The sequence below is a fragment of the Lotus japonicus genome, chromosome 1 (genome assembly GCF_012489685.1).
Source record: "Lotus japonicus ecotype B-129 chromosome 1, LjGifu_v1.2".
Taxonomy (NCBI): Eukaryota; Viridiplantae; Streptophyta; class Magnoliopsida; order Fabales; family Fabaceae; genus Lotus; species Lotus japonicus.
Window position 1 is genome coordinate 121663435 of NC_080041.1, and position 67104 is coordinate 121730538.

At 37.9% G+C, this 67104-nt stretch overlaps 4 protein-coding genes and 1 pseudogene across 4 annotated transcripts; 2 read left to right on the forward strand and 3 right to left on the reverse strand.

Annotated features, from left to right (window-relative positions):
* The first annotated feature begins 10428 nt into the window (after positions 1 to 10428).
* On the forward strand, positions 10429 to 15634 carry LOC130722780 (uncharacterized; annotated as a pseudogene).
* Positions 15635 to 24841: 9207 nt separating this feature from the next.
* On the reverse strand, positions 24842 to 27201 carry LOC130730020 (nascent polypeptide-associated complex subunit alpha-like protein 1). Its single transcript, XM_057581891.1, has 4 exons — positions 27044 to 27201; positions 26336 to 26417; positions 25515 to 25645; positions 24842 to 25418 (listed from the first exon to the last, which is right to left on the reverse strand). The coding sequence occupies exons 1-4, from the start codon at positions 27101 to 27103 to the stop codon at positions 25068 to 25070; spliced, it is 624 nt and encodes a 207-aa protein (XP_057437874.1). The 5' UTR covers positions 27104 to 27201; the 3' UTR covers positions 24842 to 25067.
* A 3171-nt stretch (positions 27202 to 30372) lies between these two features.
* On the reverse strand, positions 30373 to 33005 carry LOC130730021 (nascent polypeptide-associated complex subunit alpha-like protein). Its single transcript, XM_057581892.1, has 4 exons — positions 32848 to 33005; positions 31700 to 31778; positions 31068 to 31198; positions 30373 to 30968 (listed from the first exon to the last, which is right to left on the reverse strand). The coding sequence occupies exons 1-4, from the start codon at positions 32905 to 32907 to the stop codon at positions 30618 to 30620; spliced, it is 621 nt and encodes a 206-aa protein (XP_057437875.1). The 5' UTR covers positions 32908 to 33005; the 3' UTR covers positions 30373 to 30617.
* Positions 33006 to 35240: 2235 nt separating this feature from the next.
* LOC130730022 (transcription elongation factor SPT6 homolog) lies at positions 35241 to 46403 on the reverse strand. Its single transcript, XM_057581893.1, has 17 exons — positions 46196 to 46403; positions 45970 to 46065; positions 44896 to 45025; positions 44689 to 44761; positions 44445 to 44598; positions 43986 to 44121; positions 43658 to 43904; positions 43366 to 43566; positions 43157 to 43282; positions 42672 to 43058; positions 42213 to 42317; positions 41360 to 42139; positions 40434 to 40575; positions 39187 to 40346; positions 36891 to 37100; positions 36318 to 36813; positions 35241 to 35898 (listed from the first exon to the last, which is right to left on the reverse strand). The coding sequence occupies exons 1-17, from the start codon at positions 46224 to 46226 to the stop codon at positions 35468 to 35470; spliced, it is 4905 nt and encodes a 1634-aa protein (XP_057437876.1). The 5' UTR covers positions 46227 to 46403; the 3' UTR covers positions 35241 to 35467.
* Positions 46404 to 56177: 9774 nt separating this feature from the next.
* On the forward strand, positions 56178 to 61443 carry LOC130730024 (uncharacterized). The gene is made up of 5 exons (XM_057581894.1): positions 56178 to 56698; positions 58412 to 58524; positions 58618 to 58992; positions 59525 to 60269; positions 60987 to 61443. Exons 1-5 carry the CDS (start codon positions 56455 to 56457, stop codon positions 61055 to 61057), a joined length of 1548 nt encoding a protein of 515 aa, XP_057437877.1. The 5' UTR covers positions 56178 to 56454; the 3' UTR covers positions 61058 to 61443.
* Positions 61444 to 67104: the final 5661 nt, after the last annotated feature.

The window sequence follows — 67104 nt, forward strand, 5'->3', positions numbered from 1 at the left end:
GGATCTTCTTGCCATCTGCATCAACTGGACGCTCATAGCCATCCACAATAATATCCCAGAGATCTGCATCGAAACCCAGAAAGAAACTTTCCAGTCTATCTTTCCAATATTCGAACCTTTGACCATCGAACATAGGAGGCTTTGCGTTGTAACCATCTCTTTGAGTTTCACTGGTGGTGGCAGCCATTGTTTTTCACACCGACCCGGATCACTGAACACTGTTAGGTGTGGTAATCAGAACTTGCGCTCTGATACCAATTGAAGGTATGAAAAACGGTAGAAAGGGGGGGGTTTGAATAACGTTTTCAGAACAAAACTTCCACCTTAAAGATTTTGACAAATCTTTTGAGAACTTAAGTGCTAAAGATAAGAGATAGAAAAGCACACAAGGATTTTATCCTGGTTCACTTGATAAATCACTCAAGCTACTCCAGTCCACCCGTTAAGGTGATTTCTTCCTTCTTAGAATGAAGGCAATCCACTAATCAGGTAAGAGTTACAACTGCACTTGAAACCTACAAGTGACTAACAATTACACTGACTTAGCTCACACTAAGATTCACTCTCTTAGTCTTCTCTAGGATCCGATCAACCTTGATCTCCTAAAGGCAAACTATACAACTGTATATGAAGTTCTTGTTTACAAAGAAAGTGCTTCTAAAAAGCTTATAGTAAACACAATGAATTTCAAGATGAAAGAAAGCTTAGAATATTTTGAATATGTCTTGCGCGTGTATGTTGCTTCTACTTAGTTTCTTCGCCGCTTCTTTCAATCTTCAGCCTTTATATATACTCCAAGGATTAGGGTTGAGCGTTGCATGGGAAATGCTACCGTTGGAGGGCAGTTCTGGAAAATCCAGCTTCTGCTGTGGCTGAGAACGTTAGGTAGGTCGTCAGGAAGGTACACATGCTTTTGTACTTGGATAGCGACTTGACCTTTTAACCTAGGAGACTTCTGATCAGGGGAATACTTCATATTGGAACTTGTGAAGCCGGTTGATCAGAGTCAGAGGGAAAGCACAGATCCTCTGACCATTGTATCTTCTGATTCTGAACTCAGAGGGAAGAACATGGCCTTCAGAGTTTCTTGCTTCTGGACTTCAGAGTTTCCACTATTCAGCTTCTGGATCTTCAGAGTCTTCTACACCATCAGAACATCTGAACCTTCAGTGTTTCTTGGTTATCAGAACTTCTGGATCTTCAGAGCTTCTAGCGACTGAGTCCACATCAGAGTTTGTATAGCTTCAGAACTTCTGAAGCTTTTCCACTGTTCATACTGAACATGGTGAATGCGAAAGCGTTGCTTGGGTCACTCTTTATACACAGTGCTTCTGATTTGTGTGAGATTGAGTTGAGGTCAGAGCCTGTAAATAGCACACTCAGAAAAACACGTTAGAGTACCACAATTGTTCATATCAAAAGGTTAACTTGTAATCATCAAAACATAGAGTTGTACTACTAGATCAAAACTTGATCTTACAATACCGTGGATGGAATTCTAGAAACAAAGAATTTTCTAAAGTCCTCTTTCAAGATGAAAGATCTTGGACAAGTTGATACCATTTTAGGGATTAAAGTTAGAAGAAATAGTGGGGATTATGAACTTAGTCAAACACATTACATTGAGAAAATGTTAGATAAGTTCAAACACCTACGATTTAAGGAAGTAAATACTCCCTTTGATCCTAGCGTCAAACTTGAAAAGAATAAAGGAAGGGCAGTGGCCCAGTTGGAATATGCAAGCGCTATTGGATGTCTAATGTATCTAATGCAATGCACCAAACCCGACATTGCATTCTCTGTTGGTAAGATGAGTAGATACACTAGCAATCCAAATGGTGAGCATTGAAAGACAGTTACAAGGATATTTGGTTATCTTTCAAAAACCAAAGATCTTGGACTTCATTATGATAGGTTTCCAACAATACTAGAAGGATATACCGATGCTAGTTGGATATCGAGTGCTAGAGATCATAAATCCACCACTGGGTGGATATTCACATTGGCTGGAGGAGCAATTTCTTGGAAGAGCTAGAAACAGACGTGTATTACCCTCTCCACCATGGAATCAGAATTCGTGGCTCTAGCTTCTGCAGGACAAGAAGTTGAATGGCTATGAGATCTCCTATTGGAAATCCCATTGGCTAAAGAAAATGTTTCAAAAGTGTTGATACATTGTGATAGCCAAGCCACCCTAGCCAGAGCATACAGTGAAGTATATAATGGGAAATCTAGACACATAGGTCTGAGACATTCTCTTGTGAGAAAGATGATTAAAGATGGAATTATCTCACTGACTTATATACGAACAAGCTATAATCTAGCAGATCCTTTTACTAAGCCACTGGCCAGAGACTTAGTAAAGAATACCTCGAGAGGTATGGGATTAAAACTCCTTGAGTAAGAGTTCCAACAACGGTAGCAACCCAATCTGAAGTTAAGAAAACCTTAACCTAAGATTCAATGGGTAACAACAAATCGTTGATTTGGATGACAATGCAACATTAAGCAACAATGTTGACTATTAGATATTGAGGGTTGAGTATCGATATACTCTTAATGAACTTCATGATCGAAATATGTGGTTTTGCGAAAATCACATACGATATGAACTTCACCTATATGAATTTCGAGATGGTGCCGTCTCAAATGAGAGTTGGAGTTTCTCTCATAAAAATTCATGAAAACAGGAAAGCACATGGCCATAAAAAGTGCTAGGCGAGGAAAATGTAGGCGAAGGATGTCAAACGAGTGTGTGTATTTTTTATGCCGGTATGATCATTAGGAATATAGGTTCAAAGCACAGCTACCTAATATTTCGATTATACTTTGCACAATATTTACTAAGGTTTAGTTCAAATCGAAAGATACTAAACTGTATTAACACTCAGGTGTTTCTATTTCTGGAATAGGCATTGTCATTTATGTAACAAGTGGGGGATTGTTGTAATAATTACTCAAGGAGTAATAATTACATAGTGTTCCAAAATGACAAATGTGTTGCATTGAATGGATTTGAATGAAGTCTCACATAGAAAGTGGAGTAACTTTTCAAAGCATTTATATATCATTAAATGCCAACCATTCAACAAAGAGACAAAGAGAGGATATAGTGCCACATGTGCATGGTTTGGTGGTCCCAAGCTTTTATGTCACATGTTCCATTCACACCACCCCTCGCCTGTGTCGCCACCGACGACACCGGCGTGGGCGTGGGCGTAGAGGCGCTAGTGGCGGCTTGTAGACGGCACGACACTTGAGGCGCTTTAGCACGACGCATCGACGGCGACGACAACCGGTTGTCGTAGCGTCCGTTTGTTTTGCTCGTTTTAGAATTCGAATTTTGCACCTGTTCGCGAAGGGTCGCAACTATTCACATATTTGTTGGTAACAGACATAATTTATGAAGGGTCGCAACCTTATAAATTGTTCTGTTTTTGCCTATAAATAGAGTGCAAGTTCGGAATTCATAACACACAATTATATCCTCTGTTTTCCAGAAAACCACTTCCCTTCATTTCGAGTTTTCATTAGTCTTGTGCAAACTCGAAGCAAGGCTGATTATCCTGGGTATTCTTGCATCCAAACTCTAAGACGAAATCAGAGAGTGCTTGAAATACTTTAAGGAAAGTGATTTCATCACGATCAAGCCTATTTTTTTCAACATACTTTTCTAAGTTAAAAACTTTTCAAAATCACAATATCTTTCATATTAATTATGAGAAAATTTTTGAAAAAAATATATATTTAGGGGAGGGGAAAAACGTTGAAAGAGTATTCTTCAAAATTAGTGTTGATGAATTAAGATGACTTTTTTTTTCATGTAATAAAAAAATACTAAATGATTGGGTTTTTTTATATTCTGGGGCCTTTTGTCAGGCTTTGGGGGTTTCTTGCTAGGTTGGGTCGTTTTTTGTTTTTGCTGATATTTTGATCTCCTTTGAAAGAGAGTTGTAAATATTTGAAAATATTGTCCTTATTAATTAGTACAATATTTTACTTTAAAAACTCATAAATGAAATTTATAATTCAATGAATGTTGGTGAATTAGAATGGCTTTTTAATTTTCAGTAAAAAAATATATTGAGTACATCCCATTTGCAAAGTTACCCTTAATTGTATATTTAATAGACTACTTAATACTTTTTGTTTGAAACTGACTTTTTAATACTTTAACAAGTATACTTTTTTTCATTTATTTATTAGATGTATTCAATAAAATTAAATGTTTTTAATATATATGAGATGTACTCTCCTATCTTTCTTTTTAAGGTTTTGGACATGGATTAAGAAATAATATTAACATTTTGTTTCTACTAAAATTACTATTTAACTTCATATTATTTTATTTATTTCATTTATTTATTAGGACTCTTAAATTAAGAGTACAATTGATAAAATATATTTAATGTTTTTTTATATCGTAAAAGTAACAAATAATCGTAGTGAGATATATATATATATATATATATCATAATAGACTTATAATACATTTTTTTGTCCAAATAAATTATAATATTATTTGGAATAAAAATCTTACAAACATTTAAGATATAATAAATGTATCTATCTATATTATAACAAAAAAAGTAGATCTGGTTAAGAAAATCAAAACAAATATTTTTCTTAAGAATCATTCTATAAAGATTGTTGTTAAAAGTTATGATAAAAAAATAAGATGACAATTATTAATAATAATATTTCACTAAAATATTCTTATTTATTCTTTTCTAGTAATAAGAAATAATAAATAATCTCATAAATAGAGAAGAATGTAGTAGATAGAAAATAGTTATAGTTGGTAAATATAAAAGATCATAGATCATAGATGAGATAAAATTCAATTAATAAAAATATAGACATAAAACAATATGAAAAAATGCAAAAATGTATTGATTTTCAAAAACAACAAATATTTTTAAAAATTTAAAAAGACTAAAACAACCATTTTTGTAAAATGAAGAGAGTAATGTTTTGACTAACTGTTGTATTTAATAGACTATTTATTACTTTAACCAGTACTTCTTTCATTTGTCAGATAGATCCAATAAAATTTAATGCCTATAAATATATACGCGACATTAATAGCTTTACATCATTCAATAATTTTATTCTCAATTTTCTGATGTAACAAAAAAAATTTATACTCAATAATACTACTTAGATTGAAAGTTACAAACATAAATTACGTAGTAGTATCTTGAAATTTATGAGTTAAAAAAAATTCTTGAAATTTATTATTGAATTGAAAGTTACAAACATAAATTACTTAGAAACAAATACGCAGAATCAATTGCTTAATAATAAGAAGGAAAAAGAGCATGGCTTCTTCTGCTGCGCACGGTGGCGGGGAGGACGACAGACGACCTAAGGGGAGCAAGTACAAGGAGAAAAGGGGTGCAAGGAATGGAAAGGGGCCTCTAGCTCCGGCTCCTGAGAGAATATTAGCAAGGAAGGTGGTGTCATATAAGGATGTCTGTATGAGAGTGAACGATAGAGAGTCATCATCAGAGGATGACATTCCACCTGAGGGGATTGCTTCCGACTCAGACGGACGAGGAGGATCAAGGGGAAGGGAAAAGAGCCTAAGGTACATAAACCTTTGTGTCCAATGATTAAGATATCCAGGGAGAAACGAAGGGAACTCTGCAAACCCTAGAGGAATTCAGGTTGTGGCAGCCTTCGAGGGAGATGGCCGGAGGTGATTGATCTGGACTACGACTTCTTCATTGTAAGATTTCCAAATAGGGATGACTATTCTCACGTCTTCTCGGGAGGGCCATGGGTAATCATGGGGCATCACCTGGTGATACAACAATGGCAGCCGGAGTTCATCCTTGAGGAGGGACAGCTTAATCGAGTGGCGGTGTGGAGTACAGTCCACCGTTTCTCTGTTGAGTATTATGATGATGTAGTGCTACACGATCTAGAGAAGGCGGTTGGGAGGTTCGTCAGGATTGACGAGAGTACCTTGAAGGCTAGGGATGGAGCATCACAGGCGGGAAAGGCAATAGAGAGAGCGAAGTTTTCCTGGCTATGCGTAGAGGTTGATCTGCGCAAAACCTTGGTTTCTATGTTCTCCCTCAATGGCAAGGACTATAAGATAAGGGGTTGAATCTAATATGTTTCAATTGCGGTCGTTTTGGCAACAAAATGGATGTTTGTCCACTAGGGAAGGAAAGCCTTGTGCAGCCTCAATTTGAGAGTTCAACGACCCAGAGACTGTCGAAGAACACGAGAGAGCAATTCAAACCTTGGATGATAGCTCGTCGGAACCAGAGGCGATCCGGGAGGCAAGCCGCCTAGAGTGGCAGTAGAGATATGGATATGAAAGGAAATCCTCAGAAAATTAATGCTGCAATGATGGGTGATAATGAGCAAATGATGAGGGACAAAGCTATTACTTCTCCAAAGCAGAATGTCAATGAGCCAATAATGAGTGTGGGATCTAACAATGATGAGGCAATCATTAACGAGGTGGAATTTATGGCAAAAAAAAAAAACGGTGCACCATAATGGGTCAAGGGAGGAAAACGGTAGGAGGGCAGTTTTTCGAATTAATGGCATTAATGCGGAGAAAGGTGGGAAAGAGGATTTTGCGAGATAATCTCCAACAGATACGATACCTGGGGTTATGATTCTTGGGCCAATTTAGGAATCTATTGATGACCAATTATTGAGTCAACATGACAAGGGTGAGTCAGGTGCTGAATTTCAGGTTCAAGTTAACATGGTTCCCCATTATTAGCGCATAGGTGCTTCTCCGCAGGAAAACCAAGCCATTAACCACAAGAAATGTGTTTCAACCGAGCCAATAATGAGTGTGGGATCTAACAATGATGAGGCAATCATTAACGAGGTGGAATTTATGGCAAGAAAAACGGTGCACCAAAATGGGTCAAGGGAGGAAAACGGTGGGAGAGGAGTTTTTGGAATAATGGCATTAATGCAGAGAAAGGTGGGAAAGAGGATTTTGTGGGATTCTCTCCAACAAATACGGTACCTGGGTTATGATTCCTGGGCCAATTTTGGAATTTTTCGATGACCAATTATTGACTCAACATGGCAAGGGTGATTTAGGTGCTGAATTTTAGGTTCAAGTTAACGTGGTTCCCCATTATTAGTGTATAGGTGCTTCTGCGCAGGAAAACTAAGCCAGTAACCACAAGAAATGTGTTTCAGCTGAGTCAAACACAGTGCCAGGTGCTGGCTAGGGGTCCGAGGCTACACGTACCGTATTGGGCTTAAAGAAGAAGGGTAGAGGTAGGTCCAAACCTCGCCCCACGTCTAAGAATCCAAAGGGGCTTGAGTCCAAACAAGAAAATGGAAGTCCGCAGAGGGTGGAGAATGAGTACATTAGAGATACAGAGCGGAGTTTGTCTCCGAGATTTAAACAGAGTTCTTAAGAGCTCATCATCCTTTTATAACATGTTTATTATGGTGAACATAATTAGCTCAAATATCAGAGGAGCAGCAGCCAAATGTGTTCCTCTTCTTCTTAAAGACTTGATTTGTAGACATCATGTCAATTGCATTGCCCTGTTTGAGACAAGGGCTAGTAGTAGTTGGGTTCCTGCGATTGCGAAAATAGTGGGCTTTGATAAATATTTCATTGTGGAGGCAGATGGCTTCTCTTGTGGCATTTGGCTTCTGTGGAGTAGCCAGTAGGGATCATTTGAGGTCCTGGGGTCGCACAACTAGCTCGATCATACTCGCATCTAGGGATCTTTTACACGTAGGGACGTTGGAAATGGAAAGTGGTATGGAGTAGATTGGAGGATATGGGTCGTTGAGAAAATTACAGGGTTGAGATCCTTCCCTGCAGGTGTGAACTGGTCACAGTTCTTCACCATGATGCTTTGGGCAATTTGGCGGCTTAGGAATGACCATTTGTTCAATAGTATAGAGCCTACTATGCAGAGGATCTGGGGCTTTATCAGGTCTTTGGATTTTGAATTTCAGGCCTCCATATCGGTGCAGCATGGGTCCATGGGGATTGGGGAGGCGGCGAGTGTCTTTAATAGTCTATACCTGCGACCAAGGGGCTTGCGATGGAAGCCTTTAGATGGAGGTTCGGTCAAGTTTAACGTTGATGGTGTTGTTACTGATAACCTCCATGCGAGTTCTGGATGGGCCCTTCGTGACTATCTAGGTCAGTGGATGCACGGTTTCTACATGAATCTAGGGGACTTTACTCTGCACATAGTGTTCTTGGTTGAGCTAACAACAATCCACATTGTTGTGCAGGTTAGCCTAGACATACCCCAAATCATCATATAAAGTGATGTCATTGAAATTATACAACTCATGTTTGCTGGTGATGTTGGATCCCACCCGTTTGGGGACTTGGATAGTTCCATTCTTCGGTTACAGTAGGAGCATGGAGCTATGGTGTTCAGGCACACACATCTTGAGGGAAACTCTTTGGTTGATTACTTGGCTCGCGTCAGACATTTTTTTTTCCTTTTGGAACCCATCTTGTTGAGTCTCCTTTTAAAGAGTGTCATGGTCTTTTAACTTTAGACTTTGGGGGAGGTTGTGTCCACTAGTGCAGTGTCTGCTGTTTAATTTTCTCTCGGGGCCTTGCCCCTCCTTGTAACCAAAAAACAAAGTTACAAACATATTGACTATATCTATAAAACTTTACAAAAATCTAAAGTGAGTACATTATTTTTTTAGATCCAATATTAACCTTTCACAATTTCATACCATATTCTGCTTATAGCAACTAAAAATATTAGTTGGTGTTTCCACCTTGAGCAACAACATAGTGTAAAACCACGCTTGAACAATCAAGGCAACAAATAAGTTGGAGATCAAGTTTAGATAGTGTATATCACTCACACATTACTAGTCCACCACTGATGTAATGTATAGAACAAAAAAATGTGCATATTGTAAACATATTGACAAAGTTAGAATGTAAGCAAAAAAAGCAAATTACATTAGTGGGTAGAAGAACGCTGGGCAGTGGCAGTATCATCAACTGGCTGCTCAGTAGCAGTGAGAGCAGAATCAAGATTGGCAGGAACATTGGTGACAGCAGCAACATTAGAGGACTTAGCACTGGAATTGGCAGCACCTTCAGTGAGTGTTGAATCAAGATTGGCAGGAACATTGGTGACAGAAGCAACATCAGAGGACTTAGTAGTGGACATTGCAGCACCTTCTGTTTTCAATTTGTCCCTCATATCCAACTCTCTAGCAACGACACCAAGGATGGGGAATTTGGAACTCTTTAGCTGCAACTGTTGTTTGTATGTTGCACAATTCATAAACAACGGAGCATCAGCTTGAGGATAAGAATCAAAAGTTAGACGTGCCCTCCGCATAAACTTGACCTCCTTGGAGACACGTGGATCGCTGATAACTCTGGAAGGTTGAGTAGGCTTATAAAGCCATTTCTGTATACGAAGAAAATCCTCTATTCGAGACCAACGATCCTGATCAAGTAGACAGTCATAGACACCAGTAAATAGATCAACAACTCCTGATGTCCTGAGATGTTCAACGAGGCGTCTGTATAGGGACAAAACCTCACCCATCATCTTGTTGATAACCTTGGATTTCTCGAAATCGAAGGGGCTTACAAAATTTGGTTTCTTGGGGTCATACCGAGCAACTTGTTGTAATTGAAGAATGCACCTGGACATAAACTGTCCAAAATTTTCACGGTCCCAATCAGTAATGTCATGTAGAAGCACCAGTACACAACATCCAAAACATACAAGAATTGTAGGGAAACACATGTCAGGAATTTTGTCATGGGCAAGTTGGGATGTCAATGTCTCTTTCTGAGGCATGACACCTACTATTTGTAATGCCTTTTTGACATCATCAGTAAGTGACTGAGACATGTCTGACACCATGCAACCCTAGAAGGTGCAAATCTGTTTAGAGCAAGTAGCCTTACGGATGTTGCGAGAAGCTAAGCGGAAAGGGAGCCCGGAATCATTAATTTTGCGGTCAACAACATAAAAGCTCTGGATAGTCAAGCTTCTAGTGTTGGCATGAGCTGTCAATTAGGCATAATTATAGATTGGTAGAATCAATTTGTATTCCCTGGTTTAAGGGTATAGCAATATTAGCATTAGATTATTTACTTCCTAAAATAGAGACCGTGATTGTCTCTTGTATTGATATATATGTCTATAGCTGCTACAGCAAAAGCATAATGAAAATATACAGAAATTCTCCATGTTGCTCTCTGTGTTAACATGGTATCAGAAGCAGAAGCCACGATCCTAATCTCTGATATCGATTTCTGACCACCAGAAGTTATCACTAGCTATGGAAGAATAAATTAATTTGGGGGAACCTGCTGATGGAAAGCAAGACAAAGGAAACCCCATGAACAAGATCTTCGAGGATTTTACAGCAAGAATGGCACAACTTCTAACTCAGAATCAGACCCAGATCCACCCACCCATGGTTGATGCTCCTGCTGCACAGATTGGCATCAAACTAGATGGCACGAACTTCCCCCTATGGTCCCAAGTTGTCGAGATGTACATCTCAGGCAAAGACAAACTTGGGTACATCAATGGAGATACTCTGGAGCCTCCAGCCACAGATCCGACATTCCGAAAATGGAGAACAGAAAATGCAATTGTGAAGGGTTGGCTGATCAACTCCTTGGATCCATCCCTGATAGGGAATTTTATCTGCTTTCCCACTGCAAAAATGGTATGGGATTCTATTTCTACAACCTTTTTTTATGGAACTGATACGTCCCAAGTATATGACTTAAAAAGACAGGTGACTCGAATGAGACAGGCCGGAGGGTCCATTGAAAAATATTACAATGACCTTCAACGCTTGTGGCGAGAAATTGACTTTCGACGACCTAACCCAATGGTGTGCGCTGCTGATATATCAAAGTACAATGCAATTACCCAAGAAGACAGAGTCTATATCTTCCTCGATGGATTGGATGATCGACTTGATAAAATTCGGAGTGATGTACTGCAGCTACAACCGTTTCCCACAGTAGAGCAAGCCTATGCCCATGTTCGAAGGGAAGATATCAGACAAGCTGTGATGATAACAGGAACTGAAGATACAACTGGTGCAGTTATGGATTCCAAGGGAATCAAGATGGGCAAACAACCACCCTCCCTCATTCAAATGTCTCCTGCTGCAGGTAGTGGGAAAATGAACAAAACCGGCAAAGCTAAGGCACCATTGGAAGGGGGAGGATGTACTCATTGTGGAAATATGAAACACACCCGTGAAACTTGCTTTCAGATTCATGGGTTCCCAGAATGGTGGCATGAACTCAAGACCCGAAAAACACAGGAAAAAGCTGTCAATAGGAGCTCTGGACAGGTTTCCCTAATGAACGCAGAGCCACAATTATCCTTCACCTCACAAGTAGAATCTTCAAATGGGGTGAATGCACCAAATCAAGAAGGTAAGTGTGCTCAAGCTTTCCATACTTCTAACTTGAAAAGTAACACGGACTGGATAATTGACTTAGGAGCAACTGATCACATGACATTTGATTCTAGTGAATTTATCAAGTTCACTCCACCAATAAGAACAAGTATTGCAAATGCTAATGGGGTCACATATCCAGTTACAGGGGCTGGAACTGTTGTTCTTTCCCATTCTCTATCATTATCTAACACTTTATTAGTTCCATCACTCTCAAATAAATTAATCTCAGTAGGTCAAGCTACTGAGGAGCTAAATTGTGTTGCTCTACTGTATCCTAATTTTTTCCTTCTTCAGGATATTCTCACCCAGGAGATCATTGGGCGTGGTACTAAGAGAGGGGGGTTATATTACATGGATGATTTCAGTCCGGGCAAGGCTTATCATATGCAACAGGAAACGAATGCAAAAGAGAAAGAGATCTGGCTATGGCATCATCGTTTGGGACATCCATCATTTAGTTACATGAGACATCTATTTCCAGTTTTGTTTTCCAAGATAGATATTTCAGATTTTAAATGTCAAACTTGCATGTTAGCCAAAAGCCATCGTGCTTCTTATCCAATAAGCTTGAATAAAAGTGAAATTCCTTTCGCATTGATTCATTCTGATGTGTGGAGACCCTCTCCTGTTACAAATTCTTCTGGCATTCATTGGTTTGTCACTTTTGTGGATGATTGTACTCGAATGACTTGGTTGTACTTGCTGAAACATAAAAATGATGTGTTTGGTGTGTTTCGGTCTTTCCATGCAATGATTCAGACACAATTCTCAGCAAAAATCCAGATCCTTCGTTCTGATAATGGTGGAGAATATATTAATAAGGAGTTTCAAGAGTACTTCAAGAGAAATGGCTTAATCCATGAAACCTCTTGTGCTCAAACACCCCAACAAAATGGAATTGCAGAACGGAAGAATAGACACTATGACACCCGGGGCTGACGAGGGCGGGGAGTGATCGCCGGTGCAGTGAGGCACGGACAAGGAGCGGCTCCTGGCAAGGCTTCTAGGCGGAGGGTCACAGGAATGAGCCGATCTCACACCCGAACAAGAGGTATTCCGAGACTATGTAGGGATGGACTATACAGTTGAGGAAGGCATAAAAGATTTGATTGGTACTACTCATGACAACAAGTTGCAACTTCTTTTCGGGAGCCCAACTCATAAGAACTCCATGGTTAAGTGTGCTTGCCTTGGAGCAATATCGTGATGGGTGACCTCCTGGGAAGTTTTCCCGGGAAGTGCGCGAGTGAGGACAAAGCGCACTGAAAAGACTCGTGTTGTTACCGTGAGGTCAGTCGTCAAGTCGGGATGTTACAAGTGGTATCAGAGCCAACCTCTCCCAGTACGGTGTGGTTCGAGGACGAACCAAGCGGAAACTGGTGGGCCTGTGACACCCGGGGCTGACGAGGGCGGGGAGTGATCGCCGGTGCAGTGAGGCACGGACAAGGAGCGGCTCCTGGCAAGGCTTCTAGGCGGAGGGTCACAGGAATGAGCCGATCTCACACCCGAACAAGAGGTATGTAGGGATGGACTATACAGTTGAGGAAGGCATAAAAGATTTGATTGGTACTACTCATGACAACAAGTTGCAACTTCTTTTCGGGAGCCCAACTCATAAGAACTCCATGGTTAAGTGTGCTTGCCTTGGAGCAATATCGTGATGGGTGACCTCCTGGGAAGTTTTCCCGGGAAGTGCGCGAGTGAGAACAAAGCGCACTGAAAAGACTCGTGTTGTTACCGTGAGGTCAGTCGTCAAGTCGGGATGTTACAGACACATCTTATAAACGGCCCGTGCTTTATTAATTGGAGCACATGTGCCTTGCAGATACTGGGAAGATGCTGTTGTCACATCTGTACATCTATTGAACCGTATGCCTTCAAAGGTACTGAGTTTTAAAACCCCATTGGAAGTTCTTTCTACATATGTTCCCCTACCTACTATTCTAGTGATCCCCCTAGAGTTTTTTGGTGTGTTGCATTTGTTCATCTTCATAAAAATCAACGCACAAAACTTGATCCATGTGCAGTTCGGTGTATCTTTTTAGGTTATGGGACACACAAAAAGGGATATCGTTGTTATGATCCTACCCACAAACGCACCTATGTCACTATGGATGTTACTTTCTTGGAGTCTGAAACTTTTTTCCCTCCAGTGGGCTCAAATTCTTCTTTTCAGGGGGAGATGCAAGATGAAAAGAATATTTGGCAGAATTGGCCAGGACTTGAGGTCAACCCAATTTATGTTAGTAATGATAATGCAGAGATGATTTGTGAGAATATTGGAACCGATGATGAGCAAGGAAATGAATTGAACTCTGAACTGGAAGAAAGACATGATACTAGTGAAGCTAATATTGAACATGAAGAGGGACAATGTGCTGGCATTATTCAAGAGGCTGAATCTTCTAAATTTGAAATTGACCCCCCTTACTCTTCAGTACAAGAACTCCCAACTCCTGAGAATATCAGAGGTAAGTTGTCATACCACTCCTACAATATCTTCTCCCATTAATAACTTGGACATTTCCGCTGGTTATAATTTACCTTTCAGACATAATCGTGGCAAGCCACCAAATCGGTACTCACCAGATTTTGAAGAAAGGAGGTCAAAATACCCAATCTCCAATTATGTGTCTACTGGGAGATTATTACAGCCCCTCAAAGCATTTGTGAACAACTTATCTTCATGTTACATCCCCAACAGAATAGAAGAAGCTCTAACTGATCCAAATTGGGTTCAAGCCATCGAAGTAGAAATGGAAGCCTTGCAAAAGAATAGAACTTGGACCCTCATTTCATTACCAAAAGGAAAGAAGACAGTGGGATGCAAGTGGGTTTTTTCCATTAAACACAAAGCAGATGGATCTATTGAAAGATACAAGGCGAGACTTGTGGCAAAGGGATATACACAAACATATGGAATTGATTATCAAGAAACTTTCTCACCGGTGGCAAAATTGTGCACGGTCAGAGTTTTATTATCTCTTGCTGTAAATTTAGACTGGCCACTACACCAGTTTGATGTGAAAAATGCTTTTCTCCATGGTGATCTTGAGGAGGAGGTTTACATGGATATTCCTCCAGGCTACACACCATCTTCTAAGGTTGAAGTTTTGTGCAAGTTGCAAAGAGCATTGTACGGGCTGAAACAATCGCCACGAGCATGGTTTGGCAGGTTTAGCTTGGCCATGAGAAAATATGGCTTCCAACAGAGCAATTCAGATCATACTCTTTTCTTGAAACACTGATTGGGGAAAGTAACAGCCTTGATAATTTATGTTGATGACATGATAATTACAGGGGATGATGTGGAATAGATTTCTAGACTCCAAGATCAGTTGGCCACAGAGTTTGAGATGAAGAACCTTGGAGGACTCAAATATTTCCTAGGAATTGAGGTGGCTAGATCAAAGAAAAGTATATTCCTTTCTCAGAGAAAATATGTGTTGGACTTACTTTCAGAAGCGGGTTTATTGGACTGCAAGCCAGCTTATATGCCAATGGTCCAAAATCACAAGCTTGGAGAGTATGCAGATCAGGTGCCAACTAGTAAAGAAAGATATCAGAAACTGGTTGGTAAGCTGATTTATTTATCCCACACCAGACCTGATATCTCCTATGCCGTTAGCATTGTAAGTCAATTTATGCATTGTCCTAGTGAGGATCATATGGAAGCTGTAATTCGGATTCTTCGTTATTTAAAATCCTCTCCGGGAAAAGGACTATTGTTCTCCAAGAATAATCATTTAAATATTGATGGCTATACAGACGCTGATTGGGCTGGGAATATCACGGACAGGAAATCCACATCAGGCTATCTTACTTTTGTAGGAGGGAATTTGGTTACATGGAGAAGTAAGAAACAAAAAGTTGTGGCATTATCTAGTGCTGAAGCTGAATTCAGAGGAATGGCAAAAGGACTTTGTGAACTTCTTTGGCTTAAAAGGCTGCTTACTGAGATGGGTTTTCCACCTAGCACAGAGATGAAATTATTCTGTGATAATAAGGCAGCTATCGACATTTCTCATAATCCTGTCCAACATGATCGAACCAAACATGTTGAGGTGGATCGACACTTCATCAAACAAAACCTTGAAAGCAACTTGCCGATATGCTTACAAAGGCAGTTTCCAGCAAGGTCTTTCACAACTCACTTGACAAGATGGGTCTCATAGATATCTTCACACCATCTTGAGGGGGAGTGTTGGCATGAGCTGTCAATTAGGCATAATTATAGATTGGTTGAATCAATTTGTATTCTCTGGTTTAAGGGTATAGCAATATTAGCATTAGATTATTTACTTCCTAAAATAGAGATCGTGATTGTCTCTTGTATTGATATATATGTCTATAGCTGCTACAGCAAAAGCATAATGAAAATATACAGAAATTCTCCATGTTGCTCTCTGTGTTAACATCTAGTAGGTTTCCCAGTTGTTCTAATATTTTGAGGAGAACCCGTAGTTCTAATAGTTTGAGGAGGTTTCCCATTTGTTCCACTAGGAGTTTGAGAAGAACCCTTAGTTGTAGTAGTTTGAGGAGGATTCACAGTTCTGCCGGTTTGAGTAGGATTCACAATTTTACCAGTTTGAGGAGTTTTTACAGTAGTTCCAGTAGGAGTCTGAGAAGAACCCCTGGTTGTAGTAGTTTGAGGAGCATTCACACTTTTGCCAGTTTGAGTAGGATTCACAGTTTTACCAGTTTTGAGGACGACTCTCAGTTCCATCAGTCGAGGATTCATTCAAATTCGGAGTTTCAGTAGGAGTATTCACAGTTCTACCAATTTGAGGAGGATTCACGGTTCTACCAATTTGAGAAAGATTCACAGTTCTGCCAGTTTGAGGAGGATTCACAGTAGTTCCAGTAGGAGTTTAAGGAGAACCCTTAGTTGTAGTAGTTTGAGTAGGATTCACACTTCTGCCCGTTTGAGGAGGATCCATAGCTCTAGCAGTTTGAGGACGAATCTCAGATTCAGTAAGATTCAGAGTTCCACCAATCATTGTGTCCAACCTACTTCAATCGCCATATAAATAAAGTACTGGGGGTGGAGGTTGAGAGGGTGGTGGAGTTGGCCCAGTTTAAATCTTGGCTCTGGCAAAAAGCAAATAGTGGAGACTTTCATGCTTCAATATATGAGTGGATTATGAACCCTATGTGCTGCTTAAATTCTTTAATAATCTGATTAAGTGCTGCGGTTCTTTATGAATTGGGGTGTGGTGCTTTGTTGTGCATAAAAGGCTTGTCTGGTTGTGTTTTCTCACTATGTTACGGGATGGTATGCTATTTGGACAGTGGAGATTTGCTGCCATTTGGGGATCTACTTATAGCCAATATATTTATGTCTGCATTTTCCATGAAGGGACCGGATATCATTTTTTTGGCATTTTTGCTGGTTTCCCATCTTTTTCTTATTTTCTTTCTCTCATGTAACTACTGTTCACTCATGTTCTAGTCCTTTTTTTACTAGTCTTCTCTTTCTCTTTCTCATTGTATTCGGGTTAGCACCCCTTGTGCAGTTTTGAATGCAATGCTTTAGCTTATAAAAAAATATATAAATAAAGTATCGTCATATAAATAAAGCATGAAAAAATTATTTTGTTATAAATTTATAGCTATCTGATTTTTATGAGATTTCACACAAGTAGTCAAGATGATAAAAGTTATAGTTCAATATATTTTTAGTATCGACGATCCTAAGTATGGGTATAAGTTTCACTTGTAGTATACACCTTGTATGCTTGGGCCTTGGGAATATGGTCCAAGTAGGACCAAGAGTCTCTCTTGACAGTTAAATAGAAACAGACAAGTAGTATAATTAATTTGAAGTATATTTTTTTAAACTGTAATTAATTTTTTTATAAGCAAAACTGTAATTAATTAATTAATTAATTATTTTTGAAAAATCTGTAATGAATTTGAAGTATAGAATTAGTTAAAGTATAAAATTAAACTGAGTTTGTTAAAATGTGATATAATTCTTCACAAACAGACTCTAGTTAGATTTATATATTAAGTTCCTCTCAAGATTTCTCTGACCCAAAATAGAAATGCCCCCCATTCATAATCCCATGCCTAATTTGGGAGTGTGAATCCTGAGTAGCAAGCAGTAGTGAGAGTGAGAGGTTGTTGTGCTCATTGTTGACGGTCAAGCCGCGTTGTCGTCTGCCTTCCTTCACGCGTAAACTCGCTTTCCAACATATACCTGTAGTAAATTATAAAAGCCTACTAGTGTTTTGTTTATTATTACTATATGATACTAGTAACATGAACAGCTAGCATAGTATACTATAAATTCAAATTGATAAACCTGTCAATTGAGAGTAGTTTTATATCAGTATATATAGTACGGAAACTTTGAAAATTAGTTCGATTATTTGATTATTTTAGCAAAACCACGCTTCTTAGTGAGTATGGCCAATCAGAATAAGAGTCTATATCGGCAAGAACAATGTCTCAATTGATTTTATAAGGATCAGTCTTGTGTAGAAAATAAGCTTCGAGACTTCAAGGACTACCTTAGCTTTGGGAATCTTTGTCAAGAATATAGTTGTTGTAAGTTTAGCTTGAAACCCAAAGGCCTTGGTTGAATTGAGTCTCGGCATTAAGGCTTTTCTTTGAGGAGAAGTGCTAGTAATATTATCTATAATACTCTCATTTCAAGTTTTCAACACTCTCTTAATAATTAGTTGAAATTGTTCTAGGAATGGACTAGTAACCCCGTTTAAGAAATGGTTCATCTGTTGACTAGTCAACCATTCCTAGTAGAGGACGATAGTAAGTTAGTAACCCCCTCCGGCGACCACTAATCCTGACATGGATTAGTAACCGCCCATGACAGTTGCTGGTCTGAGTCAAGCCTGATAATTGACTATGATTTGGAAATGGACTAGTAACCTCATCCAATGGATGACCAGCCTACACCGGTTACTAGTCCTAGTAGTGGATTGGTAACCCCTTCATCAACTAGTATCGATCGCTCCTAGTAAAAGACTACATAGAAACTAGCGTATCATCATTCCCCTTAGTGCGAACGCTAACCTGGTCATCTCACAATTTACCCTAGAATCCCATCAGATTAGAAGTTAGGCCTCAACACTTAGCCTTAGCATTAAGGCTCGAGGAGACCTGCCACACGCAAGGACCTGCAAAGACGTTAGATTGTGTCAGGGTCAAAGAGATCCAATGGTACCAATAAGGCAACCCCTCTTCCATCCATCAGATAAAAGGAGGCGCCAAACAACCTTGTACCCAAAGGCTGAAACCTCGTACCAGTCCAGACTATATAAAGAGGTTCATTTCCCTTCAAACGCCTATATTCTTCACATTTTCTACTTGAGTTTACCCCTTTCTAACTTAAGCTTTAGAGTGCTAACGTGCAGGAAACCGACGGAATCTTTTCAACCACCACTGGAGCATCGTCCATCGCCAACATCCTACTGTTCACCCTCCTACAAACTCCATTGTCTGAAGACTTGATTGGACTCATTTGATCATAAATTCATGTGGGTCATGTGTGATTGAAAGCGAGTCTCGTATTCTTAATCGACCTCATGTGAATTTCAACAAATCAATTAAAGAGTGTTGGAAAGAGAATGTGAAAGTGAGTGTAGCTATCATTTTTCTTGTTTTAAAGCGTTTGAGGGAGGGAAGGGAAAGGTTGAGTCGGGGGGGGGGGGAGGAGAATAAGGGTAATTCATCCCCTTGTTTGAAAGATCAAAAATCTTTAAATACCTTCAATTTGAGGGAACTCCACAAAATCATTAAAGGAGTGTCCAAAGAGATTTTGTAGAGTTATAAAAAATTCTCCAAAGTTTTTCCCTCTTCTGAAAAAACTCTTAAATACGGGATGACTTCTCATAAATCTCATTTTCCTCTTCCCTCCGCTCCAAAATCCAACATGCAAACTAAGCCTAAGGGTATGATTGAGAGTTTTACAGGGAGTGAATGGAAGGTTTTAGGGGAATGAGAGGGGGAGAAGGGGGAGGGAGGGTAGTCAGACATCTTATTACTCAAGAGAGGCCTGATAATTTAGGCACTTCTAAAGTTTGAATGATAACAAACTGCATTATGATCTAGTAGATTTTTCATAAGGTGTTTGATGAGTTATCTAGTGCACATAAGCCTAAGGGTATGTTTGATGAGTTATCTAGTAGATTTTTCACCTTTTATGGGCAGAGATAGGAACAATGTTTTAAATCCTTCATCGATCCTTATAGAGCTCCCATTAAACACTAAATATAGACTCTCTTCCAAGACTCCAAGAGTCACATCATTCCATACCAAGAGTCTCTTTTATTCAAGAGTCATGACCTTTCACTTAAATATCAAACAATACACCCCTTCATTTAATAATTAAATCAATTATTTAATACATCATATGGGACATTTTTTACATTTTTCATATTAGCTTCATGAGTACTCTTCTAAGAGGGACTATGACTTGCACATTGGTCCTGAGTACAAGATTACAAAGTGCATCAAATACATAGAAAAACAAATAATTGCTAGCTTGGGTTTGCATGTGAGGTCTCATGTTTATATAATACACATTATATGACATGGTGAGAGTCCAATATTGACTCAACTGGATATTTTCCATTTTTATCTATTTGACCAAAAAAGTTATAGAAACACTTTGTTTTCTAGTAATTGGAATAATATCTGAAGATGGCTAGCGGTAGCCAGCTAAATATTAAACAAAGCTTTTATACAATTGAAATTTGAAACTTGTATAAATCACAAGATCAATCTGTGGGTCAGGCATTGACTTGATAACATTCAGAGAACAAAACAAAGAAAGAAACCGATACAAACACGGCATTAAATTATGAAGCTTTTGGGTAGCACTTATGGGAATCCTGGCTTTGCTTGGTAGATGAGTCCCCATGTGGCTATGTCCCACGTGTCCCCTTCATGGAGCCACGTATGTGGTCTATCTTGTTCTCTGTTTGGAAGTTACCAACCATGTCAACTTCATTAAAGTCATGATGGAGATAGAAAATGCTATGTTTCACATCAACTCACTCTAGCTTAGCTGTTTTAATGTATCGGTTTCTTAATTTGGGGTTTGGAAATATCCAAATGGACAAGAGAAGGTTATTGTTAGTTCCTTAATTGGGTTGCATTGATAAAAACCTTCCTATAGTTTTGTTTAGCCACGTCTCTGAGTGTTTGCTTGAAAAACAAAAGAGTCCGCCTTGATTTGCGGTTGGTGACTTCATTAGCAGTTTGGTTGATTAAACCGGGTACAAGTAATGTAACTTGCTAGTTTGGATCACTTTGATTTTGATTTGTATCTAAAGAATCTTCCAGAAAGAGTGTTGTACTGTTCAGGTTTTATCTTCAATTCCTCATGGACCTGTAGGGTTTGGCGATCTAGTATAAGAGGTGTTCTAACTTCTAATTTGGAAGTTTTTGTAGAAGGAATGGAATGGCTCTAAAAGAAAGGAAAAGGGAGATAAAGAGAGGGGAAGGGGAGTTTTTGTCTCCGCTTGTTTAGAAGTTTAAAATTCCACCAAAACTACTAACTTTGAAGAATTCTACAAAATAACGGGAGGTCGGTCTTGGAGAGGTTTTAGAGGGTTTTTAAAAATTTCTAAAACACTTACTTCATTTTTAAAATACTCTCAAACGCGGAGAGGGCTTCTTATAAGACTCAACTTACAAATATGTTCTAAGGTTGTGTTTGGATGGGGGAATATTTGAGGGGAATGTAATTTTAGAGAGTATTTCAAATCCCTTCAATTAAAATATCCTGTTTGGATATCTAATTTGGGGAATTCTCAAATTACTAGTAATTAAATGAGGTATTTTACTCAATAGGATTTAGGGTAATTGAAATCACCTCAAAATAGGAAGGAATTTCAAATTCTTCATTTCTCCTTTAACACTATCTAAATTCAGTCAAAAAAATTAATCTTGGCTTAAATCCTAAAATCGGCCATAAACTCGAAAGTCGGCCAAAAACTCAAAAATCGGCCCAAAACCCTTAAAATTGGCCCGACACTCAAAAATCGGCCAAAAAACTGAAAGTTTGTCCAAAACCCTAAAAATCGGCCCAACTCTATAAAATCGGCCGAAAACTCGAAAGTCAGCACAAAACCGTAAAAATTGGCCGATAACCCTAAGAATCAGCCGAAAACGTGAAAGTCGGCCCGAAACTCAAAAATCGACCCAAAACCCTAAAATCGGCCGAAAACTCAAAAATCGACGCAAAACCCTAAAAATTGGTCGATAATCCTAAAAATTGGACGAAAACGTGAAAGTCGGCCCGAAACTCAAAAATCGACCCAAATCCCTAAAATCGGCACAAAACCCTAAAAAATCGGCCGATAATCCTAAAAATCGTGTGAAAACGTGAAAGTCGGCCCGAAACTCAAAAATCGACCCAAAACCCTAAAAATCGGCCCGACTCTCAAAAATCGGCCGTAAACTCAAATATCGGCACAAAACCCTAAAAATTGGCCAATAATCCTAAAAATCGGGCGAAAACGTGAAAGTCGGCCCGAAACTCAAAAATCGACCCAAAACCCTAAAATCGGCCGAAAACTAAAAAATCGGCCGAACACTCGAAATGTCAGCCGAAAACTCGAAAATCGGACCAAAACCCTAAAAATCGGCCCGACTCTAAAAAATCGGCAGAAAACTCGAAAGTCGGCACAAAACTCTAAAAATCGGCTGAAAACGTGAAAGTCGGCCCCAAACTCAAAAATCGACCAAAAACCCTAAAATCATCCGAAAACTCAAAATTCGGCTGAAAACTCAAAATCGGCCCAAAACTTGAAAGGTCGGGTTTTAGTTTTTTCGGTCAATTTTTGAGTGTCGGGCCGATTTTTAGGGTTTTGTGCCGACTTTTAAGTTTTCGGCCGAATTTTGAGAGTCGGGCCGATTTTTAGGGTTTTCGGCCGATTTTTTAGAGTCGGGTCGATTTTTGCGTTATTGGCCGATTTTGGATTTTCGGTCAATTTTTGAGTGTCGAGCCGATTTTTATGGTTTTGTGCCGACTTTTGAGTTTTCAGCCGATTTTTGAGAGTCGTGTCGTTTTTTAGGGCTTTCGGCCGGCTTTTGAGTTTTCGGTTGATATTTGAGAGTCTGGTCAATTTTTACGGTTTTGGGCCGATTTTTGAGTTTTGAGCCGACTTTCACGTTATCGCCCGATTTTTAGGATTATCGGCCGATTTTTAGGGTTTTGTGTCGACTTTTGAGTTTTCAACCGATTTTTGAGAGTCGGGCTAATTTTTACGGTTTTCGGCCGACTTTCACTTTTTCGGCCACTTTTTAGGGTTTTGTGTCGACTTTTAAGGTTTCGGTCGATTTTTGAGAGTCGGGCTGATTTTAGGGTTTTCGGCCGACTTTCGGGTTTTCGGTTATATTAAGATAAAAAAAATTAAATGAAGGAAATTCAATTATATTACCCAAACAAAGAATTTTACAATTGAGGGAATTTCACTATTTTATCCAAACAATAAAATTAGAAATTAGAAATTCAAGGGAATTCAATTGAATCAATTGAATTCTCTTGCATTTAAAATCCCTTGAATTTCTACAATCCCTCATCCAAACACAACCTAAGGGTGTTTGTGAGTTTATAAGGGAGGAGAAAAAACTTAGAGGGGAAGGGGAGGGGATGGTAAGTGGGGGGAGAATGGGTAAGTTCTTCCCTTATTTGCAAATTCCATGTTCCTTTAAACCTTTTAATTTGGGAGAATTTCACAAAACAATTAAAATAAGTTCTTGAAGGAGTCTTAAAGGATTTTTAAAAAGGGATAAACTTAGGTACAATTAGACATATGCAGTTTTTACTATTGCCCGATAGTTCAAGGATAATAAAATATTAAATTAGTAAGAAGCTGAGTTTTTTTTTTTTTGCCAATAGCACAAACAGTGCCAAAAAATTGTACATAAATTTTATCCTTATTAAATTCCCCAAACCCTTTTCCCATTTTTTTAAAATCTCTCAAAAAAAAGGGGATAGCTTCTCATAACTCATAAGCTCCCTTCAAAACTCAACTCACAATCACCCTTGAGTAGTAGGTGTTGTAGCTAAAAGGGAAGTTGTAGTTTCTTCTAAAGTGAAGAGTTATACTTACTTAAGCTTAAGTTAGTCTGGGTTGTCTACAAGCGGGCTTGTTCTACTAGTGTTATTCTTAGACCTAGTTGCATTGTAATTTGTAAAATGTTCAGCGTCTTTGGGCTTTTCTTTTTCTTATTGAGTGACAACATTCACCAAAAAAATAAAATTAACGGCTACCAATCTTTAGAGCCTTCAGAAACCAACATCAACCGTACGAAAATGAGAACCACCAAATGTTTATGGGTGGCGATGACTAGATCTCAGTCTGTAGGGTTTGCTATTCTTACGTCTAGTGACTATATAAAGTGGCTTTTGACTCATGCCCTTTATCTTAGTTTGATGATGTGGTGCGGAAATTCTTCAACACAAACGTGATTTCACGTATCTCAAACAACATTGAGTTTAATATCGATAGAAGCTAGATTATGACAACATCAAGTTTAATGTAAGCTAGATTATAACATGTTGAATTTAACGTGGATCCAAACGTTAAATGGTGATATTAGTTAAACAAGTTAGAAAATAAGAATGTATTAGCCTTTGCTTTCGCGATTATGCATTGCTGTTCTTGGGCTTATAAGGCCTCTTTGATGTATTTGCCCTTGCCCATATGAATGAAGGAACCATTGGCCGAAAACTCTTTTGAACAAAAAAAATTAGGGTTTCTTCTAATGCTTCATACCAGAAACACAAATTACACAATCACAGCTCCCATCACCATCCTTGCTGAGCTGCTTGCAAAACACTATCCTTCACCACTCAAAACACTTCCTTTCTCAGTGCTCACTGTTACACATTTGTCAGAGAACATGCTAAACTTGTCCTAGAGTGGTTAATCGATTTTACCATATTTTTACCCGTTGCAAGACAAAAAAAAATTAAAAACTATGATCCTGGTGGATTGCAGTTTGCAATAAACACGTGCTCCCAATACACCCACAGACAGGTTATGAAATGTTAAATTTTGTTACATACTTCCAAAAAAAAAAAAAAAAAAAATCAATACATCCAGCAAACAATTTAGTTCAATTAAGTAAAACAAAACCAATTTTTCCCCAAAACCAGTCAATTTAGTTTAATTCAGTTCAGTTACATAAACCCAAACCAATTTTTCCCTAAAACCAGACAATTTAGTTTAATTCAGTTCAGTTACAGAAAACTAAACCTATTTTTCCCCCAAAACCAAACTAGCTCAACCAATAAGATCATGTTTCAAGACATATTCGGTTCATAATAAAAATAATAAAAACCAACTTTGACCCTAATCCAACAAAAATGTCATCCTAATTTAATTCAAACATGCACTAAATACCAAAGCGCTAGGTACCATGATAAAAATTACGAGTTCGGTGACCATGTTACCATATCCATTTCTTACGACGGTGTAAATAACACTTCAAACATATGGCCAATGAGGCTGTAGTCTTTCCTTCCGCAGGGACAGTAAAACATTACTGGCAAGCCAGTATTTGCAATCCAAGGACAGCGAAAATTTTGATCAACAAAGAAAAACAGCTCCACATTCCAAATACTAAAGTTGTACCAAATCTTACTATCAATTTGTTAGCTCCATAATGGCAGCCACAATGTCGCCATTTGCAGCTTTGAGAGCTTTAACAGCCTTTGGTCTTGGCACGGTAGCTTGAGTCATCACCAACTCTACATCCTTGGGATCTACACCGGTCTCGTCCACATCTACACTCTCATCAACATCCTCTTCATCCTGAGCAACACCAGAGGATTCAGGCTTCAAACCTACATTGCCCAAATTAGGAGCCTTGAACTGCTCTGCTGCCTGGGTTTGTAGCTGTGAGCTCAAGTCTTCAATCTTAGCTTCACCAAATATAATGTATGTGTCTGAAGTTGGGCTCTTGAAAACATCTGGTTTTGAGATGACGAACACAATCTGCACAAACAGAAGTCCAAGAATTCAATTTTCACAAGAACAAAAAATACATGAAACAATGGAAAACCAGATAAATTACAAATGTCAAATGCTAACATTCTTGCTCTTCTTGACTGTCACACGACTGACACCTGTAACAGGTTTCATTCCAAGTTTAAGCATTGCCTTGCGACTCTTCTTTTCGCTTCTGGTCTGCTTTGACCTACCAGATGCATCACCCTCTTGTCCTGCAATACAACACAAACTCCTCAGAGACTCTTAATAGTATCCATAAATAACTGACATTAGATCCAGTTCATACAAAAAGAAATAGCAGAATTAACTAGGTGGCACAGAATAGATTAGAGGCCCATCAAAATCTAAATGCATTTTGAAATATATTCTGAGATGAAAGGCACTGGCATTAACTATCAAGTCAGGTCTTATAACACAGAACAACAGTAAGAGAGCTACAGATTTATTTCAATGTGTACCATTAAATCATGTTAATTATCACACTCGTACCACAGTGAAAGTGATTTCTAAATTAATAGATGAAATTATAAAATAATATAGGAAGAGAAAACAAAAATCCCCCTGATAATAAAAAATTAAACCAAAAACAGGAGTAAACAACCTTCTGATACCCTGACAACGGTGATTAAGCCTTGTAAAAAATGCTCCATATAAAAGAAAAGAAAATGAATAACTACTGAACAAAAATCAAAGAACCAAATTCTTAATTTAAGCCACAATAGGCCACCTCTTGAACAAAGCCAAGCCAAATTAATTCCTATTTACCACATACACACTTTTTACTTCATACTAATCCCAACCAAATTAAAGAATGAATTCAACTAAACCAGTGCCAAATGCAAGAATAAAAATGAGTAAGAAGTCATAAGCACTACTTCAGTAAATATTATTCACCAGCTTACCTTCAATGTTGTCATCATCCTCATCATCGTCATCCTCATCATCATCGTCCTCATCATCATCCTCAACTACAGGCTCATCATCCTACAAAAGATATTACCCACAAGTTCAAAATACTAGAATCACAACAAAAAGTAAGCCATTAAACATGCCAGTAAAAAAGTTCATCAGCTGTGGCCAATCCAGAGTAATCACAAAAAAAAGCGGCAACAATCAACTGGGGCTATTAGGAGTCTAGCTATCAATATCAAAACCCATGTTGAGTTTCTCTTCTATTCCTATCTGTGATTTCAAAATCAGACTCTTCTGTTTCATACAAATTGCACAAACATCTAAATCCTCAGAAACCTTCCAATCTATTACATAGAAAAATGCCCAACATTGAATCAATCGAAAGCTCGTAACTTTCTACCATTTTCCACAACCCAATAGGAAAAAATCATGCCCTAACCATTCAATTTCAAAAAACTGAAACAAGAGATTAAACTTACACACCCCTTCATAGCCCACAAGCTACAAAACCCTAAAAAGGGTTCAACTGATCGAAAAAAACACAAAAGTTTGCACACAATCACAGTATCACACTGAAACAATCCATTTCAAATCAAATAACAATCCAGAAACACTACTGATTGAAAATTAAAATAAAAAAAAAGCAAAAAAAATGGGGGAAAATGAACAAGAAGAGGATTGAAAAGAGAAGCAATTACATGGATCTTTTGCTGTTCGAGATGAGCAGCGAGAAGCTCTTCTTGGGACTGGGCAGTCATGGCGGTTGATCGGTGGGTGCCGGTGCAGACAGAGGAGATTTCTGGAGCAATAGATCAGATCGATCAACCTAAAACCCTAGAACTGAGCTTTTACTTTAATATACCTTCAAGACGGGTTGGCCCGGTTCAAGTTTGGCCCGTCAGCATTTTCTTCCAAGCTTTGTTCATAGACCCAATTGACCCAATAAAACAAAAAGAATTGGGCTTATAGTTTACACTTTAAACACATTTTAGTAAAACAATGATGTTGGGTGTGTAAATAGTAGAAAGGAGTATTGTAGGTTCGAACCTCCGCTAGTCTTTTCGGATGAGGTAAATGTAAGTCTTTTTAAGTGCTTTTTAAGCTCGACAGCTTTCCTTATCTTTGAATGAAGCATCATCGTCTCACCCGAAACTTTTTGTAACAAAAAAAAGAGTATCTCTCGCACTTGTATTAATAAAAAAACTAGCACCCCTCTCGGGTTGTGGGCCCGACCAATATTATCAATGAAATGTTCACCTTTGACAAAAAAAAAATAGAATATATTGTTTTGGTTAAGGCAGATAGATGTCTTGGGTAGATATCGTGGATTATTCTAACTTAAGTTGAGATCTCAGGTTCAAGTCTCTACAAATGCAACTGCGTTAAATACTTGGTATGAAGTTTTTTGTTGCCCACAATGATCTTACCCGACTCAGAGAGAATTATCTTGCTAGAGGATACATATGTGATTTAAACTAAAAAAAAACATATTCTTTAGCATCCATCATCTTCTCAATGTTCTTTTCTTGTTTGAAAAACACATATGAAGGCCACTTGTTTGCTTATCATCATCCCTACATGGGATTATTCTCCGAAGGTTACAAATCGTAAGCAATCAATCGCAAGGAAGGTTGCGATAAAAGAAAGTTATAATGTAAGGATTGTTAACGAGATGATGGTCTTCGCATGGAAACTTTAACACGTGGGAATTAAGGATCTTTCTAAAAACCTTTTTTTCATCCAGATCCCATCCCTAATAGTGGTGGATGAAGGAAGTTGGGACTATGGGCTAAGATCAAATAATATGATATGCATAAAAGTACGGCTATTTTTATAGCTGACGTTGTATCACATGTAAAGAAAAAAAAAAACTTAGGGAGGCCATGGCACTCATGTGTCCCCCTTCCTGGCCTTCCTCCACCCATGCCTAAGGTATATGGAGGTCAGTGGAGCTCTGGTCACATGCTCCTCTTCCTCAAAAGTATCAACGGATATGAGCAACCATCGATAATTAACCTAACCTCAATTGAGATATGGTAATGTCATGTCTAAAGCCATGGTAAAGTGCATGTGAGAATCGATAGAGACCTTTGTGAGGGAAAGTTTGGAGGACCACAAGTTCGGGTACCATGAAAGAGAGATAAAACAATTGACAATGTGTCAAAAGAAGCAGAACATAGGTGGAAAATACCGTGAACCTAAAAATGAAGCACAAATTTGGAACAATGATGTTGAGGCAAGTCTAGTAGAAGGAAGTTCGACTGGTAGGTCATTGTCGCGCCTCCATGGGCGATGGACATTAGCGGTTTTGCAAGAAAGCATTGTTGGTGGTTATGGAGCGTGTGGGCGAGTGCGACCTCCGAAAAAGAATTTAAGGACGATGTGATTCTTGTAGTGGGCTCGCCAACTGAAAACAATGTCAGATGCGGCTGCGGTGGCTAGAAAACAGTCGCGGCGGTCGGAAAAAGTAGTGGAAAGTTGCTAAAAATGGAACACAACAATGGGTAAGACCAGAGTTAGAACACGGCTTTGGGAAAAAAAATTACACTAATGGATAATGGATCCTTTTGGACATATTAGGATAAGGGATACCTCTTGTGCCTCTTGATACCATGTTGAATGAAAGGAAATCAAATAAACTATACGAAGGAGTGTATTATATATAATAGGTATAGGAAATACATTTACCCTATTTACAAATGTCTTGTAAATTTACATTATTTCTTAGAAGTTCAAATAGAACGTCATAAAATCTCCTCTTGAGTCATCAAACAAATAAGAATGTTACGTTAAGTATCTAGTGATTGTTTGATGGTGATTGTCTCAAGTTGGTGATTTTAAGTTGTCTTCTAATCCATCTAGTGCTAATGCTCCTCTATAGTGAAAAAACTCACTTTAGATGGTAAAGTAATCATCACCATCGGTGATTGATTTGTTTTGTTGACTTTTTAAAGTAGGTAATTACTATTAATGATTACGATGACTTACTTTACCCTCTAAAGAGAGCTAGATTTGGCACCTCACTCATTAGAAATGTCACCCCACTTTCGGAAATTTAGTTTCCGAAATATTTCGGAAATAAAGTTTCCGAAGCATTTTTTCACTCAAAAGTGGGGTGTTACATGTATTTTGCACTACAAATCATGAATTAATTTCGGAATATAAGATTCCGAAATAATTCGGAACCCGATAATCCGAAAATTAGGGGTGTGAAATCTAAGGGTTGGGGTGCTAAATCCAGCTCTCCCCTCTAAAGTGAGTAATCATACTATTCGAATGGTGCACTTAGGTCTCAAGGACATCCATTATGGTGCTAGTTTAGTTCATGAGATCCAAAGCCACATTCAACCTAATGATCTTATCTGCTAGAGTTATGTTTACAGATAGAGCAACATGGTGGTTGTGATCTTGCCAAAAATGGAATTTCATTAACTAACGAGACACACATCTATGATTTTCTTTCTTCGTTTAGTGCCCGCTCAATTTGGTGGGCGTTTCCACTGCCAAACACACGCCTCCACCACCGCTTGGATCCGGATGCTCCCAATTGCAGCTTCCTCCAATACACGCGTCCCCATCGGACCAACCGCTAAAGCAAACAGACCCTTAGCAGTTAAGCTTTTCTGGCTTATAGTGCTGCCACCTCCTTCAGTAGGGGTTTTTAATTCCTTTCCTTTAAGCCCCTAGCTTGGTAAAATAATAGTAGTAATAAAGCCAAAGGAATAATAAAACCCCTCATGTATATCAGTATATGTAACATCTATCTATATTGGGTCAGCTGTGTTAATCGAAAGTTACAACATCCACTAGGTCGTCCTAGTATGCGTTACAAAGTCCAGTGGCCATGCCATGAACACAGGCTAGGCTACCTTCAATTGTTTTGCAGTTGCACCTACTTATGTTTGAAGAGAGAGTTTTTCAATTGCACCTACTTATGTTTGAAGAGACAGTTTTTCAATTGAACCTACTTATATTTGAAAAGACAGATCTAGTGAAATTACAAGCCACACACCGAAGGAGGACGAGCTTAAACTCTAAAAACCAAATATATATATTTTGATTATAGCTAATTTTGCCTGTCATTCATGGCATTAAACATGCAATCGCAGCACATGGCTCTAGTTTTTTTGTTTTCCATTAAGAAAATTACACAGAAAATAGAAGTAAAGGTACACTGGCAAACCACTATTTCAAACTGAAGGAGAGCAAAATTTTGATCAGCAAAGAAAAATAGTTCCAGTTTACAAAACAATATTCTACCAAATCTGACCATCAAGTAGTAAGCTCCATAATGGCAGCAACAATGTCGCCATTGGCGGCTTTGAGAGCTTTGACTGCTTTCGATCTTGACACGGTAGCTTGAGTCATAACCAACTCTATATCCTTGGGATCAACACCAGTCTCATTCTCATCCTCATCCTCATCCTCATCCTCATCATCCTGAGCAACACCAGAGGATTCAGGCTTCAATCCTACATTGCTCAAATTGGGAGCCTTGAACTGCTCTGCTGCCTGAGTTTGTAGCTGTGAGCTCAAGTCTTCAATCTTAGCTTCCCCAAATATAATGTACGTATCCGTAGTTGGGCTTTTGAAAACATCTGGTTTCGAGATAACAAACAGGATCTGAAGAAACAGAAGTCCAAATAATCAATGTTGACATATACTAAATAGATGATGAAACAGAAAAACTAGTAAAAATAAACAGAAATGCTAAATGCTAACATTCTTGCTCTTCTTGACTGTCACACGACTGACACCTGTGACAGGTTTCATTCCAAGTTTGAGCATTGCCTTGCGACTCTTCTTTTCACTTCTTGTCTGCTTGGACCTACCAGATCCATCACCCTCTTGACCTGCAATGAGACACAAATTACTCAGATTCATAATTGTATCTGCCTGATACAGATTAAACTGGCCTGTGAATTATGCATTACAGACCAGATAAAAGGATATACCAGTCTTAATTCAATTTGTACCCAGTAAATTATGTGAACCACCACACTTGTACTGATACTGGTTTCTGAATCTAAATAGACGAATGTATGCCTTATCATAGAAAGAAAGAAAAAATTGAATTCCTGCTATCAAAATCTTCGATAAAAACCAGTGTTTATCAAAACATTATGAACCTTGATGTATAGCATCTTGTAAAAGAAGATCCCAAACAAAAATAAAATGAAAATGAGAAAATAGACCAAAATTTGCAAGAGACCATTTCTTAATTTAAAAGTCAGTCAATAGAATAAAGGCACACCAAACTAATCTTATACACCATATACATTCTTTTTACTTTACACTAATTCCATCATAATTATCCAAGAAATGTCACTAAACTTCGCCGAATGCAAGCTTACCTTCACCAATGTCATCCTCATCATCATCTTCATCATCGTCATCTTCATCCTCATCATCCTCAACTATAGGCTCATCATGCTACAAAAATAGTATTCAGAGGTTCATAAGCTAGACTACAGAGTAAATAGTAGGCTTTTGAAAATAATGCAATAGAAAAGTTATTCAGCTGTTACAGTTTAACTAATATTAATCATCACAATAAAATATTTAGCTGCAACCATCAACTTAGGTAAAGAACACACACATGTATTATTCATTATAATTGTTCTCTAAGGAATAGGGATCAAATTCCTTTCGAGATGCATGTGATCATTCTGTTCTGAAGGTTGAGTTTTTCTCCTATCTTTGATTTGTATACTAGACTCTTCCTTTTTAGACAAATTACTGTAACATTTAAATTTCCAGAAACCTTCCAATTTATTACACATGAAATGTTGAGTCCCAATTTGCAGACACCCAAACTATATCGTCATTTTTTTCTCTCTATCTCTTTATGTCACACCCCATCATATATCAGCTCTATCCCTTATCACTCAACTCTTCCTAGCTCACTCCAGTGTTGTCAAATCGCGATAGAGGACCATCGCGGTGAGCCAAAAACCTGCTATTTCGGCCGCTATTTAGCGGCGAATAGCGCGCTATAGTGGGCAATAGCGGCGTCGCAATTAGGCAAAAATCCAGTACGCTATAGCGGCGCCGCTATTTGATAACTCTCACTCTAGTGTCTACTGTCTACACCATTTGGGTGAACACCAAACATATTCCTAAAATTTGATCCTTGAATAAACCCAAACCATAGCAATTTCCACACCCTTCCACATCTCAAGTTACCACAGTCCAAACACTAATGAACAATCAATCAAAACAATGACATAACCATTCAATTTCAAAAACCCTGAAATCATGCAAACAGTGAGCAGTAACTAACAGTAACACAGCCCTTAATACCCCACAAGCCACATGACCATGAAAATTGTTAACTAAGGGAAAGAGCACAAAACAAGGCACACAATCACACTGAACCATAGCATTTCCAAAATCCAATCAAAACCCACCAACCAATACTGCATTTCTAACAATAAAAATGGAATCAACAAGCGAGTAAAGAAGAAGAGAACATGGGTAGAGTGAGATGAGATTGAATTACATGGATCTTCTGCTGTTCAAGGTGTTTCGCAAGAAGCTCTTCTTGTGTCTCCGCAGTCATAGTGATGTCGGAAATGGATTCTGGAGCAGGAGATGCAATGCAATCAGCAACCTCAAAACCCTAGAACTGTGTTTTTATACCTCAATTTGGGTCGACCCGATTCTGACCCGTTTTCCCCGGTTCATGACTCATGTCCTGGTTTTTTCAATGCCCGATTCATGCGGGAACAATTTTCTTTTACATTTCTTAGTACACCACATCAATTTTTTTTTCCTAATTCGGTTTGGAAAAAAAAAATTGTTCAAATATTTTATGTCTACACAAGATATAGGAATAAAGAGAGAAAAATAAGTGAAACACTATGTGATTTGATAGAATCAATAGAGAAAGAGAGAAGAAAAACTTGATGAAAATGAATTGTGAATAGGAAGTTAGGTAGGTGTGAACATATTTTTAGATGCGCAAGATAGATGACACACTCTTGGCTATTAGCCAATTAGTAATACTACCTCCATCCCCATAGATATAAGTCACATTTTTAGAGTTTTTTAAGTCCCAAAATATAAGTCATTTTATAATATCAATGAAGCATTTAATACTTTTTACAAACTTACCCTCATATTTAATATGAAAGAGATAATGTAATTTTAAAAAGAAATTAATTTGGAGAAGTTGATGGGTAATCTAGGAAACTCAATAAAAAAAATTTACAAATTTAATGCCAACAACTTCTTTTCTTAATCTTAGAGAATTAGGTAAAAATGACTTATAAATGAGGACGGTCACAGGGGGTGGAAATAGGCCGGGCCGAGCTAGACTTCGTGTGGCCCAAGCCTGGCCTGCATTCTCTTTTCGTGGCCCCAGTGTGGCCTGTGACCTATCAATAGGCCAAATTTTAAGGCTTGACCTGACCTTTTATAAAGTCTGGTCTGGCCTACAAGCCTACTTAAGCCTGCAAGTAGGGATGGCAATTTCTACCTGCATATGGGGATCCCCGTGGGGACTGCCCCGTTTGGGGCCCCGATCTTGGGGAATTTTTCCCTGTGGGGATGGAGATGAGGACAAAAATTCCCCCGAGATAAATTTGGGGATGGGGGTGGGGATCACCCTCCCCGCCCCGCGGAATCCCCGCCCTGTATACATAGGTAAAAAATCAATAATACCCTTAATAGTAAATTAAATGTTATTTGAACTTCATTATATATTTTCATAGAACTTGACATGTTCCATTCTCATTTGTGATTTTCATATTTAACTATTTGTAGTCCACGTGGAAATTTAAGTATTTTTATATTTAATTTAGTTTTATTTTATTTTTAATGTTGTGTTAATGGTCCCCATGGGGATCTGCGGGGACCCGTGGGGAGGTGGGGATTGGGGATGGGGAGAAAATTCACCCCGCCACGGGGATGCGGAGTGGGGATGGGGACATGAAAGAGACGCGGGGATGGGGACGGGGGAGGCACTCCCCGCCCCCGCCCCTCGCGGGTGCCATCCCTACCTGCAAGCCTACTTAAAAGTCTATTTAACAGAAAATTTCACCAAAAGAAGGTCATTAGGTTAGCGGGCTAATAGACATTTTTATATATCATTGCATTTTCTTTTCAAATAAATAAACATGTATATCATTGCATTTCAAAGAACAAAACCTCAATTATTTAAAACAAATACAACTAAAATTAACTTATATATAATTAAATTATATTTATTTATATTATTTATAAAAATAATAGATAAGTAGGTCGGCCTATTAGGCCAAATAGGCTTTTTTAATTGTTTGGGCCTAGCCTTTTTAGTTAAAAAAACCTAAGCCTGACCTTTTTAATAAGCGAGCAAGGTCGAGTCGAGCCGAGTCATAGGCCCCTAACGAGCTGTCTGGCCTATTTCCACACCTAGACGGAGGGAGTACTATTTAGGATATATGCAAATACTTGCAAGCGACGGTGCTTGGATCCTCTTTATTGTAAGCAGATATGACCACGTCAATTTTCATCATCTCACCATTGATTATTGTGCATCTACGACGCATTTAATGCTTCCCTAATAAACGCAATTTGTTGTATTTGGTCTTATACTTTTATACTTAGGAACGGAGGGAGTAGCATTTAGCAACAACCATTTAAAAAAGAGGTAGAACGGGCCCAACTTTTGAGACAAGACAGGACCAAATAGAGCGTAGATGACTATTAAGAAGCAGCTCACATTTACCCTCTGCACAGGCTTAGCAATTCACATTTAGTTTGAATTGTGATTCAAATTTGAATTCAATTGAAGAGTATTGGAGGAAGTGTTTAAAAGAGTGTTAATACTTAATAGCACTCCTCTGATCAATCTATAACGAGGACTCAATTTCTCCATTTGGAAACCGAATGCAAGTGGTGCATGCACACCAATTCTCAAGAACGACTGGACCTTTTTATCACTAAAAAAATAATTCAGGGAATGAGTCTGTCCTACAAAACTCGAAGCATTAATTTATGCTGATGTAACTATGAACAAATGTGGAACTCCACAAAAGATAATACCACCCAGGGATTATTCATGTTCAAGGAAATACAGTCAAGGAAACGATTACATTCCAAGAGGCGCATTACATAGGTTAGTCAAATATGACTTGGGATCACCAAGATCCACCGCCAGTCCATCCATCCTCACCTGCTTTCTTGGTGCCTGTTCCCCAGCCAGAGCTTCCCTCTTGAGCATCGTTTTGATCACCACCACTCCCTTGTCCCCAGCCACCATTGTCGCCGGTACTAGCTCCACCTCCCCAACCACTGCCTCCATCACTTCCACCCCAACCACCAGGAAATGCTTCCCTTCCAGGGGAATTTTGAACCTTCGCCCCTGGGAAATTGCTTAAACCATCATTCCCATCTTTCGATGCAGGACCCCATCTGCCAGCACCATAACCAGAGTCCTGCCTTTCATTATTGGAGTTGTGTCCTCTACTACTGCTGTAAGAACCTCGACCACGTCCACGACCACCATATGGACGAGGCACTCCACTAGGATGTTCATCTCGATTCCCATTGTTTCTGTAATCAGCCCGTCCTGTAAAGCAGAAGAAACAGTAATAGTCAAATTTTGAACAAAGAAACTTAATGGAATATGAAAAAAGCAATTAGTTTTGGTAACGTGAACAAGCGACAAAGGGAACCACAAGAACCAAACAAAACATAAGGAAGGGCAAGCCAATCAACATTTCAGTAGCAGACTTATGATCACCGGTCCTATGAAAACATGGAGTTGTGCTATTATACCTATACCTAATATACCTAATATCAAAGCAGATGTCATGTTACTATCAGATGATATCCAAGGAAAAAAGTGGAATTCGCTTCACCCAGCAAAGCAGAAAAAGCATTAGTTCAGCCAACTAGTTCAGTATTTATTTCAATCCCCAACTAGTTCCACCAAGAAAACAACAAATCCAATAAGATCGAGTTAGCTGAATTTAAAATTTGATATACCTGTCCTGGAACCAGGGGTAGAAGACCGATCTCTATCATAAGAGTAGCCTTTCCAGCCACCCTCACTGTTCGAACCACCCCAGCCACTACCCACAGATGCCCCTGATGAACCACCAGCTGCAGGGCTTCGCATTGGTACCATAGCAGCTACGGATCTAATGGAGGGGGCTGAATCATGTAAGGGATCATCAATATGCCTCTGAAAATATGCCACAAGCCGATCAATATCCTCAAACATCTTCTTCCGGAACCTGAATCCTTTTGGGTAAAGCCCAATGTACTCGTGGTGCGGATTTGTACTTCTTATATAAGTTAATATAAATGTGCCAGGATGTTCGTGGGAGATGCCAAAACCGTAGACTATGCGCATAGGATACTCAGCTTTTTCCATCCTCAAAAGTTCATCAACTTCTGCTTTTGAACCCTTCCTAAACTTACGGTAGTTTAACATTGCTTTCAAGTGAGTCACCAAGGGATCAACATAACGGTCCATAACCTTAGCAAAAGTAAATAGAAAAAAGTAAATTATACAGTCAAAAGAAAGGCGTCCAGAAAACAAGAGGAGTGACTTACCTCATCTAAATCCTCAAAAGTATCATCTCCAATTTTTAGCGTCTTCCCCATTTTAAGTAAGCTTGTGATGTCCTTGTGTTCCTTACCACCTTCAACTATATCCTTGTGGGCATATACTCCATCATGAATTTTAAGTGTTAAGGTAAGATATGAGGGTCCACGTGAACTAGGGCGGATAATACTTTCTCCAGGATCTTTGTCAGATAAGAACTGCGTCAAAATAAATGTAAAGGCATAAAGCTAAGCATACACCTAATCTATCATTAAACCTGTGCAAAAGTACAAACTAGATTTAGTTATATTTTTTTTTAGAAACCAAAAGGAATTTATTGAATCATTGCAGCATCAAGATACAAGTCTTCTCGACAAAACCACAAATATGATTTAATTAATACTTGCTCAGAAGACAATGTTTTATAGATTAGATCAAGTGCTGCTAAATATAAGTTAGCTGTCTCTACAAGACCCACCCCAACTAAAAGAATCACAACTGGGATGAAGGGTGAAGGGTCCAGGGTTCGAACCCTGGGGAGGACTAATTTACTAACATTACTAACACCTAACATTTGCCTATAAAAAAAAAACAAATTAATCATCCAAATCTACAATGATATATAAATACCAAGGTTCAAGATGACTAAATTCATTATTTCAGTAAATATCACAATTTACTCTTCAAATCAAACAGCAAGCAAATAAGCAAGAGAATTGGAGGAAATGTTACTAAGAAGCCAACAGGTAAGGCCTTTTTATGACATTGCACAGTGAGAGATACATTTTGGTATATAGCACCAAGGGTCTGAAGTAGCAGATAGGAATAGATCTCTTAAAGAAAGGCTGCATTATAACTAACTAGCTAATAGTTGTCATTGTTAGTTGGTTAAAGGGGCTCACCGTAAACAGAAGTGAGGGAAAGATTGAATGTGATAGGGCTATAAAAAAGAGCTCGAAGGATTAGGGGTGGCATCACTGGTATTGTGAGAATTTGTGGAGTTCTGAGTCTCTTAGAACACTCACAATTCTGCGCCTTCTTTCTCAGAAGACCCGCACTGGGAACACTCGGAGAAAGTTTTGTACATTCCTTCTTGGAAGACCTGCAATGTGTGCTGCTGATAGGTACCAGTAATGAATGAGATGTACATATATTAAAGGCTGTGGCACTTCATGGTGGAGGTCATGAGTTGACAAGGAAGAATCAATGGAAATACGGGGAACTTCGTCGTCAAAGCCACCAGGTTTGGCTTTTCACAGGTGACTAACAGAATGGTGCTAAGGAGTTTGTAGGGAGATACAACAACAATAGTGAGGGAATGCAAACATGGTAAGCATTACAAGGGATGGGCAAGATTGGAATTGCAACTATTAAGCTCACCTTTTGATCTAATAACCAAGCCTAAAAGTATTGGGGGTCTGAAGGAGCTTATCTTTTAAATCTAACAGGTCAAGTCCAATTTTCCAATTGAAGCTAGTGGGCTATAAATAAGCCATGTCCAACAAGTTGAGCACCCATGCCTTTGGTCAGTTTTCCCAGAATTGTCAAGCACAAAATATGTGGATAGACACCTCAAAATTATAAAGTCAAAGGCAACAAATTGATGTGTTACACTAGCAATGGGGCTCTAGCAGAATTTATTTTATAATTTCAGGGGGATCCAGGTGGAAGTTTATTGATTATCAGAGACTGGACTTTGGGGGAGAATTGTCACAGCTCGTAATCATTTACACAACCTCACATTGAGAATGAGGTGAGAATATTCAGGAGGGGGGGGGGCAAGTATTGATAGATAACAACCACTTAGTGAGGGAAATTCATAGTTGGTTAGTTAGTTAGTCAGGGAGGTAATTAGAGAGTGAGAGGTGATAGCAATAAATAGGAGTAAGATGGAAAAGGGGGGGGGGGGGGTATCTAAATTGATATCAAGGCCATTTAGGGAGAGTTCTATCTCTCGAATACCAATAACCATTGTAGTTCATTGCTATTTTTTGAATAAAAAATCAGTTTCTGTTTTTCTATGCCAATTCCTAGCACTAGCATCTGTATGCATCTGCCTAAATAGGCTGAAAGTGATTACATCCAAACCCATATTACCAATCCAGATAAGGTTGACCCAAGAAATAGAGGTCTATTAGTAAATCATCAATGAAATAATTTCTCATCACCAAGGATTCATCCTAACTCCTAAGATACGTTCACATGCATACACATAACTAAGAAAATACACAACTCTGGAAAATCTTATGATTTTAACAAAAGGCCAATAGAACACATGATATATCATAGTTATCAGAAACAAACCTCCATTGCTTCATCTGCAGTACTGTTCTGAAATCGTGGATGAACAATCATCCTTTGCTTGAAATGCTTCTTTGCAAGCTCCTTTTGTTTCCGAGCTTTGTCATGTTCACTCTGTAAGCAGCTCTGGTCTTCATGGTAATAGGGATCAAGTTCGCAGTTATTCTGTAACCGATTACTCCTCATTTCGCTATCCTTACAAACAAGAAAGACTTGATACCTATTCTTTTGGATTGACTTGATTTTACAAGTGAGCATGTCACCTTCATGCAACCTATCAGATAACTCAATTATATCTCTCCAGTCATCTATATAGTCTTCTTTCATTAGGATTCCAGTCATTCCAGATTCAAGCCCGCATATTGCTTTCTGGGCCTGTACTCGGCGAACTGTAACTTGGACAATTTTCCCTTCAGCAAGTGTCTCTTCAGTCTCACCTGAAATCATATAGAACTCCTCATCCTGACTCGGTTCTTCATATGGCTTACGCCAATCCTCAAAACCTTCAATCAGTTCTCTTTTTATATCATACAAAGTTCTTATTTTGTTCAGACATCCTTTATGCGATGCATATTCCTCAACATCAAGGTTTTTCAAATAACTGGGTCTGTCTCTCACGTGTTCTATGGGCTCATCCTCATCATTTACATCTGTGACATCTTCCTGTAACATATCTCTAGCTAACTCTTGTGCAATAGCGTAAGATTCTGGATGAATTCTTGTATCATCCAGCAAATCAATATATTGGCCGCTGTTAAGAGCCAATCCACTTCTCCGGACACGCAAGGAACCAGCTGCATTGACAAACACCTTCTTACCAAGTTTATGTTCTTTCACAAAGTCCTTTCGAGTGAAAATTGCACCAGCTCTTACCAAGGATCTCTGCAAGGATGCAGCCTTCCGAGGACCAAGCCCAGAAATAAATTGTAATGGAGCAAATAACCATTCATGACTTATTGCTAGATTAATGTCCAAACCGACCTGATTGGTTACATCTACCATAACCTGCTCAATCATCCCAAATTTATCGTCTGGGTTGAGAAAGCTCTCAAAAGAGCTCAGTTTCCACGATAATATTTCCCTTCTGGGTCCACATAATGTTGCAACCATCGCCAATGGGTTTTGGAGATAACGGCCAAGAGCAGCAGCCCGCCTCACTATACCTATCAATGTAAGAAAAATAGGATTAAACATGAGATTCCTTAAATAGCGGGGGCATCACACAGCTATACACCCAAAAAAATATTCACCTTGCTGCGAAGGAAGCTGTTCAGAGGAAATTCGAGAATTTTCATAAAGACGGGGAAGAGATTCATCACCATACACAATGCTGAGCCCATCCATTGCATGCCCAACATCTCTAGGGTTTTCCTCCACCATCTTAAAAATGACCTAGTAAAAGCAGACCAAACCAAAGATAAGGCTTACAATATGATAAAACATAAGTCCTTTGACCCTAGGTCAGGTCAAACACATGGACCAAAGTCAAACAACTTTAAAAAATCCAGTGTATTCTGAATAAAAAATAAAAAAGTAACACTAATATTAATAGTTTGAATTGTTGAAACCATGACCCAGGCAATTAATTACAGCTTAACTATAACCATCACTTGTCAGCACCTTAACAATAGAAGGTAAGCATGGATACTAATACTAATTTTATAGAAGTATGAACGAATCTGTTTTGCATTTCAAAGTCAAGATTAGAGAGCTGATGCGGATGTACATATATACAACACTAACAGATAGGAGAGTAAAGAAGAGATAACCCCTGGCTGTACAATAGGATAGTAACAAACCAGCTAACAGTCCTGATACTGCTAACAGGGGATAACAAACTAATATTCCTAACAACCTTACAAATTTTGCTATCAAGTGGATTTCAACTAACTCTTACTAATTGAAGCCAGTGTCAAACTACTATGTGCAACTTAGGTTGGAGGGAATATGATGCAATGGGAATGGAGACAGTAACAGAATTAGGAATGACAATTGATCATATTCTAATTTCCACATTTGGTTAGGTGGTTGAAACTGGAACAGAAAAAAAATTCCTAAATTTGTAGGTATAAAATAAGTATAAGTATTTCATCACAAAAGTGATGGATTCCACCCCCCCCCCCCACCATTTCATTTCAAAATGCAACAGATATAACATAGAAACCAAGATGCTAACCTCATATATATCTTCCTTCAAACGAGTACAAGACAAGTTAACTGCTCCTAAAACAACGACATGTGGTTGGTGATCAGTCATAAACTTCAACACACGTTCCTGGTCATTCTTCTTCCTCTGTTGGTCATTTACATTCTGTGACCTAAAAGTAAGTGACCCAGTGTAAAGCACATCTAGCACTTCTCCTGATGAATCTAACATAAGAAAAGTTGTTTGTGGCTTTCCAGGGCCCCAACAGCAGGCCATAACCTTAGGACCAGCCTCATCATCTGAGCTAAGATCCTTTTCCTTCTGTTGATAAGGCCCCACAGAAACCTTATTCCACAAGGCCTTCCCATACTCTATGAGTACCCAATTCTTTGCTTTGCTTGTCAAGATGCTTCTTGCTTCTTTTTCCATTGATGGTAAAAGAAATCGAAAAATTGCATCATGCAGTATCAACTTCCTCTGCTCATTCCACAGTTGAGCAGATCTGCTAACACTGTCACTAATATAATACTCATTGAATTGGTCTAGCAACTTATTTAGATCCTCTTCGGGCAGCTTAATCGTAACTACAATCAATTTTTCCTCTTCTGCCTTCTGTATTAGGAGCCATTGTGCATCCTCAAATTGAGACAAAGGCTTCTTTTGCAGCCACTTCACCCCAGCAAACTGATGGAAAGAATCAATTGTCACATTTCCATCAGCAGTCGGTACAGTTGACACCACAGCATGGTCAAGAAAGTGGCTACGAACATGTTTCTTAATGCTAGGCTCACAGCTTATCTCAACAGCCGCCTGGAACAAAAGAACCATAGGATCAAACAAAGACTTCCGTTTAATGATTATGAACACAGTTGCAGATACATACCATGTGCCTAGCACATTTAAGTACTTCTTCAGAGGAATCATAAATTGCACATGTGAAGTTAGAAGCTAACTCATCTGGTGTTTCCTTTGGATCTTCAACCTCATGCTACAAAAGAGGGCAGGAAAAAAAAAACATTAGTCAAGTGTCAAAACAAACACGAGTTCCAAATCTAAGCATCCTTCCAGCTCAACAGAGATAGGTTAGAGTACTGTACTCAGTTATATGTTGTATACTTCTATTGTATTGTATCAGCTGTTACTAATATAGCTAGTGTACGGCTGACTCATAGCTCATGTAGCTTAAGTCATAACTATTATAGTAGAATTAGTTAGCATACAAAGTATAGCACTCTCTGTAAATGAACATCAGCATGTACTCTGAACTTGGTAGAAACAATAAGAATTGATGAATCAGAAATTCTCACGTCACATATTCCCTTATTTTTTCTTTGATGCTTACCGGAACAACATCTATCAGATACAACCCAAGTTGCTCAGAACTACAGCCAAACCGGCTTGCAACCTCCCATAGACCTGCCTTACTGTAAGCTGAATACAATGACTTCCTTTTTGGCCTCTTGAATTGCCCTTCATCAACACCAGCTTCACCTGGTGGAAAATGCAAATTGAACTTGGAGTCGACATCGTCAATCTCCCTCTCAGACTCTGCCTCCTTCAGTGATTTCATAACGGAGTCGAACAATTTCCTATTCAAATTCAGTCTTGACTCATCATAAACACGCCGAGATTCCTCTTCAAATCGTTTACTGTAGTATGATTGGAGAGCACTCTTCCGTTTCTGAAGAAGCAACCACTTCCTGTCCAAGTCCTTTATAGCCCACAGCGTCTGAACAATGCACAAGGAATCAAATTGCAGAGTTTAAGTTTGTTTTATCAACAGCAAACAGAAAAAAGAACAAACACCAATCATAACTCCTAAAAGACCTTGTGCCATTTCAGAGCAGGTGTCTTGTTATTCTTATCCCAATCCTCATCAACAGCATCAGATCGCTCTAGGTCTTTCAATAGGCTTAAGCACTCCTCCTTCCGGTACATGGCAATAAAAGGAATCTACAAGATGAAAAATTCCAGTTAAGAGAGGAAAAGATAAAATTAACAACAGAGACAAATCTTAGGGATCAGATAATACTGACATCTAACTTTTGCACATGATGTAGTTCCAAAAATCGGATAATATCATTCCCTTCAATTGGTGGGCCCTTTCCACTATTTTGGGAGCTTGGAACTTTCTTGCAAATCCAAGGGACTGCTCCATTTTTCAATTGTTTCACAATCCACGTACTCTCCTGGTCTATACTACTTCCATCCAGAGGAGGAGCACTCTCCTCCGATATCTAAACAAATAAAAAATAAAAACATCTCATCTTCCAAGAAAGCACCTAAGTAATCAGGAAGTTTTATGCATTTCCAGAAATCTCAAAACACCTGAATTCTCTCTGGAACATCGAGCTCCCTGATCTGGTCATCCTTTTCTGTCATATATTTATCAGCAATAACACTAGGATCAAATTCATCTTCAATTGTAGTCACTTTGTTATCCTTTAATCGATTTAGATTGCGAGCCTCAAGCAACTCCTCAACATCACCAAATAACTCTTGAGCTTCTTGTAAAGCTGATGAAGAGACACCTGGTGCCTGCCTATTTTTTCTCCTGTTCGGCTTCCTATTGCGCCTACATAGAATTGCAGTAATAGATCATCAGATCAAAAATTAAGATTTTTAATGATGAAGAATAAAAATAAATTTATAATACTTCACAGTGGCTCCATTCTCATCAACTTCTTCTTCCTCCACAATGAAGTCGGCCATTTCATCATCTTCTCCAATGTCAGCATCCTCCTCCTCTTCTCCTTGCTCCTCCTCTTCAACAATGTCTTCAAGTGGAGCTCCTGTAATTTTTGGGAAAAAAAGAGTAAGCATTTTATTGTATGCTTGGTACATCATTAAGCATACAAGTTCAACAATTCAACAATATATCTCATCAAAATAGAGATAATTCTATTTTTATTTAGTGATCTCACCTTCAAAATATATTCTGCACTATTCAAATCAAACTAATGATTAAAAAATGTTCTTCAGTGAACACTTACAAGCCTAGAACTTACTCTTCCGAAAGAAATATTTCTAATGCATTCAATTCAAAGAAATTTTCCAACTTTCAAGTACTGTCAATGAAAAGCCAAAAACATAAATCAGCACACCTAAGGCATACCTTCATCATCGCCGAATAAACTGCGTTTAAGCTTCTCCTCAGCAGTTCGCCCAACTTTACCACTTCCATCAAACTCCTCATCATCAGATAGTCCAGAGGTCTCATCCTCCATATCTCTCTGGCCCTTTTTCAGCCGCTTGAACTTTTTATTTACCTGATGAATTATATAAAATATTTTCAATATAACTTGTCTATTCCGCATAGTATTTATCAACTAAAAGCCAAAAATTTGTTTTTCTTAAACCTTCGGACGAGGAATATTGATATTATTGTCCTCCAGCAACGCATAGTCATCTTCATCAAGGACATACTCCTCCCTAAGTAGTAGTGTAATTTCATAAAAGTTTAGAATGAAGATGTTAACATCATGTATGGGTTGAAATTTTAAAGAAAGAAAACGAAATTTAACCGCAAGCAGTGGGGAAAATAATTCAAAGGGTAAAGTATTAACTTTTTCTTCCTCTTTTTCTTCTTCTGTCGCTCCTCATCACTTTCTGCTCTCTCTTCTTCTTCATCCTGCTCCTCTTCATCGTCAATGTCATCCACTATAAATCCATCTTTTTCATATTCATCCTGCCCTTCTGAAGTATGGAGTGAAAGAAAACAGTGAGTATCGCCAACAACTAAGATAGCCCGTAAAGCGATAATTATACACACATGATTTGCTCCAGACAAGACACCATCTTAAAAATTCATATAACGTGCAATTACAAAATGAAAAATATCAAGAACAAAAATGAATGAAATGAAAAATACCAAATGTTAAAAGTTGAAAATTCTTAACTAACAATCACATCACATTACTGCACAAAAGGGACAAAACCAAACATCAAAATGTCAGCATCATTAGATGCACACAAACAGACAAAGAAAACTCTAAAACAATCATCATTCTTTCATAATGGGACTCACCAAACAGAAGCCAGCAGGCAGTCTACCTTAGTTCACCCAAATAATGACCCCAACCCAGATACAACAATGAACTTTGAAGACAGCGAGGGAAGCACAGATGTAATTGTTTTTACATCTTATCCAACGGAAAAAGAAGATAAATATTTATAATTTACAAGCCTAACCCACTTCTTCATGCCTTATCTCTACCATCAGGTAATCAAAAATCACATAAAAATTCACACCATCATGTCCCATATATTCCAATCAACCAAACTGATCAATGCACAGTATATATAACTTGGGTTTCATACTCCACAGCAAGATGACAAACCCTACCCACAGAAAAATAGGCATACACATGATTTTATCATAGGTTTCTATCACAAAAACACCATCAAATGCACAAATTAGTTTTCGTTTCTAAACACACGCCATCAACCTAACAAATTGAACTGTTTCTGCATTTAACAAGGACCAAGATTCTTCCCAAACATCAAACAGTACAACATGAGCAAAACCCAATCTATAGGTCGAAACCCTAGTTTTCAAAAAATGCCCAGAAACGCCGCCAAGACTTCAGAGAACTAGAAACAAACAATAAAAAAACCATCAAGGGGCAAAATGTTCATACCTTCTTCTTCATCCTCGTCGTCATCGTCTATCTCACGACCCTCCAATTCTTCCCCATCAACGGGTTCCCTCTCCTCCTCGTCGAGTTCGACCTCATCTGCACGCATTGCAGAACCAAAAAATATCAAAAACCCGAAAAATTTAGGGTTCCAACAAGCTTCAAGATACTGTATGAAGCGAAAATAGGGCAAGAGCGAAGAGGAATTGGGGGAATTTCTAGGGTTTACCTTCTTCGTCAGATATCACGCCTTTGGCCATGATTGGAGACCGAGAAGAGAGCTACGATGCAGAACGAACTCGCGAAAACGATGAAGGCAGAGAGAGATCGAGAAATCGAACGCAGCAGTTGCCGAATGCGATTCAGGAGAAGCGAATCGAAGCGTGGGGTGGGAAGAGAGCTTGGAGTTTGTAACAAGTGAAGAATGGAAACGAGGGTGCTGTTTGTTTATTTATATAGTTTTTAATTTGAGAACTAGATTTTTTTTTAATGGTGTAAAATCCCCACTTTTTTTTTTTAAAACTGTAAAATCCCAACTTAAAATTTGAATACTTACTATTATTTAATTTTTTTTATAGAATAAGCGCGAAAAAGAAAACTACCGTGGGTAGAGCGCGGGAAGGACATTCCAAAAACATCAAACAAAAGCAAATTTGAAAACTTCGAAGAGTGGCGGTCCAAATCATGAAGTCCCAACCCTAGATCATGAGCCATGTTGGCTAAGTAATCTGCCACTTGGTTGGCCTCCTGACAGACTTGGACACAATGAAACCCTCAAGCCTTCTCCTTCCAAACTCAAATCTGATTGTCAAGGAAAACATAAAACAAGTAAAAAATAAATAATATTATTTAAATTCAACCAATTAAAAATTGAATTAACAACTTCATAAAACTTCACAAGTTTAGATTAGATGTAGAGTTCATAAATTTGAATTTTAACATAACATGTCAAATTATTAAAAACAAGTAATTATAACTCTTCATTCATATATATATATATATATAACTTATTTTCATAAATTTTTTCACCATTGGTAAAGTATCATTTATGTATAAAATTTCATATGTATAAATAAATATCTTTAATTTACACATATTTTTTATAGTTTCAATATTTTACATTCAAATATTTTTATATTAATTTAAACGTTAAAAACTTCAATGCATAACAAACTTAATAACGAGTATTTAATACCACATGACTTACATAGATTTGGTTGAAGATGAATGGAGAAAAAGGATGAAAGTTTTTTTTTACACCACATGTTCCTCTTACTGAAGCGATACATTTGAGTCGGGTATAACAACTATGTGCGGCAAAGGAGATGAAATATTTTTTTGTATATTTATCTTATTTGGTTCAAACTCTAGTAGGGTCAAAGCCTCAAGGGGATGGAGGGCAAAAATCTGACCTAAATCAGTTTTTTCTCAGAAAGATAACAAAATTGTACAACATTTTTTTTCTCATAGTTTAACACTTAGTCATATTTTAAAAGTAAAGGATATAAATGTGATTTTTTAAAAACCTCTCCCATCCAACTCTTAAACTAAATATGAAACTTGTTATTTTCCCTCATCACTTATTCTTAAGTAAACATGATCATAATTCAAATATTTCTTCTTATATCCCTTTTACTTACTCATCCTCCAATAAAATTCCTATTCACGAGAGAATTTTGAGTTTACTTTATGGTGAAAAAAAGTATATTTAGACCCTTTTCGGAAATTTTATAACACAAACTTTTATGTGGGTGTTTGAGATGACTTATTTTAATAACTTATTGCCCGTTTATAAGTTATTTTGTGTATATAGCTCCACCCTTACCATTCAATTTCATTATACTAAAACTTAACAATAGAGATAGAGATTAATTGCTCATGACCGGAAATAGCATAGTTGATTTAATTGGGAATCGAATGTTTCAAAACTTCTGGTAATTATCTATTTATTTGCAATCCATTTTAATTTTTATTATTGATATCTGGCTTATCCGGCTTAATGACATGTGCAAATCAACTTCTTTATTGATAAACGCCTTCAGGCAGGGCCTCTTTACTTACTTGATGTCTTTATTTGTAGTCTTGCGTTATGTAATGGCATTATTACTATTTGGTCACACACAGTCACACAGCCCTCAATGACCAAAATTCCAAGTCAATGTCAAATTATATATCAAGTCCGAATTGCATTGCCTCTTTCTCCATTGCCACAATGAGGGAACATTTTGACTTGTAGTGAACACAGAAGAAAGGAAACGACTGAAATAAAAATATGTTTGGATAGCAAGCTCAAATGAAGTATTCAGTTCGATAATCCACATGCATAATAGATAAGAACCCATGTATAGCAATAGAAAACAAAAATTTCAAAATCAAAATAGGCAAGTGTTAACACCAAAATTTCCTAGTTTGGAAATTGATAATTAAGATATGGTGTACATGGATGCATGGTATGATTTAGTGGATTTTTTATCATGTTGCCAAATTATTATGGACCACGTATGTGTGCCGAAATATTAAGACTTGTCATTGGTCGAAATCTTATGCCACATTGGAAAGGCAATAGAGAAAATGTGGTTGAGAGCTTTACGACCAATATGTTCTTCGACCAGTCTTTGAGAGATCCATGATATTTATTGATCAAATATAATTTTGAGGATCATAGAAAGAAGATTGGTTACTGGTATTGCCATTTGGAAGTTGCATCTCAACATTGATTTGTTAGAAGTGGTGTTTCAAGTTTCATTTTCCAATCATAGTCATTTCTCGACCAAGCCTTATGGATACTATTTTTCGACCAGAAGATAAAATATATATTCGACCATTCATCCATGTTTTCCATGGTCGAAGTCATTGGAAGATGATTAGGAATAATCTTTGAATTGGCAAAGTCAAGGAAACTGTTATATTAAGACTTGCATGATATCAAGTGGAAAAATGGTCACGTTGGAAATTAAATGCTCAAGAAATATTAAGACCAAGATATCTGAAGATGGCGGTTAGCAAAATGGAAGCTAGTGGAAGTTATTAGTGGCTATTGAAGTGGAGTAGTGGAAAATGTGGAAGTTACTTACTGAAGATGCAACATGGAGAGTGGCTTGGAAAATGGAAGGGGCTGCAAGTTATTTTATTTGTAATTATGCCAAGTGTATGACTCTAGTGTAGGGAGTTATTTTCTAAGATTTAATCTCTACCGTAGGATCTAGTGGCAGTTTCATTTCTTTTTCTATAAGTAGCAAATCTGATTGTAAAATTACTCAGACTCACACAATTACTCAAAACTCTCCATGGATGCCTCCAAGTCTCATGTGACATATGACTACAAAGAGACTAAGAGTGTGCTGTGATTCTCACCTTTTATGTTCAATGCAATTTCATTTCCTTTGCCATTTTGATTTCCTTTTACTTTTTATTCTTCTTTTTTCCTTTCAATCTTCTACCTTTCTACCATTTTTTCCCTTTCGTTCATACTGTTCTTCACAAAAATCTGACCTTGACATTTAAAACGTCTTCACTAAAGAACCCGAAGAGGACTCCGAATCCGGTCCTTAAATTGCTTTTGGATTCTATTTGTTTACCAAAATTCAGCGTAAACAAATTGGCACGCCCAGTGGGACCATTTTAGTGAAAACTAAGTTTTAAAGTGTCATTTAAATTTGGTCTTGAGTCTATTGGAGGTGGATTCAAATATCAAGACCATAGTGACTGTGACTAGAATCTGTTCGTTCACCCAATATTACTTTCCAATTGGATATACACACCACTTTATAAAGGCTATATACGTGTGATCTTATTCAGCCTTTGAATTTGGTCCTTTTGATTTCAATTTGAGAAGCAAAGAATTTTGAGGAAATGTTTAATGGCAGAATAATAAATGATGCCATTTATGAAAATTCTGGGCAGATAGCAAATCAAAATGGTCAAGAACATACCCAGTTCAACACATTGGGAATGACCATGCCTTTGATTCAAAGTGGTTCAATGAATTTATTTCCTTCAAATTCAACCACTAATATTGATTTACAATTAATTAGGCAACAAATTGATGAGAGTAAGTACAACATGGTGAACATGTTGACACAACAGATGTCGACTATGCTTAATCCTCTCATTCAAAATACTCAACACTTGACTCGACAATTGTGTCGAATTGCTGATGTTTTTGGAGCACCGCCTTTAAACCAAACGTTCCAGCAAGTTCCTGATTATGGTCAAAGTGTGCCTCTAAATTTTACTCAACATGAAGTTCAGAATTTTAGTCAAAATGAGCCTCAAAATTTGCCTCAAGATCAGAATTTTGGTCCAAGCGAAGTTCTGAATGGACAAGAAAATTCAGTCCAAAATCAACAACAGAATTTTGATCAAAATTTAGACAACAATGTCTTAGTTAATCGAAATCAAAATGACTATGGGGGGCCACAAAATGTGGCCAATGCTGTCGAAGAAGTTCTAAATCATCATGGTTTCAATGTTGGATATGCCAATCGTCCAAATGTCACGTCTCCGTTTTCTGAAGTAGTTCTTCAAGCAGAACTTCCAAGGGGAGGAAAGGTTCCAAAAGTTACTAAATTTTCAGGAGACACAGGTGAATCGACTGTTGAGCATATTGCAAGGTACCAACTTGAAATTTGTGATCTTGCTAACAATGAATTGTTGAAAATGAAATATTTTCCAAGTTCCTTGACGAAAAATGCTTTCACTTGGTTTACTACTCTACCTCCTAATTCGATCCATAATTGGAATGAATTGGAGATGGCTTTTCATGAGCAATTCTTTAGAGGAGAAACCAAAGTGACATTAATGGACTTGGCTAATGTTGAGAGGCAACCGAATGAGCCAATTGATGACTACTTAATTCGATTTAGGCATATGAAAACTAGATGTTCTACTCATGTGCCTGAATTCGAATTAGTAAAAATGGCTATTGGGGGCCTAGACTATTCGATTAAAAAGAATTTGGTTAATGATGAGTTCATAGATATGACTCAATTGGCTCATAAGGTTAAAAGGGCAGAGAAACTAAGGCTTGAGAAATACAAGCCTGAAGAAGTTTTTCAAGGAGAAGAAAGTTCTTGCATAAGAGCCACTCAGAATCCTGAAATTGGTCAAGATGAAATTGATCAATCTGATGAGGATAGTGGTAGTGATGAAAATGAAGTGAATATGGCTGAATTTAAGCCAAAGTCTCCCTATACTTATGAAGATGAGAGCAAAGGAAAATTTCCAGCAAAATCCTTCAAAGGATTGAAGACTACAAGTGACTATCAGAAGGTTATGGTGAAAACGAGCCAGAATTTGCCAAGGACCTCAAAACCAAAAGGGATTGGCTGAAGCATGAGCACCTTGATTTGAATTTCGGCCTATGTGGCCGAAAATGAAATTAAATGGTTTCTAAAGCCATAGAAGAGATGGTTTTCGAAGCCATGGAAAAAAAAATTTTTGTGTTGACAGATCACTTAACCATTGGGTCGAAAACTATTGAGATCAAAGATTGGTCAGATTACATGCTAAATTATCAAGACAGTAGACCAAATGATGGTCGAAAAATGGTTGTTTTTGGACCAAGCACGCTCGTCGAATTTTGCACCAGTGATGTCTGAAGGATTAGTTATCTCGACCAAGAGTTTTGTGAGTTTGATCTCCTGATTGAGTATGTGCATGAATGATATATATTGCCAATTCATCTTTGAGAGGTTTGGATACGTTAATGTTTATTTTTGGCAATAGATCACTCACATGGTCATGTAAAGGCCTCATCATGGATTGAATTTGGTTTTAAAATAAAATGGCCAGACAGTCTTGGTCAATTTTGGTGATTTTACTCAAAATGTTATTCCTCTCACTTCCTTCGAGAAACAACATTTTGGGGGGCCTCTGTTAACACCAAAATTTCCTAGTTTGGAAATTGATAATTAAGATATGGTGTACATGGATGCATGGTATGATTTAGTGGATTTTTTATCATGTTTCCAAATTATTATGGACCACGTATGTGTGCCGAAATATTAAGACTTGTCATTGGTCGAAATCTTATGCCACATTGGAAAGGCAATAGAGAAAATGTGGTTGAGAGCTTTACGACCAATATGTTCTTCGACTAGTCTTTGAGAGATCCATGATATTTATTGATCAAATATAATTTTGAGGATCATAGAAAGAAGATTGGTTACTGGTATTGCCATTTGGAAGTTGCATCTCAACATTGATTTGTTAGAAGTGGTGTTTCAAGTTTCATTTTCCAATCATAGTCATTTCTCGACCAAGCCTTATGGATACTATTTTTCGACCAGAAGATAAAATATATATTCGACCATTCATCCATGTTTTCCATGGTCGAAGTCATTGGAAGATGATTAGGAATAATCTTTGAATTGGCAAAGTCAAGGAAACTGTTATATTAAGACTTGCATGATATCAAGTGGAAAAATGGTCACGTTGGAAATTAAATGCTCAAGAAATATTAAGACCAAGATATCTGAAGATGGCGGTTAGCAAAATGGAAGCTAGTGGAAGTTATTAGTGGCTATTGAAGTGGAGTAGTGGAAAATGTGGAAGTTACTTACTGAAGATGCAACATGGAGAGTGGCTTGGAAAATGGAAGGGGCTGCAAGTTATTTTATTTGTAATTATGCCAAGTGTATGACTCTAGTGTAGGGAGTTATTTTCTAAGATTTAATCTCTACCGTAGGATCTAGTGGCAGTTTCATTTCTTTTTCTATAAGTAGCAAATCTGATTGTAAAATTACTCAGACTCACACAATTACTCAAAACTCTCCATGGATGCCTCCAAGTCTCATGTGACATATGGCTACAAAGAGACTAAGAGTGTGCTGTGATTCTCACCTTTTATGTTCAATGCAATTTCATTTCCTTTGCCATTTTGATTTCCTTTTACTTTTTATTCTTCTTTTTTCCTTTCAATCTTCTACCTTTCTACCATTTTTTCCCTTTCGTTCATACTGTTCTTCACAAAAATCTGACCTTGACATTTAAAACGTCTTCACTAAAGAACCCGAAGAGGACTCCGAATCCGGTCCTTAAATTGCTTTTGGATTCTATTTGTTTACCAAAATTCAGCGTAAACAGCAAGGAAACAAAAAAACGTGCCTAACTGAAATCAAAATCAAAACTGGTCAGGAAAGAGAACAACACTGGTGGAGGGGATGCATGAAACGCTCTCTCGACGACTGACTTCTTATCACGATCTCCCTGACCTCGACAATGGTGGTGTGAAGAGGAAACCGCTCAAAGAAGAAGAGAGTGTGCCCTAGCTACTTTACTAGTGATGTGGATCCATACTCTATCTCCATGAATCCTCAAGTTAGTGTTGGATCTAGCACCTTGAATCTTTAGGAAAGTGATTCAAGGGAAGTAAATCACAAATGGAAGAGGTAGAGGAGGAGGGATGCGCCACAAGTCTTCAAGAGGATAAGCTTAATAAGCCATAAAGACATTGTATCTTTGATAATTCTCAAGTGCTTCTCTAAAGAGAAAACGTGTATAGTCTATACTCTCACAAAAATGCCTGATGCATTCAAAATGAACCAAAGTCACATAAACAAAGGCTTTCATCCTTATATAGGTAAAAGCAACGACCTAGAGAGCTTGTTAAATGGGTCAAGCCCGTGGCTCAAATCCTAACCTGTTGAAAGATTTTTACTTAACCACTTTCGAATCCCTCAAGATTCAATTGTAGTATAGTAAAGGGTTTTTATCGTCCTCAGGGAATTGGAATACAATGTCGTTCTTTAGCTAAATTACTTAAGCAATGGATTAAAGGTTGATTGAGGGTTGTTTCGATTACCGATCAATAGCATATGGAGAAACACAACAAATAATAGTAAAAAGGATTGTAAACAAGTTGAGACAATGGTTGGGATCGGGTTTCATCAATCGACTTCGCTGTATTCTATGACTTCACATACAAACCATGATTTATGATTGATTTCATCACACCATTTCTTAACTTCATCATAGTTCCCTAATGACAAAGATTATCAAATCACTTCCTAACTATCAATTCATTGAATAAATTAGAAAGCAAGAAGCATTAAACTTAGGTGTTATTTGACTCTTGAACTAACTCTATTCCTAGAACTTAGATTCAAGAGATGGGTTTATCTATTTCAGATTCAAGAACAAAGTTTCCACTAAGCAATCAAATCAAATATCAAGCTCTAGTTGATCAACCTAAAACTAGCATTAAGAGCAAGATGACCCATTGAAATCATCACATAAAACATGAATTCATATATGAGAATCAAGATGGATACATAGAAATCAAAAGATTACATCCAATCCCAACACAAAGAAAGTTAGCTATCCATTTCCATGGATGCTTTGAAGCTTACAAAAGAAACGGAGAAGAAGAAGATGATCCGTGCCGTCGTCGGCGTGTTCCCAGCTCGACGAAGGGTGCAAGAACTCTTCCTTCCTTCGTGGGTTTCCTTTCCCTCAAGTCCTGGTTCTATCTTTCTCTGTTTTTCTCTCTCTGTGTTCTGAAGATTTCTAAAAAGGGGCTTTAAGTAGGAACTTTCGTCAGACAGAGTGCCCGGCAGCCTCTGAGGAGTGCCCGGCACCCTGAATTCTTCAAAGTGAAGTTTCCTTGACCGCCAGGAGCGCCTGGCATCCTTTGTGGAGCGCCCGACACTATGCATTCTTCAAGGTGAAGTTTCCTTGACCGCCAGGAGCGCCCGACAGCCTCTGAGGAGTGCCCGGCACACAGGAACTTCAAATTTGCATTTCCTACTCAAAGCTTTGCATTTTCTTCCATCTTCAATCCTACACCATTTTTTTTTAGATTAGAATCAATGCTTGTGCATATTCTAACTAAATTTCACATATTAAGAAGTTTTAATCAAAAGAGGGTGAAGTTGTCAAATATAACTCATTATTCACAAAGATAAGTGTCTAAATTGCACATCAAAACTAGGTAAATATGACACTTATCATAACCCCACTCGTAATCGCTCTCATACACTCATATGCTAACCTAATGAGTTAGAAGTGTAAATCTCAATCCTAAATTATATTTGGGCCAATATACAAGCCCTAGAAACCCATGCACATTAAACCAGGACTAACCTTTATAAGCACATATACAAGCCCAACACTAAAATACAAATGAAAACAAACAAAGAAATGTAAAAATACTAGCATACTAGCCTATATTGAAATCATGTTTTGAACAATGATTTCAATAAGTCTTCAATGGACATTCCTTCCTTACCAAGCATGTATCTCATAAAAGAAGAATAATGAGAGTGAAATTTTGCACCTTACATATGGAATGAGTGCGCGATTGTGTGGTGGTGGTAGAGAAAGAACATAGCTCAATCTTCACTTCTCCGCAGTGGGCTAGAATCTTCTCCCTCGAAATATGTTTCTCGCGGTGTTCACTGCTCAACCACGAGTCCAAAAAAGGGAGGAATGACTCTACTTTGGTGCTTAATCTCTTTCTAATTGTCTTTGTTGTGAGGTTAGGTTTTAAAATGTGATGATTCATAATGACTCTACTCTGGTGCTCTCTTTCCCCTTCAACAGAGCGTTCCAAAGTCTCACCAGTATGACTCCATCATTAGCCAACTTTGTAGTTTTCCGCTAAAAGTATGGGGAGAGACATTGCACCGTACTCTACAATAAGGTAATGCAATCACAAATTTCCTGGCTAAGAAGAGAGTTAGAGCTTCTCATGGCTCGCTAATTCATCGTCAACCTTCTTCATGTCCTGGTTCACTTTTGATTGAAGATTACATAGGCATCTTACTTTTTAGGCGCTTTCCTTGTGTAGTTGTGTACTTGTGTTCATCCTATTGTTCTCCCTTTTAAGCATTTTTTTACCCAAAAAAATCAGGAAATTATGTAAGAAAATGTAAAAACAAAAATAATAATAGTTTCCCTTATCCTTTTACACGAGCAAAGCATGAAAGAGAAGAAGAAAACGTGGTGTTTGTTAACTTAAGGGTGATGAGTCAAACCTTACCTCACCGCTCCCCCACAAATGCTTTCTTCCTCACTACTACACCTACCTCATCACAGTCTCTTTTTTTATTACATAGTGCTATGTTAGTGGACACTTTTAAATTCCAATAATTATTAAAATTCACCAATTTTCCTTCACTCTTCACTTCAAAATTTCAAAAAATAGAAATAAATAAATTTCAAAAAAATAAAAATATATAAAAAGCACTTGTCTCTCCAAATGAAAATGACACTTGTTGTTAATTTCCCAGCACCAGTTACTTCATTCACCACTATCTTCTCTTCTCTTCTTCCTTTCTTCTTCAAACCCTAATCGAATCCTTCATTTCTCTCTCTTCTTTCTCTCTCTACAGAAGCAAAATCACACTGCAACCACACTCAAATTCCCAACCACCACTCTCTCTCTCTCTCTACCATCTTTTTCACTGTTAGCAAAATGGGTATGCAAGGGAATGGAACCTAACCTCACCCGATTCCTCTTCTTCTTCTTCCGCATTGCGCCGCCCAATGGGAAAAGCAGCCGAAGAAGAACACCAACCGCTGCCACGTGGCGGAACCTCCACCGATCCGGCGCTGAATGCGGAGGAAGATTGTCGGTGCCGGTGTTCTCGGATTCGGAAGCTTCTCAGTGTTAGATGCATCCTCGTGCTGCTGTTCTCCGCCGCTCTGTTCCTCTCTGCTTTGTTTTGGTTGCCCCCTTTTCTTCGCCTCGCAGATCAGAAGCATCTGCATGAAAATTCCAGATACAAAGGTGGGTTTTGAGGTTCTGATCTTTGTTATTTGGCGGCATTGCTTTCTGGGTATAGATCTGTTTCTGCTTTTGATGTCGCTAGTGTTAACAAGTTTCTATTTTGGGTGTGTTTGTAATTTGGGGGCATCTGAATTTTTTTTGGGGAAAATAATGACCAATCGTGTGGTTGTGAATTTGCTTCTTTTCCTTCTTTTGCGTTGTTTTAAATTTTTACTAATGTGGTCTGAAATGCACATTAAAGGGTGTCCAGGGTGAAATAAATTCGTTTTTCTAGTTATTTAATTGGGTATTTTGAGTATTTAATGACTTGTTTGGTGTTGTAATTGTGGTGGTTTTACAGGTTTAGATGTTGTGTGATCTTGTTTTCTTCATTCAGGAAATTACTTTCATTATACCTATTTTAAGTAAAGGTTTGAGGATTTTAATCTTGCATTTTTTTAAGATGGTTTTGGCATTGCATTGTATGCTTTGGACTGGACCTCACTTGGCTCCAATTTTTTTTAAACCTTATTTGCTTTATTTGGTAATTGTATTCTGACAATGTCTATTTACAAATTAGGGAGTCAAAGTTAATGCTTTATTTTTCTTTTTAAATTTATTCAGTGTATACAAAATTTGATTCTCTATCTCAATGGTGCCTATTTATAGAATAGTTTTCTTATTTCAGGCTCTGATACAATGTGTGTGACTTTAGATATCAATGGGCTAACTCGATTGAGTCCGGTGGTGTATCCTAGCAATAGTAACTTGTCATGATTTGTCTTGTCCTAGCATTAGGCTCTGTCTTGCAAATTGGATTGGATATTGTATGCATTGCTGTGATTAAGGTGGGAATGAGACAATACAATTTACTTGATAGTTTTTTCTTAGAGATCCTGTAAGCCTGAAATTTTGAAGATATTTGTTTGCTTGATGAGGGAAATTCCATTACAAATTCATAACACCCTTGCCACTGTGACACCATATGCCCAGGCCCTGCTACTAGCTGTGATTGCTACTCCATTCATTACAAACTTCTACTTCAAACTACCCATTGCACTCAGCATTTTACACCATTAGAGTTTCAAAGTGTTCAACTTCCACAAAGAAATGAATGAATAGGTTAACTCATAAGCGATTGCTCAAAGAATGAAAGAGTAATAACAAGAGCTCAAGGGATGAAATATCAATGATAAGTGGCATAACATTGGATAGGAATGAGGAATTGTGGAGGTAGTTAGGAAAAGAGAAAACAATTCAACACGACAAATTGAAATTTGCAGAAATTTTTGTTGCTTGGTTCAAGATTGGACCTTAGAAACTGGGATATCTGTAATTTTAAAAATATTTCCTTAATGATATACATTTTGCATAATAATGCTGCAAAAGATGATTCTTCCAATCTCATTTAGTATTTCCTCACATTTTGTCATCTCAAGTTTAACATATTTTATAGATTTTTCCTCATGATGTAAATTTTATGAATAAATTTGGATCCATTGTTATTGTGATTTGTGAACGTTCTTACTTGCATCTTTGGTTTTGCGTTAGGGATCCCCAAAACCATGGTCGTGGGAGATCTCCAACGTAAAACCGAACACACCATTAATCATGCATTGCCATACACCAAAAGAGTTTGACTAATGCCAACATTTACCTAATTTTTTTAATGATATAAGCACAAGCCAATTTATTAGATCTATTGGCTAAATGATGCTTTTATTAATTTTGCAGGTCATGATATTGTCGCAAGCTTTATTGTTAATAAGTCAGCCTCTTTGCTAGAAGATAACATCCCGCAACTCGCGGATGAAATTTTTGATGAGATAGGAGCTCCCTCTACCAAAGTACCTTTCTCTTACTACTTCCTTTCTTGCCCTTTTTAATATTTAATTATTTATGTATTGATGTCATTAACCTTTTTCTATAAAAAAATCCAGGTGGTCATCTTGTCTCTAGATCCTTTACCTGGGCCAAATAAGACAAAAGTAGTGTTTGCAGTTGATCCTGATGTTGGATTATCAGAAATGGCTCAAGCTGCCATTAGTTTGATAAAATCATCATTTACATCCATCATTATACGTGACTCACCTTTCCAGCTCACTTCTTCATCCATATTCGGAGATCCCTTCTTTTTTGAAGTGCTGAAATTTAAGGGAGGAATTACTATAATTCCACATCAGACGGCATTTCCTCTGCAGCAAAGGCAGACACTATTCACCTTTACTCTGAATTTCCCCATTTATCAAATACAATTGGATTTTGATGAGCTCACAAGTCAGCTAAAGTCTGGATTACATCTGGCATCCTTTGAGGTTTGTCAATTCTTGTTCCTTTTCTGTATTCTTTCTATTGTATAATCTTGATCGTAGTCATTTTGTATACCTTGTGTGTGCTTAAGGTCAACTTTCAGTTCTGATTCTATGTTATGTGTGAATAGTCAATGCCACACAGTCCTTGTGTAAGTAAAAAGGATTCTGTTGGGGGACCTGTGTCAGTTTCAAGTGAGTCATGTTTCATGTTTGACATTGGATTATGTAATCAGATATAGGTGGAAAAATAAGCAAGCATGCTTTCTTCTAGTGTGCTACTGTGAGTATTGTCTTTATCGGTGATCAGAAAACTGTCCTGATTCCTTACCCTATCAGATACTGAACTCTAAGGGTAGCTCCCTTTCCAGAGAAGTAGTGATTTTCTTTCTAGAAGCTCTATTTTTCTACCTTCTAACTAGAGGCCCTCTACATAGTATACAATTGATTATTCTTGGGACTTTTAGAAGATTTGTGATGACATGCTAGTCATAGGTTTAGCCATGCTAAATTTGATTGGGTTTCCTGTTGATTGCAGAACTTGTATATGAGCTTATCCAATTCTGAAGGTTCAACAGTAGATGCTCCTACTACTGTTCAGTCATCTGTTCTACTTGCAATTGGAATTACTCCATCAAAACAGAGGCTAAAGCAACTAGCACAAACCATCATGGGACCTCATAATCTTGGCTTGAATAACACGGAATTTGGTAGGGTTAAGCAGGTCCGACTTTCATCCATCTTGCAGCACTCCCTGCATGGCAATGATGGTAGTGGCTCTGCATGGTCACCTTCTCCTTCTCCTCTGCCTCATCCATCACACCACCACCACCACCACCACCATCACCACCACCATCACCACCACCACCACGATGCCCATCTAGCTCCTTCTCCTATGCCTGCACCTGCACCTATACCCGGGGAGGGTGCAACTCCACCTGAGGTTGGTCCTCCTGTTGCACCAAAAAGTGTGCCTGCACCAAAGAGAAGTCCTCAAGCACAGCCTCCTAGTTTTCAATTTGAGCGTAGAAAAAGGTCTAGCCATAATGCTGGGAAGCATGCTCATCTAGCACCTTCAATTGCCCCTACTACTCATCGACATTATCATAGTCCTGTTGCGTCACCAAAACCACCGTTTGAACCCCCGGCGCGTAACTCTCGTGCAGTACCTGCCTTGAGTCCGTTACCAAATGTAGCTTTTGCTCATGCTGAGCCCCCTCCTAATAATGAACCAGCTCCAGAACGTATGCGGATGCATTCACACGGACCATCATTATCGACATGTGAGTATGCTAAATGATGTAGCAGTAGATATTTGATTCAAAGCTAATGTATTGTCTGTGTTAATTTAGATACATTTTTTTTACATTTTTTTCACATACATCTTTTAAACCATCCAATAAGCAATAAGTGTTGTGATATTAAATCGGTTGAAGGGAATTAGAAATAGTTAGCCTAATGAAATCCGGCTTAACGTGAAGTTGGAAAGGAGGACTTCACATACTATTCCCCCTTCCTATGAAAAAAGAAAAATAAAAAGCAAACTTTCTCTCATCTGGACGAAGAGGTAGGCTGCTGTACTGTTTTTGTTTCTAATTTTTTCCCTTTCTTCCATTAGAAACTCAGACAAAAACCTCCAAAAGGTTGCCAATTCTTCAGTAACAAGTTCAAATTCCAGGAGAAAATTATACTATTTTTCTCATTTGTTCTCGTGTTTGTGTACATCTTTATTTATTGCTCGAAATGGAAAGGGGTGATTTTTTTGTATTGTATTTGGTTCATATATCCAAATTCTGCAAAGATTTGCATCTAATTCTTGTTTAATTAGTGTTAGAAATATAATATATAATCATTGAGGTGTCCTTTACCTAACAGCTTAAGCTTTTGAGATAATTGGTTTATGACAATCAAGAAACCGGATCACATCACGGTTTAAGTTCTCAATGCATCATATATGGCTTAGATATTGTTTCTTGTGCACTGATATTCCCTTTTTGCAGCCTCTGCAGGTAGTCTTGGATCTGTCAAATGGACATTCTTAATGTTTATTGTACTTGTGTTACATGTGTAACATAGTACTGGAACTGTTTCACTGGTCAGACAAAACTAGAGTACTATAAAAATGTGAGCTACGCACAAAGGGCGAAGCTGCAAATGTGAGTGGATATAAGTTGTCATCAAGCGTGTAAATAGTTGATTAAAAAGATCCAGATGGTATATGCGTTATCAGGTCAAAGTCCACAGGTGGCAGGCCTTGATAACATGCATTGCCACTGTGTTTTGTGTTGTAAGATCAAAAAGTGAAAATGAAAGAGGAAAAAAAAAATGAAGTAACAATTTTATTTTTGTTTCTGGTCTCTTGCAATAAATTATTCTGTATGCTTCTTTTTGCCAGCTTTGACCAGGTAAAATGTTCAAGCAATGATGGCAATGGAAATCACGGTTTTGTTGTTGCTATGTGAATGTTTCTTCTGAATGTAGCTCCCACTTCCCCTTTGTTTCTCTCTCTTCACGAGCTAAATAGCCAACTAGTAATTCTGCCAAGAAGTGTGTTCTGGAAAATATCTGGTTGTCACTTTAATAGAAATAGACATAAAAAGAGAGTAAAATGGAAGATATGTTAAGGATGTGATAAGAAAAGAGATAAAGAGAAAGTTAGTTGAAACAGGATGGAAGAGAAAATAGGGTTTGAATGAATCAACACACCATATATATATTTTTTGATGGAAGAATCAACACCATATTTGAATATTACGTTTTTTATTATCTTTTTAGGGGATGGGTATGAGGCGATATTTTCTTTTGGATGTTTATGAACTTCTATACAGCACATGATACCTGTTCATGAAGAATAAGAAAAACATACAATATTTCCTCTAATTGTATATTCACTATATTGTATAAGAATGTGGATACATTTGATTTGAAGAGATAGGACAGCAAGGCAAAGATCCATTCATGTGAATTGTCTTTGACTTTTGAACGGTAATGAAGTTGACTCTTTTTATAGCGTAGTGAGGTAATGTCCACTTGTTACGAAATCATGGATAATTTAAGCCCATTTTTTATGTAGGTGTTGAAAACTCCATCACCCTCATCTAGATATTTCAAGTTTCTAAATAGTATTAGCTTATGTTTGATAAACAAGTATACATATAGAATAGTAATATTAGCGTAAAAAATTCATCCCAAATATTATTTGACTTGTACAGTCATCAGTCAAAGCATTTCACCACTTGTAAACTATTAGGAACCCGAATGGAAATCACGAAACTCTGAAGCTCCGCTCTCCGCTGGACGTATCCGGGAGGGACTCCTGCAAGGGACTCCAATGCTAAAGTAAGTAAAGGTATGAGAAGGATAGTAGGTTAAGTGAAGAGGGTAAGTTACCTTAACAAAGAAGAGAAGCCTGGACAAGGGAATGGGCACGATCGTCCCGGTACTCAGTCGGATGGGTGTTCGTCCTTTCCCGGTGTGCTTCACAGTCCTGGGTGGCACTTGACCGTGTTGGGTGGTCGCACGCGGGGGAGCTCGTCCCGGTTCTGCCCCGGTCGTCTCTCCTCAGGGCTTCCCAGAATAAATAATAAAAAGAATTCGGCAAGGAATGAAAATTGAACAATATTACAAACACATGTACTAAAATGATAGTTAATTTGGATTTTATTAACTCTCTCAACCACAATTTGTTTTTTAATATATATTCACTTGAAGAATGATAAAATTTCAATAGATATTAAATATAGTGAAACGTTATAGTAAGAATCTGTTCCACCTTGTGCTGAAGGCCCTATTGGGCCAGCCCAAAGTCTTCTAGCTAACCTAACTCTCTGTCTTGCAAGTTACAATTGACTTGCTCCGGTATAAAACATATCGACTTGACATACTGATTGCTCACACGAATGACTCAAGCACGAGGTTAGTTAGCTGGTGAGGTATTTCCACATAAGATACTAGAAGAGAGACATGTTAGCAAGTTGGTAAATAAACCCAAAGGTCAAGCCACATCCATTGTCTAACAAGGCTAAAGGGGAAAATAACCCTGCTATGAGCCAACATGGAACGCACCCGACGCTACACACACCAAAGTGGTGATATCAATGCCCGAAGGTGACAAACAACATAGATGACATTTTAAATTGGGAATGATATCATTTATCATGTACACTCAAATTTACCCACGTCACCTTGCTCAAATATCTACTGACTTGGGCGTCAGACTGCCTTACAGGTACCCCATACGCTACCAACTTGACGTCAGAGGATGAGAAGAGAATCCCAATACAACCATAAAACATAGAGCAAGGCATCAACTCTATGTTGGAGCTAAGCTTCTACGACGTCAATCTAACCATCTCGTTGCTTGGACTTGTCAATCAGAAAATCAGATCTAGGTTGACTGTATAATTAAAGTAAATGACATCAAAGCCTGAAATTAAAATTCCCTCATGCATCAAATCCTAGGCCGAACTTGATTTCAAAGTAAAAAGCCTTAAAGCCTAAAATTTAACTTCCCTCGGGCATCAAAGCCTAAGTACACCTTGATTTTAAACTTCTCTAAGTCATTTAAGCCTAGGGGCTAGGACAACACGAAGACAAAATGCTCAAAGCCTAATGTTGAAAATAAAGGTATATAAGCCTAAAGTCGATTTAAAGACATCTAATCCTAACACCAACTTCCCGGAGGTATTTAAGCTTAAGTAGACATTCAATTAAAAGTCATAAAGCCTAAAGTATATTGGCCCCGTTTGGAAAAACAGCTTAATTAAGCACTTATGGTCATAAGCGCTTATGACATAAGCGTTTATTCATAAGCTATTTTTGAAAATTTATTGAAATAAATTAAAAATAAGCTGTTTTTCATAAGCTATTATGAATAGCTTATGAAAATAAGCTGAAAATAGCTTATGGCAGGTCATAAGCTGTTTGCATAAGCCCTCCCAAACACTGGCATAAGAGCTTATGCTGTCAGATAAACTCAAATAAGCTCTTCCAAACTGGGTCATTATCCTTAGGCATTTAAGCCTAGATTGACATTCAATTTAAAGGCATAAAGCCTAAAGTTTATTTCCCTAAGGTATTTAAGTATAGGTCGACATTCAATTAAAAGGCATAAAGCCTAAAGTCCATTTCAATTTGCACACGAGTGTGTTGAACTTTTTTTTCTGGAAGAGTGTCGAACCTGATCTCACTGAGCTTGTCGTTGGGATAGTTTATGTTAAGAAACCATTGGTTGAATGTTAAGTACAAAAGCTTAAATATAATAGTGCTTCATGTAATTGCTATGACCCTACATCTAACGACTACGTAAGGAAGATGAATGGCATGGCAATCAATCTTAGAATAGAGTGATGGAAAAATAATAACAGGTTTCATTGATTGGCAAGTATGTTTACATACACATGTTCCATCCTAACTAACACACTGTTGGACTAACTAACAAATTCAACATACGACTAACAAACTAATTTATTGGATTAATTTAACTAGATGACTTTTAACACCTAAAACAACCTCCACATGGGGAGTAAATGTTAAAAACATTAGTTAATTTGTCGGTCAGCCTTCTAGCAGAGAAATGTCTTCCAAGGGATCGCAATCAATAGCATTTAACATTTTAACTTGAGATTGGGATCCATAGGGAGAGATTAAGGTTTACAAGTTTGGGAACATGTGTCCTCAAGTAAGGAAAATATGTAGTATTTCCTATAGCAAATGTATGGCTATGTATGATTTGGCTGTTTTAATGCCTAAAATGTATTTAATATCATCCAAGAATTTTAACTTGAAGACTGTTTAGAGCAGCTCTAGTGTTTGATGAAGTTTTTCTTTGTTTGATCTAGCGAGAATGAAATCATCCAAATAGACCAAAACTAGCACCCTTAAGTCACCTGCACGTGAAGTTAAAAGTGAGTAATCACTCTTATATTGAGTAAAACTTTGCTGACCACAATAAATGAAAACTTGTGGACCAATGTAGAGAGACTTGTCTTAGGCCATAATTTAAGGAAGTTCCATGTAAGCCTCTTCAAATAACTACATTCGAAAAGACATTGTTGATGTATAAGTGAACAAGGGACGAATTCTTGATTGATGCAACAGATTTGAGAATCCAAATAGTAGTTAATTATTATCTCCAGAGAGGAGAACGAGTCCAGAAAATCCACCCTTGTTTGTTGGATGTAACATTTGACCACTAGTCGGACCTTGTACTTGTCAAGTGAGCCATCAAAATTGTATTTAACCTTGTAAACCTATATATAACCTACTGCATTTTCCAGGAGGAAGTGGGACAATAGATCAAGTGTTGTTGAATTCCATGGTTTGTAACTCATCAACCATGGCTTGCTGCCATTTTTTAGAATGTGATGCCTGATGATAATATTAAGGATAAAAACAAAGGGGGTTTTGGTGGGGTTGATTGCAATATAAGTCTTACATTGCTAATGTGGACGAACGAAGAAAGAGGTCAAGGAAAATATCTTGGAGAAGTCTCACATTGCTTAGCGTGGTGAAGAATGGAGGAGTCCAATACTATATGCAAAGATCTCAAGCTCATTGTTTTCAACACACTAAAAACCAACATCGTGAGACACTTTAAGCTTATCTTTATGTTTTCCTTTTCTCTTATACGCACTCTCATTTTAGAGTATTGCGAGAGGATGTAGTTTAAATATTTGCTTTGGGGTCATGTGGTGGTTGAGAGTGGAGTCTACGTGTTGTAATAATTTTCGCATAGTGTTTACTCTCTGGTTGTCGGTTTTGACAATGATCGTGATTTTTCTCCGGTTTTGGAGTTTTCCATGTAATACTCTTGTGTTGTTGATTATACTCATGCTTATTTTATTTCTTCACATGTGTTATTTTCCAACAGGTTTGTCGGAGGAGAAGGTTCCACTTGCGGTGGCTGCATCTTCAATCACGGGGTGTGGTATGAGTTTGTTGTGGAAGAGGAACACCCGATATTTCAATTTCATATTCTTTGAGGACCATAAACGAATTATTATTAAAGTGGTTGCAAGACTCAACTAGTATTTTCATAAAACAGGTTTAACATGTCTATCTACCGATCACTATCATTGATTAAAATAAGAATTTATCCAATTGTTATGAAGAGGTGCTATAGCGATGCACCACAAAGTACTTCACCATAGACTTAGTGTGTGTTTGCATTTCAATTGAAATCAACGTGGTTTATGTTGAAACTAAAATGTCAAATTTTGCTTCTCTAATCAATTCACGGTAAACTTAAAATGTCAAATTCTAACTTTTCCGTTAGTGCGTTAAGATACGTGAAATCACGTTTGTCTTATCTCTAACTACAAAATTTAAGTACTATAAAAAATCACATCTAATTAAAAAATGCATTGCTTTTTATTTTTGGTGGTGGTGGAGAATGTAGTGGTGACAATATTGCAAGGTGATGATGACGGTAGTGGTAAAGACAATGGTAGTGGTGGTGACGGTTGTGAGGGTGGTGACAGTGGTAGTAGTGGTGACCGTTGTGGAGGTGGTGACAGTGGCGACAAGGGAGCCAATGATGGTGGAGGCGGCTGTGGTAGTAGTGATGGTGGTTGAAATTCTGGTTTACGCACATGACAGATGTCGAACCAAATGTCTAAGACATCTGGCACAACGTACAACAGATAAGCACAATATTAAATCAGAAAAAAAATAAAATAAAGAAGAACACAGAGAATTGTTAACCCAGTTCGGTGCAACATCACCTACATCTGGAGGGTATCAACCCGAGAAAGATAATCCACTATTATAGATAATCAAGTACACAAAAGGTCTTAACTGAACTGCCTCAGTTCACTGCCTTTCCTACTTATTCCTACCCGTGGTTTATTACTTAGGTCTCCCCCTAAGTATGAGAACCCTCTCTCACTTTCTCACACACAATCACTGCCACAATGATTAATCTCTTACAACAAGAGTAAAGACGATCTCAAGATCAAACAACTGACACAACAACTCTCAGCTTACAGTAAGAACATAGAGCTGCTGAGAGAACACAAAGTGTGAACAAAACAAGAGTAAACCCTAATTTACTCAACAAGAAGCACCCACAACAACTAGGTCTAGGTCTTTTTAAGTAGCAGTTGTCCAGGCCTTGTC

Bases quoted from the DNA above. Each gene is read 5' to 3' on its own strand.
- LOC130730020 (XM_057581891.1), bottom strand. From the start codon at position 27,103: ATGACTGCCCAGTCCCAAGAAGAGCTTCTCGCTGCTCATCTCGAACAG. The intron at 26,418-27,043 runs GTAATTGCTTCT...TATCTTTTGTAG, and splicing joins TCGAACAGCAAAAGATCCAT to GATGATGAGCCTGTAGTTGA. The intron at 25,419-25,514 runs GTTAGCATTTGA...CTGTTTGTGCAG, and splicing joins CAGTCAAGAAGAGCAAGAAT to ATTGTGTTCGTCATCTCAAA.
- LOC130730021 (XM_057581892.1), bottom strand. From the start codon at position 32,907: ATGACTGCGGAGACACAAGAAGAGCTTCTTGCGAAACACCTTGAACAG. The intron at 31,779-32,847 runs GTAATTCAATCT...CTATTTTTGTAG, and splicing joins TTGAACAGCAGAAGATCCAT to CATGATGAGCCTATAGTTGA. The intron at 30,969-31,067 runs GTTAGCATTTAG...CTGTTTCTTCAG, and splicing joins CAGTCAAGAAGAGCAAGAAT to ATCCTGTTTGTTATCTCGAA.
- LOC130730022 (XM_057581893.1), bottom strand. From the start codon at position 46,226: ATGGCCAAAGGCGTGATATCTGACGAAGAAG. The intron at 45,026-45,969 runs GTATGAACATTT...TCCATACTTCAG, and splicing joins CGACGAGGATGAAGAAGAAG to AAGGGCAGGATGAATATGAA. The intron at 43,283-43,365 runs GTCAGTATTATC...TTCATCTTGTAG, and splicing joins ATCATGTGCAAAAGTTAGAT to ATTCCTTTTATTGCCATGTA.
- LOC130730024 (XM_057581894.1), top strand. From the start codon at position 56,455: ATGGGAAAAGCAGCCGAAGAAGAACACCAACCGCTGCCACGTGGCGGA. The intron at 58,525-58,617 runs GTACCTTTCTCT...AAAAAAATCCAG, and splicing joins TAGGAGCTCCCTCTACCAAA to GTGGTCATCTTGTCTCTAGA. The intron at 58,993-59,524 runs GTTTGTCAATTC...TGTTGATTGCAG, and splicing joins TACATCTGGCATCCTTTGAG to AACTTGTATATGAGCTTATC.